Raw genomic sequence first — 72,089 nt, 5'->3', positions numbered from 1 at the left:
CTCTCTGTGACAGTCTCGTGTCAATCACCCCATTCTTCACGAAACTCATTCCCTGGGTCTCCACACCTTTCTCTCCAGCTTCTTCTCCCACCTTCTTGGCATCTTACTCCTTTCCTGGTTATATCATCCTCAGTCATGATGACAGCAGAGAGGCAACACTGGTAATTAGAGATAGTACATGAAACTTGGGGTCCCAGTGATGCTGCTTCCTGGGAGTTAGAAATAATCCCACTGATTGTTAAGCAAGAGCTTGGCAAACCCAGCACAGAGGTGCCTAAAGAGCTAAAGACTGTGTGCCTAGGTGCTCAGGCAAGTACTATGGAAAATTCTACACCGTCTTTCATCTTTCCAAACTGTCTTCCAAGTTCCCAGAATCTTTCCTATCAGGGTGGAGATATCCACGAAAGAGACCCACAGCCCCAGCCCTCAAATGCTGCCTGGCTCTACGACATTGAATAAATCAAAACAACCCAACCTTACAACTCTGAGGATCAAGGGTGAGGAACGATCGCCACGCCGTCTCTCCCATTACTGTAGCAAATCTTCCCCTCTCTCTCCTACAGGGTCAGTTCTCCACTCTCCACTGGATCATTCCCATCACCATACCAACGTGCTGTTATTCTTCCATTCTTTTTTTTTTATTTTTTGCAGGGAAAGATTCATCCTGAGCTAACATCTGTTGCCAATCTTCCTCTTTTCTTTTCCCCCTCCCCAAAGCCCCAGTGCATGGTTGTATATCGTAGTTGTAGGTCCTTCTAGTTCTTCTATGTGAGCCACTGCCACAGCGTGGCAACTGGCAGACGGGTGGTATGGTTCCGTGACTGGGAAATGAACTCAGGCCACCGAAGCCACGAGAGCGCCAAACTTCAACCACTAGGCCATCAGGGCTGGCTCTATTCTTCTATCTTTAAAAAAACATTCTCCTGTCCCCCTCCTCTTTGCTCCCCTTTGCAGGCAAAACTCCTTGAAAGGGTCATCCACACCTGCTGTCTCCAGTTTCTTTTATCCCATTCTCTCTTAAACCAGCCCTAATTAGACTTCCTCTCTAGTTCCCCTATCAAAAACAGTCTCATCACTCACTAATGATTTCCATGTTGCAAAATTCAGTAGTCAATTCTCAGTCCTCCGGTTACTTAACCTATTAGCAGCATCGGGCATAGTCATTTACTCTCTCATCTTTGATACACTTTTTTTGCTTGGCTTTTGGGTCATCTTACTCTCTTGTTTTCCACCTACCTCACCGATAGCTTCTTCTTAGTCTCTTTTCTCTCTCTCTCCCCCTCTCTTTTTCTCTCTCTCTCCCTCTCCCCCACCTTCCATCCCTCCCTCTCTCAGTTGGAGTGGTGTCAGGGCCTAGTACTTTTTCTTCTCCTTTTCTCTATCTACATTCATTCCTTGGTGATCTTCTTTTCTTTTTTTTTTTTGGTGAGGAAGATTGGCCCTGAGCTAACATCTGTGCCCATCTTCCTCTATTTTGTATGTGGGACGCTGCCACAGCATGGCTTGATGAGTGGTCTATAGGTCTGCACCCAGGATCTGAACCCGTGAACCCCAGGCTGCCGAAGTGGAGCGTAGAAACTTAACCACTATGCCACCGGGCCAGCCCCCTTGGTGGTCTTATTTTCAATATCATCTCTAAACTAATGACTCCCAGATGTTTATCTCCACCCCAGATCCCTCTATAAACCTTTTGACAACTCCCCTTGGACATCTAATAGACTTCTCAAATTCAACATGTCCAAACTGAACCGTTCTTCCCCCAATCTGCCCTACTCACAGATTTTCCCATTTCAGTTGATAGGAATCTCATCTTTTCATTTGCTCTAGCTAAAAGCCTTGGAGCCAAACTTGATGCCTCTCCTTCCTCTCACACTCCACATTCAATTCATTAGGAAATGCTGTTGGCTCCACCTTCAGAAGCTATCCAGAAGTCAGCCACTCTTCCCCACCTCCCCCACTATTATCTAGGTCCATGCCTCCATCATTTCTCGCCTGAATTATCAAATAGTCTCTTACCTAGTCTCCCTGATTCTATCTTTTCTCTTCTTTTCCCCTCCTGCCCGGTCTGTTCTCAAAACAGAATGAAAGTGATCCACCATCTCTCCAATTCTCCCATGCCCAGCCCTTGGCAACCACCATTCTCCTCTCTGTTTCAGTGAGTTTGGACTTTTTAGATTCCACATATAAGTGAGATCATACAGTATTTGTCTTTCTCTGTCTGACTTATCTCTCACTTACCATAATGCCTTCAATGTCCATCCACATTGACCCAAATGTCAGGATTTCCCTCTTTCATGGCTGAATAATATTCCAGTGTGTGTGTATATATATATATATATATATATATATATATATATATATATACACACCACATCTCCTTTATCCATGCATCCATTGATGGACATTATTCCTGTATCTTGGCTACTGTGAATATGTTGCAATAAACTTGAGAGTGCAGATAACTTTTTGATATCCTGTTTTCATTTCCTATGAATACCAGAAGTGGGATTTCTGGATCATATGGCAGCTCTATTTTTAATTTTTTTGAAGAGCTTCCACACTGTTTTTCATAATGGCTGCACCAATTTACATTCCCACCAACAGCACACAAGGGTTCCCTGTTCTCTGCATCCTTGCCAACACTTATTTCTTGTTTTGTTTTTGGTAATAGCCATTCTAATAGGTGTGAGGTGATATCTGTCTGTGGTTTTGATTTGCATGTCCCTGATGATTAGTGATGTTGAGTGCCTTTTCATGTACCTGTTGGCCATTTGTACATCTTCTTTGGAAAAATGGCTATTCAGTTCCTGCGCCCATTTTTTTTTTTTTTTGTGAGGAAGATCAGCCCTGAGCTAACATCCATGCTAATCCTCCTCTTTTTGCTGAGGAAGACTGGCCTTGAGCTAACATCTATTGCCAATCCTCCTCCTTTTTTTCCCTTTTTCTCCCCAAAGCCCCAGTAGATAGTTGTATGTCATAGTTGCACATCTTTCTAGTTGCTGTATGTGGGACGCCGCCTCAGCTTGGCCAGACAAGTGGTGCGTCAGTGCGCGCCCGGGATCCGAACCCGGGCCGCCAGCAGTGGAGCACGCGCACTTAACCGCTAAGCCATGGGGCCAGCCCCGTGCAAGTATTTTAAACAGTAATACAATTGATCTATCACAGTGATCTTATCAAAATATTTAACTTCCCTGAGCCTGTTTCTTTTATCTGTAAAATTGGCATAAGTATAGCAACTAAGATTGCCCTTAGCTGTGTGTTTCAAAAATCAAATTAACTGTGGTTTAAACAAAGTTTATTTCACTTTCATGTAAAGTCCCGGATGGTGGCTCAAGGATGATATGGTGACTCCGTGAGCATCAAGGACTCAGACTTCTTCTATCTTATTGAACTGACATTCTTAACAGAGGCTTTCTCCTTATTAACCTAAACGGCTGCTCAAGCTCCAGCCATTATATCCACATTCCAGTCAAATGAAAGGAGCAAAGAGAAAGATCCCCTTCCTTTACTGATACTTCCCAGGTTGCAAAAACCACTTTCATTTATATTGCATTGAGCAGAACTTAGTCACATATGTGCAAAGTGCCTGGCATATAGAAAGCACTAAATAAATGATAGCTTTTTATCGTTTTCATTGTGATGATCCATTACTAGCAAAGGGTTTGTAAAATCTCATGGAGAAATTCCAGTACAGAATTAACCAATGGTTCAAGGCAGAGCCATAGGTGTTTAGTCATGTCTTTTTCTTCTGTATCCTTCTTTCTAATTTTTTTTTTTTATTTTTCCCCCAAAGCCCCAGTAGATAGTTGTATGTCATAGTTGCACATCCTTCTAGTTGCTGTATGTGGGACGCCGCCTCAGCATGGCCAGAGAAGCAGTGCGTCGGTGCGCGCCCGGGATTGGAACCCAGGCCGCCAGTAGCGGAGCGCGCGCACTTAACCGCTAAGCCACGGGGCTGGCCCTCTTCTGTATCCTTGATGCTTTGACATCTTGGGGCCTTGCTGACCCTGGAGGGACTGCCCCTCCCAGGTCTAGTTAATTTCTAGAGCTGGCAACTGACCAACCTGGGAGCGTGCCTTTCATATGCAAACCCGCCAATCCAGAGCCCACACACCCTACAGCCTCCTCTCTCAGGCTCTCATCCTCTGGACCACTGTCCATCTGTGCTGATCATCCCAGAGCCAGGTACCAGGGAACTAGAGACAGCCCCCAGGCCCCAGAGCCCAAATTATTCAAACTAGACAATCCTAGCCTGCTTACCCTGCCTTGCCTGTTCCTTCCCATGGAAACCATAATAAAGTCTCTCACCTCCATTTTCCCTGACTCCCTCTACCCCCTAACCAGCACTGGTGTTTCCCCATGTGGCCCTGCCTTGCATGCCATGCCCAGTTCTAGAAAGCTGTGAGTATAAGCTTCTTCCTTCCTGATAACATTTCTGTGTCTGCATGTTTTACCATCCTTGATTAAAACAAATCCTGGGGGCTGGCGCCGTGGCTTAGCGGTTAAGTGCACGCCCTCCGCTGCTGGCAGCCTGGGTTCGGATCCCAGGTGCGCACCAATGCACCGCTTCTCCAGCCATGCTGAGGCCGTGTCCCACATACAGCAACTAGAAGGCTGTGCAGCTATGACATACAACTATCCACTGGGGCTTTGGGGGAAGAAAAAATAAATAAATAAAATTAAAAAAAAAAATCCTGGGCACCCTTCAAACAAGAAGGCAGGGCAGGGGGCTGTTGCTTGGATCCACTGCGACTCATGGTGAGACTCTTCAAGAGGCTTGAGATTTATTGCTGCTGCTGGAGAGGCCCCCTAACCGTGTGGTTTATAGACTCAGCCTCAGATAGGGGGGCTCAGTTCATCTTGGGCAAATCAATCATATTAGTGGCAGTGGTGGCAGCCACATTTTCTCTTCCCTTGGAAATCTCTGATGGCTGGGCCTGAACTCTCCCCTCTGCAGTCTTGGAGAGGATGACATCACCACTCAGCAAGGCATGCAGGGACCACACTTTGGGGGCCTAGGAGGGAGGGTGCGAGGGAGCCAGGAGGAGATAAGGACTTGTCTTCAGTAAGGATAGGAGACAGGCAGCCATTCAGGCGGCTCCACACGGCAATCAGGGTTGGTGCAGACCCCTCCTCCTACCAAAGGGAAGAGGTACTAGCAGACACCACCAGAAGTGAGGTTGGCCCAGAGGAGGAGCCAGGTCATGGAGCACTAAAGGGCCAAATGGAGGACTCCAGGTGCTGCAGCCAAATCCTAGGGGCAGTGCAGGATCCAGAGACAAAGTGCCGGAAGCTGGGAGACTAGTCTAGAGATGAGTGAAGAAGGGAGTAAATGGGGGTGATGCCTGGAAGCAGCTGGACCTTGGGCTCATGTGGAGTGGCGAGGGCGGGCAGCCTGCGGCACCGTTCATCCACAGAAGTTCAAATGTCACCTGCAAACTTGACTTTCAGAGCATGTCAGCCTCAAGGCAGCTAATCCACCCTCCCTCCTTAGCACCTCCTCGGGAGTTACATGTAAAGTGAATTTAATCTGTCTTTCTCATTGATAGACATCAGCATTTCACATGTGCAGTTTCTGTGGGATTTTCATCCTTCTAGGAGGCAACATAACCTAGTTCAAGGACAGGAACTCACACCATAAAGACTTGAGCCAGGACTCTGTTACCAAGATGTGTTACCTCTCAGACTCTGTTCTGTCACTTTCAGCAGGGAAATAATGATGCCTGCTCCACAGGGCTGCCAAGAGGATAAATTAGGTACCACAAGCAAAGCACTCCCATCCCTAATAGTCTGATGCAACCAGCTGACCAAAGATCAATTCAGTCCTTCATTGAGTAGGAATATGACTAAACAGCAAAGACCTCAGGAAATTTCAACTGTCACACTGCTTTATTCTCCTAACTCTCTATGGGGCCATGGCAGCAAAGCAGTGGGTCTTCCAGCTGCTGCTCATGCTGGGGCAGACAGTGAGGTGGCCCTCGGTACCGGACAAGTTCCTCTGGGGAACTTGGTGGGGAGGTGTGGGGTTGGTTCTCGCGGTAGAGGTCGTTGAGCTCTGATGATTGGTGGCACGGGGCGGGGGGGGGGAAGTCCCAGCTAATGAATCACACGGCTGTGCTCCCTGAGAGCTGAGCCACTTGAGAAACAGAAACAAGAGTCAGCTAGGGATGAAATGCCAGGCTTTTGCTGGAAAGCTGGACTAGAGAACACAATTTGGACCTGCCTACTCCTTTCCCCCTCCCACCCAGGTGAACCCTAACCATGGCCTTCATTACAACTATAACCACAATCCTAACCATACCCCTAAACCCCACAGTCTGAGACAACTCTTGGCCTCTGGGGCAGGGGCTCGCTAATGAGCTTATGAAGGAGAGGAGAGCACGTGTGTCCTAGCACAGTCTGGAGGAAAAGAGTGAGCCCAGGAGGGGCTGAGCGACTGCATTCTTGCCTAAGGGACTGCATTCCATGGGGAGAAGTGAGGAGGGAGGAGAGAGAAAGGACATTCTCTCCAGGGAGTAGAATGAGTCCCCTGCCCTCAATGTCAGGAGAGGGGCTGTTGGCGTCCTCCCTGACAATGCTCCCCGCCTCCCCTCCCCACGTTACTGGGGCTCTGCAGGATCCAGTGGAGTCCCCAGCCTCTAGGGCACAGGTCTGAAGGTGGATTCCAGGTTCGCCACTGAGCGATGGGGACAACTGGGACAGACGCTGTGGAAGTAGCCATGTGTGTGTCTGTGTGTGTGTGCCAACTAAAAGAGCCCTGTCACTAAAGCACTGTCCCTTGGAAGCTGGCTTCTGCAGTGGGTCCCTCCCCTGAGGGTGACACTGAAGGGAGAGTGGCCTTCCATTCTGAGGAATGGCCTGGGGGATGAGCATCAGAGGCAGCCGTCAGCGACACATGCCTCGCCCGCTCTGAGAACTCCAAGGCGGTGCTGGATGGAGAGAGAGAACGGCAGGCTGCAGTGCTGGAGCGGGCACGGTGTCCACCCTGAGCAGCCAGCCTTCCTGCAGCCCACCAGCTAGAGGCAGGCACGGGCAGCCCCGCTCCCCGCAGGCGGCGGCAGGAATCCCCCAGGACGGCCTCTGGGGTCAAAACCGCACCTCTGGGATTCTGAATTTCCCAGAGTAGGGGGAACCAGCAAGGGAAAAAAACTTCTTTGTAAGCAGTCTTGGAATCATTCCACCTGAATTTTAAAAGAAATCTGACATTATTTGTAACTCCAGCTGTTGAAGGGGTACATAGTTATTTAGTTGGTTTTGGTTATCTTTCACATTGAAATTAGATTTTTTTCTGATTGTATAAATAATACATGAAGATTTTTAATAATTAGAACTATTCATGTAAATATCTGGACAAAAAAATGTCACCTAAAACCTCACCACTCTAAGCTAACCACCACTAATGTTGGTTATCAGCTCTTCTTGGACCTCTTCATGCGTTCATACAGACATGCGTGTATGTTAACTTTCATCAATGAGAAGTATCATTAATTTTCTTTAATCACCGACACCTTCCACTCCCATCCACACCCCGCAGGCAATCCTTGCTCACGGTCCAGGATGTGTCCTTCTTGTTCTCCTCACCCATATAGTCCTACACACTTTGCCGTCTGTAGCCAAATACCACTGGCCTTCGTTTTAGAAAATTCGATCACCTGTTTCCTTGCATCTCGCTTTTCTCTGCCACCAGCACTCCTGGAAATCCCTCCAGGTCACTTGCAAGGGCTCCAGCTCTTCTTAAATGGCTGATGAATATTCTACAGTAGGGCCGGCCCCGTGGCTTAGTGGTTAAGTGCGCGCGCTCCGCTGCTGGCGGCCGGGGTTTGGATCCCAGGCGCGCAGAACCCCGGGGCGCACCAACGCACCGCTTCTCCAGCCATGCTGAGGCCGTATCCCACATACAGCAACCAGAAGGATGTGCAACTATGACATGCAACTATCTACTGGGGCTTTGGGGGGAAAATAAATAAATAAATAAAATTATTAAAAAAAAATATTGTATGGTAGGTGATCTTAAGTTGAAATTTCTCCACCCGCTCTCTGCAGGGACTCGGATCCTTGCAGATGCAGAACTCGGGTTGTGCACCGGGAAGACAGTGTGGGGCAGCGGGAGACCAGGGATTTTGGAGATTGAGGACCTAGTTTCCTTAGTATCTGGTAAAAGTAAACTAGGAGGGTTCTGGGAAAAGAGCCTTTTGAATAATCATGACGTCAATGCTGATAATGATGATAATGACTTATTTGCATTAGTCAGTTTTGACTTTGTTACTGACTTTATCGGGGTTTTTTCTAAGTTTACTTTTTCAAAAAGTAATGCCTTTCCATGGTTCAAAATATCAAATCATATGAAGGACACACAGTGAAAATTCCCTTCCTTTCTCTCAGCCACCCAGCCACTCAGTACTTTATAAATGATAACTAATTTTGGTTTTCTCTAGCCCAGTTACTCCTCCCACCACAGTAAAGTAGGTGGTAGCACAGATATCACTGTGTGTTACAGACGAGGAAGCTGAGACCCCAGAGACTGAGCACAACCTGGACTGGGACCCCCACCTGTCAGACCCCAGGCCTCCTCGGCCAGGCTTTCTGTTCACAGAATGAGCCCAGCGTGTGGCTCAGTGAAAGGGGCCAATCACGGATCCTCCTTGAGAGCGAGCGCTCACTTCTCCCACTGATTTATAACTCAAGCCTGGACTTTTCTCCCCAGAGACATTTTAATTTTTTTTCTACCACCGAGCAGAGCTGATTCCCTGAGCAGCAGGATGTGACCGAGCCAAGGACTGTCCCACCCACATCCTTGCAGCTGCTGGAACGCTTCTGGAGAAGGCTGGTGCTCGGACGGCTGGGCCTCTTCTTGTGCCTTCTCTCCGTCCGCCCGGGGCCTGCCCCCTCAGGACAGAGGCTGGCTGTTCCTGCGTCTGCTTTGCCACCTCTACCGGGAAGCCTTCCCGATGCCCCTTGATAATAATCCCCCGATGCTGAGAAAGATCACCCGGGCGTTCAAGGGCTTCACGCACCTGATCCTCACAACAAGCTCCTGAGACAGGCACGAGGAAGCTGAGTGAGGCTGAGGGAGGCCAAGTGTCCTGCCCAAGACTCCACAGCATGCAAGCAGCTCCACTGGGACTTAAACCAAGATTCTCTCATGCCAGTTCCTCTGCTTGCCCCCCATAGCAGGCCACTGTGGACTGCCCGTGCCCTTTGCTTCTGCCTCGGGTGCGTGGGCAGCGTTATACCAAGGTTAAGGTCGTGGGCTTGGGGGTCAGCAGACTGGCATCAAGGCCTGGCTTTGGCACTTGTCAGCTCTATCATGTAGGGCACATTTCCAATCTCTATAAACTTTGCCCAGCTGAAAAGTGTCGATGCTAAGGTTGGACTCATAAGGTCCTTGTGAGATCATAGCACGCCATGAGAAAAGGAGACCGTGCACACAGCGCACCATCTCAGAGCTTGGTTGAATGTGAGAAGGCTGTTTATGATGACTTTAAAAACTCACTTATTAGATCCAGTTCTCCTCCCTTGCTCCCCGTAGACAGAAGCGTAGGCTCACCAATCTTTGAGTTTGGGCCAGTGTTTTGCATAGAATGGTTGACATTTTGGGCTGGGGCTCGAAGGATGACGAGTCAGACGAACAAGGAAGAGGCTGCCAAGACCAGCAGGTGTGCGAGTGCTGGGGTTTTCCCAGAATGATGCTCTTCCCATGTGCCTGGACCTCGCAGGTGGCCTGAGGGGGCGTGGGGAGAGATAAGCCTCACGAGATAAAGAGGGACCAGACCCGTACAGGGGTAAATGGATAACAAAAGTGGCTTATGGCTTCATGGCGGGGATCAAACCAGCCTCTACATCTGAGGCTATTTTAGGCAGGGTGGGAAAGAAACAGAACTTTCTGGGGGCTTCCAGCTGCCCCACACCTGATTGGCAGCAAGAACAGCTTTTTTAGTGTTGGATGAACTCATCTGTTGTTCCTCCCAATTGCAAGTTTTCCTTATGGATAATTCTGGTTTCCCTAGATTTACCAGTCTACCCTTCCCCCAGCCAAATAATTTCAGAGAAAGATGATCTCATCTGAATTTGGGAGTAGAAACACTTGGGAACATTCATTTGTAAAATCAGAAAGGTTTTGATTCTTGGGATGAAGGATCAGAAGAAAACAAGAAAACAAACAAAAAACTGCCTCTTAGCTTGGCCTGTCTGCAACACAACAAAGCAAATTGATAAGTTTCTTGCTAAAACCATGGAGGAAAAAAATTCTCTAAAGTTTATATCGAACAAGAGATGGTACATAGAAAATAACAACATGGCAGCCGTCATTTCTAATTTTACACATATAACATGTCACCAGTACTCGCTTTCTGTAATATGCCATCTTCATTGTTTTCTTTTCATGAACATTAAAATATTTCTAAGCATAACCTAGTTTCCTCAGGCCTTGCCAACCTGTGGGTAGTCCTGGGGTTACACTGAACAGTGACAACTTAATTTTTTCAGTTTATGCCTGTGATAAGCAGAATAATGGCCCCCCAAGATGTCCACATCCTAATCCCTGGAACCTGTGAGTATGTTAGGTTCCTTGGCAAAGGGGAATTAAGGATGCAGATATAATTAAGGCTGCTAATGTGCTAATGTGCTAATGTTAAAATAAGGAGATAATCCAAGTGGGCCCAATGTAATCACAAGGGTTCTGATAAGAGGGAGAAGGAATGTCAGGGTTGAAGAAGGAAATGTGAAGCAGAGGCCTGAGGGATGTGGCCACTGCCAAGGAATGTGCATGGCCTCTAGATGGAAAAGACAAGGAAATAGATTCTCCCCTGCAGTCTCCAGAAAGAAACACAGCCCTGCCGACTCCTTGATTTTAGCCCCATGAGACCCTTTGACCTCCGGAACTGTAAGATAATAAATCTGTGTTGTTTTAAGCTGATAATTTTGTGGTGGTTTGTTGCAGCAGAAATGGGAAACTAATATGGTGACTTTACTTGTTGACCCCGGAGCCGAGCCCTTTCCACCCACCCTGAGTCTCACTGTTTAGTCTGCACAGACATCCCTAGGCTGACTCCTAAGACCTCACAAGCCCTCCCCCACAGTCCTCCGCTCGAGCTCCTTCGGTGATGTGCAAGGCCTACGTTGCCTTTGGGTCAATCTTTGCCACTGCTGCAGGCGTCCCCTGAGAGCGCCCAGGCCCGTCCCCAGGAGATGATCTAGCAGGACACACAGCATCCAAGGCTTGCATTTCCACTCTGTCCCTGCTGTCCTCATCACTTCAAACCCCGCCGTTGTCCATGAAGAGCTGATAGAAGGCTCTTCCCCCATGGCCTGTTTCACTTGGGCATCTGGTCTCAAGGGCGTGTTGCTTGGGTCCTTGTATGAGACCTTCAGCCTGCATCCGCATCCCCTCAGGGAAGGACTGGGATCTGTGCCCGCCACGCCAGCCTGGCGGCCCCATCCCGGCCATCTGTCCTGTCCCATTCTCCCCCAGGCTCTCGCTGCAACCTGCCCAGCTCCTTCAGCCAAACACCCTCACAGACGTGGGCTTCCCACACTCGCTCCCACTCTCACCAGACATGCCCAGATGGGCACGTCTTCACCCCTGCTAAGGCCACAGGGATCCCCTTCCACCACCACAAAAGAGCTTCAGGGTTTTATGTGCCCCCACCCTTCTCCCTAACCCATGTTTCTAGAATCTTGAGTTCCTTCACGGTGAACTCAGCCCCCACAGGGGTTTTCAGGACCTTGGCCTGCCAGTAGAGAAGAGCCATTGGAATGCTTTACTCCTGGGATGGAGGAGGGGCAGGGGGATCCCCCATCCCACTTCCCTTCTGCAGCTGGCCACACAGAGCAGCCAGGAGTCAGCACCTTGTGCGGGTTTGTGCCCTCCAAGACTTATCTGCCAAGGCAGCCTCTTTTGGGGGCAGATGAAGATGTGGCAGGACCTAAATACCAACTGCCCCCTACCCCCGCCACTTTATCACTACCCCGCAACTTCACTCGCAAAGCTGTTCAACCCTCATCCCTGAGGGCCATCAGGAGGAGGCAGGGGGTACGGACCCCGGGCCCCATCCCAGCCCCAGCCTCTCTGGCGGGCCCTGGGGGGCTGCCTTTGGCTAACGGAGCAGTTGGGGGAAAGAGGAGGCGGTCTCCTACAAGCTGGGCCGGGGCCCACCAATCAGACCCTGTCTCTGCAGCCGAGTCTCTTGTGGAGCTCATTTGCATAATTTGGTTCAATATTTACTGAGCCAACCTCGTTTTCTGGGCCGTCTCCACGGCCGACAGCTGGGAAGGCTGCAATTACGGCATTACAGGCGCGCAGGGGGCCGCTGCGAGCGCGCGCTGAGAGGCGCTTCCAAACAAACGCAGCCCCAGGGGAGCCCCGCCTCGTCTACCCCCAGCTCTGCAGCTGGAGCTCCGCCTGGGCCACATCTGCAAGCCAGGCTCCACCCAGACACGGCCGCCAACAACAGCAACGGCAGCAGTAACAATAACGGTTACTTTTTATTATCTAATCATAATAGCTGACTCCTGGTGGGTGCTTAGGTGCAGGCACTGAGCTGAATTCTCTACATGGAATCTTTCCATCCTCACAGCAGCCCTGGGAAGAAGGGAATCAGGACTATTTCAGGCCACTGTTTAGACAAAATGAGGGAGACCTTTAGCTTCAGGCACAGCTGGATTCAGGATGTGAATTACTTCATCGAGAGTCAGTTTTTCTCCACTGAACAGTTTGGCTTCACTCGAGCTTTGCCCGGACCAGGTTCTCAGTTGGGGCAACCCCAGCTCGGCTCTCACCCAGGTCTAGCGGGTGGAAAGACTGAGGCTATCACCAGAGTCCTGCGAGTCGCTCAGACTGGGCAGACAGGGAAATGTACTTTTCAAGGGAAGCCCCTCCGTGATACAGAACGGTAGGGAAGATCTGAGGACAGATAGGCAAAGGACTGCATGCTGGTTCCCACGTTCATTGACTCGCCCACTAGGATGCAGGTTCATCTAAGGAGGGACCTATCCTATCTGCTCCCCAGCACCTCAACATAGGAGGCTTTCAAGAAATATCGACTGGTTGAGGCTGGTTCCTGCTTCCTGAGGGACGGAACATATTTAAGGCTTAGTTTAGACAACCAGTAAATGTGATAAAATAGCCAGCCCAGTTCGGTTGCGATGATTGAGAAAATATATGGACACACGCCTAAAATTATAGGCAGCACATATAGAGGATCCATAAAGGATGGAGACTTCATGAACTCATCCATTTTCCAGTTGTACTTGGCTACGGTAAATCCCACCCAGATCGACAAGGATTTCCTGTGGACTACTGTGTCTCCTGATGCATTAGTTTTAAAAAATAATGGCACTAATCATTTTTGAGCAGGCTTTGCCATTTGCAATGCACCTTTACAATAATGATCTCATTTGATTCTCTCTAACATCCATGTGAATTAGATGATAATAACTAATATTTGTTGAGAGCCTATCCGTGCCAGGCATGATTCTAGAAGCTTTGCATCTGTTAATTCCCTTCATCTTCACAAGAGCCCTATAAAGTGAATGTTATTCTCCCCATGTTACAGATGAGGAAACTGAGGCACAGAGAGGTTAACCAACATGCCAACGGTCACACAGCTGATAAACAACAGAGACTCAAATCATCTGGCATCAGTCTACCCTCTTTAACCACTGATGGTGCTCAGGGCAAGCTACCCCAGGAGGCACCACTCTGGTATGCGGATTATTTAGACCTGAAGACAATAAGGACTCAGAGAACTCAGGAAGAATATTTGAGTTTCCCCTCCCAAACTGCCTAAAGAATTTAAAACAAAAGATCTGTTTCAAGAAAGAGTTGTTATCATGATGGCTGTAAAGATAATGTAGGATAGAGGTTACAATAACAAAGGCACCAAGCCTCTTTTATCAAAAACTCTGTCTCTCCCTGACCACATTATCTATAGATGACCCTGAAAAGAAGTGTCTTTCTGCCCTCTGAAGTCCCAGGCCACTACCCGCCCCCAACACGCTCCTCGCCTTTAGCTGCAATACTTAAGTAAGCAGCTTAGACAGAGGGACGAGTTGCTCATTTCTAAGTTTCTCCCATGTATACATGTTAATAAACTTGGTATTATTTTTTCCTGCTAACCTGTCTTGTTGATTATTTGGCCAGCCATAAGAACCTTAAGGAAAAGGGCAGAGGAAGATTCTCCCTCTTACCCCGACACCACTAAGCAAGATGCTGTTCTAGTTGGTTCCATGAGAAAACCAGACCTGGAATGATGCAAAGGTATCGCGGGTAGTAAGTGGCAAAGCTGGGAATGGAGAACAATAATCTTTATCATTTCCACATCCAGCCAGGAAAGCTCGGCCTCTCTCTTTCATTCCATAGTATAGAGTGTGCTCAGAGCCCCACAGTTTTCAGTGGGCAGCTGCCCATGTGGCTCAGGACCCAGAGCAGACACACAACGCGTATCTATGAGGTCTACTGGGGAGGGAACAGGGATCCCTTTAAATCCTCTTTGCTTCAAGCTAAACCTGCAGGGCCAGTGAGCCCGGGTGACAGCGGGTCAGAGAGAAGGGGCATGGTAGCTCCTGGACAGCAGGGCCAAGCCTGAAGCAGCTCTGGGTGCCCTGGTACAGCACCCACCCCATACGCACAGGAGAGCACTGGGAAACGTCTGATGGGCCAATCCAAACAAACACAGTACTGACCTGGGCCCTTGGGAGCTGTCTCCACATGCCAGCAGAGAGGAGATGCTCAGAGAAACAGTGAGCGAGTCAGCAGGCCACATCTGGGGCTGCCCACACACACCTGGGGAGCGAGCGGCACCTGAGTTGGTTACGGCCACCAGACCTTTGTGGGAACAGCAGGCAGTAGGCAGACAGGTCAAAAGTTTACACCTAGGAGTCCAAAACTCTGGGATGCTGACTGCAAGGTAGTATCTTGGATTTGACCTTGGAACAGTAAAACGACATTAGTGGAAATCCACATAAAGTCCATGGTTTTGTTAATAGTAACGTGTCAGTGTTAATTTCTCAGTTGTGACAAACGCACCATGGTTGCGTAAGATATTAACATCAGGGGATGCTGCGCAAAGGGCATACAGGAGCTCTCTGCATTATCTTTTTCTGAACATTTAAAATTATTACAAAAAAGTTTTTAATCATTTTTATTTATTTATTTTTTTCCCCCAAAGCCCCAGTAGATAGTCGTATGTCATAGTTGCACATCCTTCTAGTTGATGTATGTGGGACCCGGCCTCAGCATGGCCGGAGAAGCCGTGAGTCAATGCGCACCCGGGATCCGAACCCGGGCTGCCAGCAGCGGAGCCCACGCACTTAACGGCTAAGCCATGGGGCCGGCCCCGACAAAAAAGTTTTATTAAAAAAATTTAAAATTCTCCAGGTGGAATCCCAACTCCATCACATGTTATGCAAACTTGACCAAGTCACTTAAGGTCTCCGTGCCTCACTTTCTTCATCTGGGCATACAAATGTGGGGATAATGGTTTCTGCCTTAGAGCATGAACAGCATTTAGCCTCTTCCGGCTCTGTAAATACTTTGTCAGTGTTGGCTACTATTATTATCCACACAGTCTGCAAACTGCTACAAACACGTGGAGACTGTGCCCAGGTCCCCTTCATGGAAGGACTTTCTGCCCAGCTGCAGAGAGCAGCCTCGGCTGAGGTCACTCCCTTCCTGGGGCAGCCTCACCTGGTAATCAGTGATGGGGGAGAAGGGGTGGTATAAAGGCCCAGGCACTTCAGCCAGATGTGGGACAGCTGTGCCCGGCAAGGCTTGCTCCAGGTCTCCCTGGGGACTGGCCGAGGCTTCGTCAGGCCAGCATCGCAGTTGACTTCTTCCTCCGCCCAGTTCCTCCCAGGGGTTGATCCCTAATAAACATCTTGCCCCCTGAACTCCATTTCAGTGTTTGTTTCCCAAGAACCTTACCTGCGGCAGCCGGTCCTGGTAGTGTCCAAGAAAGCAGCTGGTTGGCTGGGGCTTGGGAGCTGTATTACTCCCCTCTCAGCTCACAAGGAGCACCCTGTCATGGTGGCAGGTGAAGCACGGGTCCCAGCACAAGGTGGCTTCCCATTGTTAAAACTTGCACAGTTGGTGAACTGGATGGTGCACCTATGGTGGAATGTGGTAGCAGGCCATGGATGTGTCAGGCTTTGCGACTGGGCGTGGGGGTGGGTACTAATAGCTCTAAAGGTAACAGTATTGGATGATTAGATGGCCATGGCTAAGCACTAGTGATGCCCCTGAGAAAGATGATGAAGAGCTGAGGCCAGGTAGCAGATAATGGAGAGCCAGGAGTGGAAGCCACAGGCCTTCTTTAAATACATACAAGGAAACTTTCAACCTCCTTGCAGAAGGAAGGGGGAATGAGCCTGGGGCAAGCCCCAGACGTAATAGTCTAAGTGGCTAAACTTCAAAGACACTTATGGGACCAAGCAGGGCAAGTCTCTTAGGGCCCTGGGATCCTGACCAATGGGATAGGGACATCTGGGTGGATGCCTCTGCAAGTTTCAATTCCCCAGCCTCCTCTGAACCTTCTGAGCCGTGAGCATGCTCCAGCCCTCCCCTCCCCCCAAGACAGTCCAGAGACCTCTTCCCGCCGGGCAGCACGTGCCCCTCAGGGCCCACCTCCATCTCTGTCTCCCTTAAGAAATCCTTACCCTCCCTGAGGTTAAATTCCTCTATATTCCTCTTATATTTAGGGAATATTCCTTTTATTAGTTTTCACAGTTTTACCTTTCACATTTATGTCTTTAGTCAACCAAAGATAACTAAACACACACATATAATAAGGTGATTTTATTTTTGGCGGAAGAGAACCCAATTTCCCCAACACCATTTACTAAATACTCTGTCCCGTATCCACTGGTTTTTGCTGTCGCTTCTCTCGCATGTCAAGCTCTCGTGGACTCCTCGGTCTGTCTCGGGACTTTCTGTTTTCTTCCATTTGTCTGCTTTGTCCTGTGCTGCTTCTTTGGCTATGGCTTCGTAATATGTCTTCACAACTGGTAAGTGAGGTAGGTGTAAATAATAATTACCATCGTTTGGAGGAGAATATGCAGGCTCAGAGAAAATTGCAGTGAGTTGTCCAACATCACACGGCTACTAAGTGGCCAAACCAGGATTTGAACCCACATCTGTATTATTTCCAAGACTGGGCTCTTTCCACTCCACCAGGCTGTCCTCAGACTTGGCTCTTTCCCAGGAAGGAAAAGGGGTTGGCGTGGAATTTTGATTGCATAGGCTTCATGCTCCCAGCCTCAGAGGAGGTCAAGGTCCTTCACAGAAGGCGCTGATGTTTCCTTTTGGCTCCTGGATCCAAGGGGAGAAGCCGCATTATCTGCCACTCTCGCCTTCCCTTGGGAGCACCCAGCAGGGCAGAGAGAACAAGCCGCCAGCTCAGGGCCCAGAGAAACAGCCCCCCTTAGTGGGCTTCCTGCTTCCTGTGCTGTGGCTGCAAGGAAGAGCTGAGAAGCCACATAATTATCTTTATCTTTTTGAAAATAAATCTGACCTTATCTGTCTCCCCTGCTGAAAACAAAATAAAGAAAGGACACTACACCTCTGCCACTGTCCACCAAGAAAAAACAAACCTGCATTGCTCCCCAGTGAAGCAATAGGCTGCAGACGTTTTTCTGTTTTTGTTTTTATTTTTAGCCAATAACCCTGTTTTTTCCTATAATAGAATCATATGCAGAAACCCCAAATGAAAGACATTAAACTGTAGCTTTAAGGACAGGTGGCCTGTTCAACCTCCTCCTTGTGCCTGCCATACAATAGGTGCTCAGTAAATATTTAGGAACTTCAAGGAGGCTTTGGGGCCTGTCCACGGAACCCAGTTGCCATCCACTGACCTTGAGGTCAGGTGTGAGCCTCCAGTATGGCACTTACGCGCCTTATAAATTTGGCCCTAACTTAACCTCCCACCTCCTAGACCAATGCCTGAGCCACGCCAACCATCTCATCATTCCCAAATTTGCCTGGTTCTTTCTTGCATCTGTGCCCTTGCAAAAGCTGTTCCCTCAGCCTGGAATGCGCTTCCTCCCGTTTCTCCTGCTGTGTGAACTCCTACCAAACCTTCATAGCCCAGCTCACATATCCCCTGCTCCACCAAGCCTTCCTCGATTTCTTGCCAACTCCCCTGTAAGTCCCATCTGCTATCGTACCTGTTATAGCTAGGGGAATCTCTGAACCAGAACTCAGTGGGGCAGGATTTGAGCCCTTAGTCCTCAATCTCAGTCTAGTACTTAGTCTGGCTCTTAATGCTCAACAAATATTATATGAATGAATGACTGAATAAGTAAATCAATAGCACTATCTCAACACACAAATATGGAGACACTAGTCAACCCATTGGAGGTCCGTCATTGGAGGAGTCAGCCCAGGATGGAGCAGCAATGGTAGACACTTGACCATATGTGTCAAGCCCCAAGAAGGTGGCTCTGTCTGTGTCAGAGGCTGGGAGGGGAAGGAATCTGTGGGGCTGGGTTGCTACCATCTACAGCTGAGAAGCAGCAGCCAATCAGGAGTCGGCTCCTGCAGCGGTAGGGCCTCCTCCAGCCTGAGGACTCCTCTGTTCCAGCACCCACAGCTCCCCACCTGCTTACCCCGGTCCTTGGAGAAGTCCCTCCCACCTCCACAGCCTCCTGACAGCCCTAGGGAAGAGCCCCTCCCACAGTCTCACTGCTGAGTTTCCTTGGGAATTTTGTCCTTGGCTCTTCCATGGGCAGATACGCACAGCCCCTTTTGTCCCTGGGAATGTGCCTGAGTCCCCTCCCCAGGTCATGATCCTTCTGGAGGTCTTCGGTCTTGCCTCACTAATCATTCTCTCTGCTGGCCCAAGGGGTGCCTAATGCTGGGCTTTGCCTTAGGGGCTCAATGAATAAGAAACACCCAGCAGACGTCTGGGAACCCAGAAATGTCACTAAAACCACGAACAAACTCTAGCCAGGCTCGGAGTGGGCACAGAGCCATGAGGAGCTCCACTCTAATGGGAGACACGGTAAATAGACGATGACAACATGATGGCCTATACACATGGATGCGCTTTCATTAAGCGCTGACTGCATGCCAGACACTAGTTGCCGTCATACATGGCAATGTCCTGCTCATAGACTGTTGAAGGGTGAGTATACACATCCCCATTTTCTAGACGAGGAAACTAAGCTTACAGAAGTAAAACAACTTACCCAAAGTTTCACAGTTAAATGACTGTCAGAGCTGCAGTTAGAACCCATATCCCTCTGCTGCAGGAACTTTGAAAATAGAAGCCATTCACTGAGTTTTTTTTTCCACCGGGGGAGGGAAGCATCAGGGAAGCCTTCGTGGGTGTGATCATTAACGTGAGCCTTGAAACCCCTTATCACTGGTTTATTTATTGTACTGAAATGTACTGAACACCTGTTAGGTGCCAGGCACTAAGGATACATAGAAGAATAAGATACAGACTTGCCCTGAAGGAGCTCAGATATAGTGATGGAAAAAGAAATCAGCCAAAAGCAAAGCTGTGTCAATGGCAAGTTGACAGGAGAGTCCACGGGAGGCTCTCTGTCCAGTGTGCAGGATCATGGGAAGCTCTGTCCAGTGTGGGGGGTCACGGGAAGCTCTCTGTCCTGTGTGTGTGTGCATGTGTGTGTGTGTGTGTGTGTGTGTGTGTGTGTGTTGGGGGGGTCATAGGAAGCTCCTAGTACAGTGTAGGGGGTTGTGGGAAACGCTTGGTCCAGTGTGAAGGATAATGGGAGGCTCTCCATCAGTGTGGGGGATCATGGGAGATTCCTTGTCCAGTGCAGGGGATCTTGCAGGTCTTGGGGAAGAGCGCTTATCTGGGCTGAGTCTAGAAGGCTGAATGAGAGAACCAGGGGAAGAAATGTCCAGAGAGACCCTAGAGCGCTATGAGCAAAGGTCCAGAGGCCAGGACTTTCCCCTGGGCCCTGAGAACAGGTTTACAGAGGCCATCTGTGTGTGTGTGTGTGTGTGTGCGCGTGTGTGTGTTCCAAGCTCACAGTGGGAAATTTATGAGGCCTATGTCAGTTCCTGGGGTTAGTGCAAATCTACGGTTGCTCAGAATTGCATTGTGTAGTTCGAGACTATTAGTTTTGTGAAGTCATAAAGAATGGGGCACAGGAGATTGCAAAGCATGTCAGGCCACAGGGAAGGAAGAACGGCCCTTTGGGAGTTGTTTCATTTCCCCCAGGTACCTCTCCTGCCCGGGGTCTGCAGGGGCCTCTGGCTGAGGAATCCACACGGTCAAGCGAGGGTCAACGCTCCAGCTGGAGGGTGGCACTTGGACTGGGTCACGGCCGGACAGCGGGGAGCAGGGAGCTCGAGGTGGCGTCACACGCCAGCCCAGGGATCCTGTAGTGACCTCGTGTCTCCCTCACACCCCCTCGGAGGGGGCCAAAGACCCAGCCCTCTGACTATATGAACTGTCTCTTTTGGATGAGTTTAGGTGAGCAGGCTGATTCTTCTAAACTGAGGGTCTTCTCCGCCCCCGCCCACTCCATGTACAGTAATATAAACCCGAAGGAGAAAAAACCCCCATCTGACTCCAAATCCTATCAGCTTTCCCTGTGCCCCTCCCTCCAGGCATGTCATAGGAGGGCAGAGGTCCAAAACCACCTCAGATGGAGAAAATCCCAGTGTCTCCCCTAGCCCAACACTTGTGTAGACATAAAATTGGCATAAAGGGGGTCTTGGGGGTGGCCTGGTGCCTGGTGTGAGTTCCCACCCCGCCTCGGCAATGTTCTCGTTATGAGAACTTGGCCTGCGGCTCGCCCTCCCCGGGCCTCGGTTCTCATCTGCGCGGCAGTTCTCCGGGAGGATGAAGTGAGTCAGTGCCAATCAGGCTTGGTGCCTGCAGCGCTGTGGCTGTGGTTCCCTTCCCGCCTCTCCCCGCACAGCCTGGGCAACAGAGGGCCGGTGTGGGCTGGGTTTTCCAGAGCAGCATCTTCCCTTCCTCCCCTGGCCCGATTCCCCGCAGGCCGCCTCAGCTGTTCCATGACCCCTAGATGCCGGTTCCCCCTCACCTGCCGGGGGCCCCACTTTGCGCTCCCACCTGAAGCACTGCCTGGCTCTCCCTCCCCACAAGGGGGCATCAGGGCATGGAGGAGGGCATTTTCCCTGCCCTTCCCCGCCTCTTCTCTGTCGGGTCCTGGCATTTCCCCATCACTCACTTGGGCTTCTCATTTTACTTTCCCTCTACAATGTCAGAGCAGCCCTCCTTCCACCCCAACCCTGCAGCCAAGACTTCAAAGCACAATTCCTTCCAGTTCCCTTGTGAGCCATGGGTGCTGAGCGGTGCTGAGCTCCTCGCTGATTGATACGGCAAGTTTTGCTTTTGGCTTTGACACTATGTCCATAAAACAAATGTGCAAATAAATAACTACGGTCAGATATGCAAGGTTCACGCACTACACGTTCAGAGAGTCAAACAAGGGAGCAGTCCTCTGCTGGCTCGTGGGCAGGAAAGCCTTCACAGAGCATGTAACATTGAAGTGGGTTTGAAAGGTTGAGTAGGAGTTCACACGAGAGAGGAATGTGGGGGAATTTCTGGACAGTGACCAGCACGTCAATGCGTAGAGGTGTGGAAGGGCCTGTGTAATGCAGTCCTGCTGTATGGGGTGAAGGGGAGGGAGACAGGCTGAAGGCGTGAGTTGGAGCAAGAGTGTAAAGGGCGTGGAAAGCCCAGCAGATGAGCTGAGAATTTCTCCTGACAGCAGGAATGGAGGCAGTGTGGCCGACGGCATCACCCAAGCTCCAGGTCTCGGACATTCCAGCCGGGTCCCCAGCACACAGGAGGAAACACTCACCAGTGCCCCGGTGACCTCCCCAGTGTTTTTGGGGTCATCTAACAAGTCTAAAGTGGAAAACCCATCCCCTAACTCAGCAGTTCTCCAATGTTCTGGCCTTAGGACCTCTTTCCTCTCTTAAAAATTATTGAGAAACCCAGGAGTTTTTGTTCATGTAGGTTATATCTATCAATATTTACTTGATTAGAAACTAAAATTGAGAAATCTAAACAATATTAATTCACTTGAGATAAATCCACTACGTTAAAAAAAACTTTTAAAATATTTATGAAAAATTGTTTTTTAAAAACTAGTGAGAATGGTGTTATATTTGATTTTTGTGAATCTGTTTGTTGTTTGGCTTACAGAAAACAGTGGTTCCCACATCTGCTCATTGGATCGGCTGTGACGTCACACGTCAGGTAGTCTCTGGGAAGCTCCGCTCTGTGCCGGAGAGGGAAGTGAAAACAGCAAGCAGAGTCCTAGTGTGCTTATGACAGTAGTTCTGACCCCAGAGACGCCCTGAGAGTTGTTCTCGAGCCACATTGTAAGAACTGCTGGGCTAGTAACAGCCAGGCAAACCACCAGAGGAGCAAATGGCTGTCAAAACAGCAAGGGGGAATAAAAAAAAAATCCCAGGAAGGACAGAGACTTAGCTCTGGGATGGGAAGAGGCAGAGATAAAAGCGAGGCAGTGTCACCTAGGGTGACTTTGGAGCCAGTTGACACAGGTTTGCCTCCTGGCTCTGCCACTTAGTAGCTGTGTAGCTCTTGCCTGATTGACCTCAGTTAACCCATCTGTAGAATGGCAATAATGCTAGCAGCAGCAAAGCATTAGCACAGGGACAGACACCTGGACTTGTCAGCACTTTTCTCTCGTGCCAGAATAGGACTTGGTGAAAACAGCATTTGTTCAGTAGCTAGGAGATACATGTAAGTCTGAGGTAGGCTGCTTTTGCTTCTGTAACAGAGATCACATGTGGACTCCAAAGGCATGGACACTTTAAAAGCTCTGCTATATTAGCACAGCTGCTCAATCCAAGGTCCTGGTGTGGTGTCACTATCAAACCAGCAATCTCAAATTTAGGCTGCATTAACAGAGGTATCATGCACAGAACAAGGGAGGTGAGAGCTCCTCCGACAGTCCATACTGCTCAGACCCATCCCATCAGGATGAGGAAGGGACTCGATGACATAACTCATTCCAAGTGAGGGATTTTCTTCAGCATCAAGAAGACTTGGTCAGAGGGTGGGAGGTGGTCAGGGAGAGACACAGTCACTCTTCTTAAGACCTGAAAGGTTGACACATTGGCTCAGGGTGACCCCCAGAGGTAAATTAGGGCCTGAGGATGGCCTGTCCAGAGAGCCAGAGGGGAGAGGGGAGCTTGACAATCCCCGGAGGGTCTGAAAGCTGAGAAGTCTGAGCTGGCAGTAACGAGTGCCACATCACGCCAAGTGTTGAGGCGGAGGCTGGGGATGAGGCGTGGAGGCACTGCGCTGGATCACCGGATGGCGGCCACAGGCCCCTTCCAGGTCTGAGTTCCTGTGCCTCTGGCCACTTGGAAAGACTATCCGAGGAACTCAAAAGCAAACCTGGAGAACAGAGTGCCATCTGGGTGAGAGGGGCAGTGGGCATTGTGCCAGGCACGTTGGCTGGCTTCTCTGCCAAATTTCATCTGGAGATGAGACGTAGCTGCCAATTCCTTGGCCTAGAAACTGACAGGACGAAGTACAGCATTGCTCAGAAACAGTTCATAGAAATGCAAGCTTGCCATGCCCGAAATGTCCACTGTTTGAGCCACGCTGCCGGCTGAGTGGGAAGCCCAGCAGCCTCTTGGGGACACTGAGGTGACAACAGTGAAGCAGGGAGGACAAGGCCCCCAGGGATCAGAGGCGCACTCAGGGCTGCAGACAGTAACTCAGCCACGCTCGCAGTCCTCTAGCGCAACCTTCTCACTGGAGAAAGGGAGAGCATCTCCTCGCAGACTGTGGGGCAGGCAGGCAGCACCCACACCAAAAACAAACCTGGCCTTGGTAAGGATGCCCTCCCGTCCGCCCTCTCACTGGACCCCCACTGGCAACCTGCGAGGTAGGCTCTATCTCACAGATGGGGAAACCGGGACACAGAGGTAGAGCGAGATGCTGAAGTCGCACGGCTGGTGTGGGGAGTGAAGACAGAAATCCAGGCCTGAGTCCGAGTCTGGACCCCAAGTCCCTCTGAGCTGGCCTCAGCGTGGGACTCTTGGAACGCAACTGTTGCCCTATGCTCCGTCTAAGTCTCAGATGTAGACCCATCTGGAATGTGTCAACAGAACCCCGCTGTCTCTACAACGGGCCAGCTCACTGTATTACGTGTCAGGTCTTTCAGATTCTGGTGCAAAGGTCCCTGGACACCTTTTCCTCTTGAGGAGAGAAAAACAGAGCAAGCTTTGGGATACTGTTCGTTGCCCCTCAACTTCTTAGTCGGCTTTTAGAACCGAAGCAGTGGCAGAAAAGATGAGGAGAGCCTAGAGCCCCAGGAGAGATGACAAACGTTATCCCAACTCTTCGTTCACTGACCATTTCTCCATCCAATGTAGACTGGGCATCTCCGCTGTCCAGCCCCTCACTGGGTTCTGGGGATACAGAGATGAAAGTCACAGCCTTTGAATCTAAAGAACTCTCATTTGTGACCTTAGTTTAATGGGTTTTCACTTCTATGGTAAATGTTGACAAGCAGCTAAGAAAACAGAGGAGAGGTCTCTGGCCCAAATTAGAGGGAGAAGGGGGTCACAGGAAGGCTTCCTGGAAAAGGGGCCTTGTACGGTTTTGGACACTGAGAAATTAGCAAGATAAACGAGGTGGGAACAGCTCCAAATCAGATGCCTGGCGCTCAGCAACTGCTCATCATTTGCTAAATGTATGAATCAAGGAAGCAGGTGCCAAGACAAAGACGTGACGGAGCACGGTTCTTGGGGGGCACCACCCACAGGCCAGCGTGTGGCCTCATTACTCTCCACTGGTCTGCTCCTCCTGCAGTCTCCCTTACCCCCACTAGCAGTTAAAACACACACTGGTCCACTTGGGAGCAGTGAGACTCCAGCAGCAATGAGCACACAAAGTGTTGGTTTCTAAATACAACCTCCACAAAAGGGAACCAAGAGCTCCTTGGAGAAATGGCAAATTCTAGGGCTGGGGCACAGAAAGCACAAGAGCCTGGAATATATTATTGTGCCAGAAAGTAAGGAAGTAGTTTCAAGAGTGAAACACAGAAGCGAGCTTTAAGAACGCAACCTAATGGGAAAACCTGGGACAACTCAAGCACCAAAATACCCATAGTAACGATCATACACCATTGAGCAAAACAGGAATCTGAGTTCACACAGATGCAAATTACAAATGGGAGAAAGAGAACACTAGAATACAGGAGAATGCTAACTAATAAATGTACAAGAGATTACGTCATTTGAAAATCACCAATTGGCAACCATTATAGTAATAATTAATCCAGGCAAGAAACATCAATAAACTAAAACTAATGGGCAAAATTTTGATGAGAAATTTACAGTCTCAAAATATCTTCCTATAGGGCTGGCCCCGTGGCTTAGCGGTTAAGTGTGCGCGCTCCGCTGCTGGCGGCCCGGGTTCAGATCCCGGCCGCGCACCGACACACCGCTTCTCCGGCCATGCTGAGGCCACATCCCACATACAGCAACTAGAAGGATGTGCAGCTATGACATACAACTATCTACTGGGGCTTTGGGGGAAAAAAATAAATAAAATTACAAAATAGCTTCCTATAAAATACTTAATTAAATACAAAGGGACAAACAGTAAATGTCCAGTGGAGAAGCCTGCCAGACACGCCTTTCCTTGAATGATCAAAGTGAACGTGACCAGTGATGGGACAAACGGACACCCTGTGCCGCCCACGGGATGCACTGGCAAGAGTACAGCAGCACTTCTATGCTATTTCTTCCAAAAACGCCTAATTTGAGTCATCACGAGGAAACAGCAAACATAAATTGAGGGACATTCTATAAGACGACTGTCTCGTAATCTTAAAAAAAAAACGTTCAAGTCATAAAGCTCAAGGCAGGATGAGAAAGAGTATGGATTGAAGGACACCGACTAAATGCAGTGTTATCCTGGACTGGATCTTTTTGCTATGGAGGACATTACTGCCACAACTGCAAAACTTGGGAGCTGGGTGGGGGTGGGGGGTGGTAAATGGGAGCTGGGTGGGGGTGGGGGGTGGCAAATGGGAGCTGGGTGGGAGTGGGGGTGGCAAATGGGAGCTCCTTGTGCTGCTCTTGCAACTTTTCTGTAAGTTAGAAACTGTATAAGGATGAAAACATTGTTAATGCTCTTTGCAGAAATGCAAACATGGTGTAAAAATTATAACTCCAAAGTTAAAGATATAGAAATATTTTACAATTAAAGTAACAAGTAATAAATTAAATATTTAACTCTTCTTCAGATAATTTCCTTAGAACTGGAGACGATGTGAAAATTAGTCAAAATGCGGTCAGACAGGCAGAAGCAGGCCTAACTGACCAAAAAGAAATGTGAAACCCTAAAACAGACTAAAATGCTAAAGTTGTAAAAATCACTCCAGGGTTCATAAAATCATTCAAAAATAAGAACCCTAACCCCAAGCTATTCTAAAGCATAGCCCCATCAGGCCTTCATTCTCATCCAATTTTTAACCAATCAATTTTGAGGTAATTTACCAAGTGTTCTTCTAATCTGCTATTGCAGGCAAATGAAACCCAGCTTGGCCTCTGTTAATTTACAGCTGAACACTTTAACAGCAGTTTTGAGACAATTTTGGACTTTGTTATAGAGATGGAAGCTGTCAATAACCAAACCCAGGATCCATATCAAACATCCTTTGGGCCGTAGGTGGCAATGCAACAGGCAGTAACCAGTTCTGGTGGACACATGTGGTAGACACGGAAGCCATTCACAGTAGGAGGCCCATCTAGAGAGCCAGCATGAGTGCAGGACAGAGCTTCCCAACATTTTCATCACAGCCAATACCACACTTGTACAAAACAATGGGGAGAAAAGATGAGGCTGCTCGGGGCTAGGTTTGAGGCCAGCTTCCCCAGTGCCCTGAAGACCACCTCATGGGCTGGGGAGGATTACTATCTATAATTCATTCTGAGACAGGTGGGAAAGGAGGAGAAGGAGGGCCTAGATCAACAAGAATGGAAAATTAAGTTTGAGTGAAACACGAGGCAGAAGTCTGGGATGACTATTTTCTAATTTGTGCTCCTGGAAGACAAGTTATGCCATTATCTGTTAGAGGATCCACTACTCCTCAAATGGTCTCTGTCTTAGTGTTTTAAGCTCAATGGCAGAGAACATGTCTCCATTAATTTTGGAATCCACAGCACCACATGAAGCACATTTGTCACTACTGGTGTTTCTTTGGTCCTCCCAGCCTCCTGTCCACAGTGCAGACCCTACTCGAGGGACCACTGCTTCCTAAATCTAACCATACCATGACAGGGAAGGCCTTTTACAACCAACTTGTCACCATCACTGTCTTGAGGTTCCCCAAACATTATTGCACAGTGCCGTGTCTTTTCCCTAGCAAATCCAAACCTTCGCTCCCTGCCTCTTTGCCACCTCCTCTCCCATCCCCAAACTACCCACACAGTTCTGGAAACTAGCTGGCCACCCAAACAGGTCCAACCGCTCTACTCCTACATCTAGTGTTGCTCCCATGCTCTTCTTCCAGCAGTGGCTAAGATGCTGACGACTCTAATCCCAGGGCCCTAGGATTCCCAGATCAGTCCCAAATCTGTTTTGTTTTGGTTGATTAATCACTATGTCAGGTGCATTTGACAATGTACTTAGTGCTGAATTTCATTATCTTACCCTAAGAGCAAGAAACAGTGTAGCAACAGCAAAGAATAATTTCAAAGTGGTACCTTGGACACCACACACGCACTAGGCCAGCACATCATGCACACAATGCTCCTTCCATGACAGTGGAGATGTGGGGGTGATGCTACTCATCTGGAAAGAGCCCGTGATGGTCACACGCAAACCAAACTGAAGCTAAGACCTGAAGAGGCCAAGAATGCCAAAAAAGGAATAAAAAGCACCATATAATTTAACATATGATGGGCTAGTTGCAGTTGAGAACAAGGGGCACAAACTTTTCCTGTAAAGGGCCAGACAGTAATTACTTAGACTTCGCAAGGCCACAGTCTCTGCTGCAACTATTCAACAGCAAATCTCTGTGGCACAAAAGGAGCCATCAGACAATACGTAAACAGATAAGCATGGTTGTGTTTCAATAAAACTATTTATGGACATTGAAATTTGAATCATAATTTTCACATCATAAAATTCTTCTTAACCATTTAAAAATGTAAAGACCATTCTAGCTCATGGACCATACAATAGGCAGCGAGCCAGATTTGGCTCCTGGAGCTAACGTTTGCCAGCCGCTGGCTTAGAAGAACAAAGTGGAACAAAACGGACACGGGAGGTCAGCTGAGAGGACCTGTTGTACCTGAGCCTCATGGTGAAGGAACTCACCAAACTACAGACTCGGTCAGGAAGTAACTTACTCCCTGAAAGTGCTTCTTTGGGTTGAATATTTTATAGCAGTCTTATGCTGGCTGCTCTAAGACAAGAAGTACAGGAAAAACGGAATTTACTAAAATCTCTAAAAGCCCCCATGAACCCTGATTTACATTCCCTGAAGTACCCCACCCCTGTGTTGACGTTTCGGTTGAGAAAACAAACAGGTCCCAATAAAATCCACCTAGTGCCTGGCCTCGTATATGCTACATTCACCAATTACTAAAGAAACAGAAGCAGTGGTGATGGGGTGTTATCAACTTTCAATCTAAGATTCCATACAGCAAAATCACTTAAAAAATGAGAAATGCAATGTTGGATGTATTGAAAATATTTTATAATTAATTCTCTAGAATCCTAGCCATCTAGTACAGGAAAAAATTATATGGTGGAACACTTCAGCATTTTTAAACAATGTAAAGACATATTTGACTAGAGGATGGCAATAAGAATTTAACAAATATAAACTTGAGCCTCCTCACATTTTCCATACAGCAACAATAAAAATATTTCAAGAAATAGAATACCTCAAATGCAAAATTCCAAAGTCAAATAGCCACTTACATTAAGAAATTTACCAAAACGGTTTGTAAATTATAAGATAACAGCAAAAGGTCACAAAAAGCCTACTTCTTTCATAGTGTCTTGCTGATTCTTTAAGCAGATAAACAAGGTAAAGAATGGTCAAAACTTGGCCTCAACTGTCTTCCAGTAGTTATTAATCCCACTATTTGTAGTTTTGTTGTCCAAGGACAAAAGCTCCATGCCACCAACTTCTGCTGTCACTTTCCAGAGAAAAGAAGAGGCTGCTGCTGTTTTTATTTTTTTCCTTTTTCCAGTTTTCACTATGCTCTGGGCAATCAGGGAGCAGATACAATGTCATAAAATGAATGCGAGTATTCCATGATCCAACCAGAAACGCCACCCCTCTTCCCAACTCATTGCTCTGCCTTGAAAGATAAACGTTATTTACAAATCCTCATTTTATTCTCCTGAGACATTGTGCATGATCCATTATAAAATATACAGGTGATACAAAGTCCAAAGGCCTGCCGTGTTTATGGAATAAACACATGAAGATTAAACTACATGATAACATTGCAGGGAGAAATCATGGTTTCATTTATTTTCATAAGAGACAGGTTATGACTGCATGACATAAAAGCTTAAAAGTCGTCACCAAACTGTGCTGAGGATTATTGCAAGATATTATGCAGGAGAAATCTGTGCAAATTCATCTTTTTAATTCAGTATCAGATGACAGAAAAAAAACAATACTACTTCTTGAAATAGTTTTTGTTTATATTCAGGAAAATAGCTTTGAAAAACTGAACAAGCAGACATCTGCCCCTCTTTATGATCAAATAACAATGCCAGTAAAGGAGATTTCAAAGAAAAAACTGAGATGAAAAAAATCCAAATAAAAGCCAACACTGCTATTACGATTTTTCTTTTAATATGCCATGAGATATCTTGATTGTATATTTTCCAAAGTACTTTTCCAGCCGCATCTCCCAACCCTTCCACAAGATTCTGTCAGTCTTTCCAATGCAATAAAAGATGCTGAATTATATAGTTCTGTCCACTTCTCTTTTTGAAAGCAATATAATCCTAATGACCTTAATGGTCATACACTCTTAACTAATAAGGAAAAACATTTACAAATATCAGAAACCCAGTTTTGAAACATTTGCATTAATTTTGAACTGAATCAGCATTTTGTGGGTTTTTTTAAAAAAAAGGCAGCAGTTTGAACTCACGACTTGCTGACAAACACATTTCTGCTGAGGGAAGAAGAGAGGGAGAGTGAATGCTGCGTTTCTCCATTGGCCCCAAAGTGCTAATTTCACAAAGGGATACATCAAAAGCAAACATGCAATGGTGGTTTTAAAACTTTTACTGCAATATAACAATGAAGTAAACAGTAATTAGACACCTACCAATTTTTCCCCAAAACAAACCAAAAAAATGTAAACAGGAAAATAACTGCCTATACTTGTACAGCTTCTCAAATCATGTTAGAAGGGTCTTACCATTCAATGATCAAGAAATTTTAAAATAGCAGTAATTATTTTCATTTTAAGAAAAGGTTCCCCTTCACCCCTCCCCCCCAAAGTATTTAACATGAAAGAATGGGCTTCCTTACACATTAATTTTATACTTATTTGAAGCAGCAACAAAAACCATCAATAATTTGGCATTTCTGTTTACAGCTGTTCCAAAATTTTTTTCAATTTCATAAAGCCATTTATCCAGTGTTGCCATGAAACAGAGCCTGTAGATTCTAGGTAGCAAAGATTCTTTCTGAAACCAATGTTAAGTCAAAGAAATATAAAGCAGGGCATTACACTAAATTTCTGGATCTAGTACACTATAAAGAGTGAAACCTAGGAAAAGTTACCTACTGTTTTATAGAAGAAATAAAAGACCTGCAAAAGCTGATTTTTGGTTGTATAATATTTTATACACTGTGTGGATTTGCGGCATCTGCTAATTGAAGCAGACATGCACTGTATTTATCCCTGCCCTATAGCCTACGTCCCTCCCTCCCCACCCCCAACAATCTACTACCTTATACCAAGTATTGTGGATATGAGCCCAAATCATCCCAGACAATCCAGTGAACAAAGTTAGTGTAATGCACTGGTGTGAAGTGTGAGATTAAAAACAAGTCCCTTTCAATCTTCATCAAAGTTTTGCTGTAGAAGAAAATTGGCAGCCAAGTTCTCATTCTTCTCACAAGCAAAATATGCTTGTATCACAAGTCCTTCAGGAAATCCTAAAGCCTTTAACTGGAAGAAAAGAAAGAAAACATGTTATGGATTCCAGCATAGCAATATTGACAGATCATCACTTGAAAACATATAAAAGACATGAAAAAGGTCTTGAGAATTTTATAGGAATTCATCCCTATCTGAATAGGGCTTCCCTGTCCAACCCAACGGGCTAGATGGAACCTAGATCCTTTCCTTTAACCACTACCTACAAAAAACTCTTTGCTCCTAGATAAAACTATTAGACTAACAGATACATTATTAACACTCATTGGCATTAACACTAAAAATAAGTTGCTAACTGTGGTGATTTAAAAATAAATGACCCTGGGCTGGCCCCGTGGCTTAGTGGTTAAGTGCACGCGCTCCGCTACTGGCGGCCCGGGTTCGGATCCCGGGCGTGCACCGACGCACCGCTTCTCCGGCCATGCTGAGACCACGTCCCACATACAGCAACTAGAAGGATGTGCAACTATGACATACAACGATCTACTGGGGCTTTGGGGAAAAAAAAAAGGAGGAGGATTGGCAATAGATGTTAGCTCAGAGCCAGTCTTCCTCAGCAAAAAGAGGAGGATTAGCATGGATGTTAGCTCAGGGCTGATCTTCCTCACAAAAATAAATAAATATATAAATAAATGAGCCTAGAGATTTGTAAACCAAATGTCTTTTAGTATATAGGAATGAAGAGATGGAGGAGAGCAACTGGAGATGAGTCTAACTACCTCATCTAATTACTTGTAAAGTTATGTCTTTTGTTAGGGTCAAACATCACTCTCAATCTCCTTGCCGTATTCATACTAGAAAAATAGGTGATCAATTATTATATTACATGATCTATTTTGAGATCAAGACATATGTGTTCTATTTTTATCTGCTTAATTTTTATAGGCTTTTTTTTTTTTGGTGGGGAAGATTAGCCTTCAGCTAACATCTGTTTCCAATCCTCCTCTTTTTGCTGAGGAAGATTGGCCCTGGGCTAACATCCATGCCCATCTTCCTCTACTTTATATGTAGGATGCCTGCCACAGCACGGCTTGAGAAGCAGTGCGCAGGTCCACACCCGGGATCCAAACCTGCAAACCCCAGGCTGCTGAAGCAGAGCGTGCAAACCTAACCACTATGCCACCAGGCCAGCCCCTATGGTATTTTAAATGTTGATACCAGCCACTTCATTTCATTTTCCTAGTCTATTAAAAATGATGTCTGACCCAATAATTGCTGCTTTTAAAGACTTTAAACATTCAGGTCAATTATTTAATTCACTAGGTACTAAATATGTGTCAGCCAAATGTTATCTATGAACCTCCTCCTCAACTGTTTCAATTGCCTTGTGTTAGACTCTAGCAAGAAATGACCTAAAAAACTGGGCAAAAGTCCCAATTCAGCATGATTAACTATTCATCCACGAAAGAAGAAACTCAAAAATGATTTTGTTACCTAGGTCTGTCCAGATTATAGCTAGGCTAGCTGAAGTAAAAGGTAGAGAGGGCACGATCCAACTATACGCTTCTACAAGACACATACTTTAGATTCAAAGACACAAATGTGCTGAAAGTACAAGGATGAAAAAACATATACACCATGCAAACAGTGACAACAAGACAGCTGGAGTGGCTTTACTGATATCAGACAAAACAGACTACGATAAAAATTGTTGCTAAAAACAAAGGACATTTTATGATGATAAAACATCAAGAAGACTTCATTATAAACACATATAACAACAAACATGAGCCCCCAAATACACGAAACAAACCCTGACAGAATCGAAGGAAGAAACAGACAACTCAACAATAACAGTTGGAGACCTCAATATCCCCATGTTTACGAAAGGATACAACTAGGCAGAAGACTGACAAGAAAACAGAAGACTCGAGCGACACTATAAACCAACTAGACCTAACAGACATTTGCAGAACACTTAGCAGCAGCACATTACACATCCTTCTCAAGCACACATGGAACATTCTCCATAAAGACCATGTTAGGCCATAAAACAAGCTTCAATAAATTTAAAAGGATTAAAATTATACTAAGTATGTTCTCTGATCACAATGGAATGAACTTAGAAATCAGTAACAGAAGAAAATTTAGGAAATTCACAAATATGTGGCAATTAACACAATTCTAAATAGCCAATAGATCAAAGAAATCACAAAGGAAATCAGAACAATGCAATTTCTATGAATTTTGAGATGAATGAAAACAAAACCACAGCATACTAAAAACTTATGGGATGCTGCTGTAGCAGTGCTCAGAAGGAAGGTTATAGTTGTAAATATCTGTATTAAGAAAGAAAGATCTTAAATCAATAATCTAAGCTTCTATCTTAAGAAACTAAAAAAAGGAGGAGGAAACTAAATCCAAAGCATGCAGAAAAGGGAAATAAAGATGAAAGAGAAAATAAATGAGAGACTAGGAAAACAACAGAGAGAATCAACAAAACCCAAAAATTGGTTCTTTTTTTCTTTACATCAACAACATTGACAAATCTTTAGCTAAACAGACAGGGGGAAAAAAAGAAGTCTGAGGATTTAAATTACTTAAAGCAGGAATAAATGTGCAAACATTACTACTTTTTTTAGAAATAAAAACTATTCTAAGAGAACACTATGAACAATTGTACGCCAACAAATTAGATAATTTAGATGACACGGACAAATTCCTAAAAAGACAAAACCCACCAAAACTGACACAAGAAGAAACAGAAAATCAACTAGTAATCACAAAACTTCCAAAAAGAAAAGCCGGGCCCAGATAACGTCACTGGTGAATTCTACCAACTGTGTAATGAAAAATTAACACTAATTTTTCATAAACTCTTCCAAACAACAGACGAGGAGGGAATACTTCCCAACTTACTCTATTAAGGCCAGTATTACTCTGATACCAAAACCAGACAAAGACAAAGACAGCACAAGAAATCTACAGACAAATATTCTTTATGCATATAGACGTAGAAATCCTCAACAAAATACTGGCAAACCAAATCCAGCAACACATAAGATTATACAGCATAACCAACTGGGATGTATCCTAGGATTGTTAGTTGGTTCAACATACAAAAATCAATCAACGTAGTAAAGCGTGTGAACAGAAAAGGGGACAAAACCAGCTGATCATCTCAATAAACACAGAAAAGGCATGCAGCAAAATTCAAAACCCTTTTGTGATAAAAACAAACAAAAAACAAACTAGGAATAGAAGGGAATTTCATCCATCCGATAAAAGCAATCTAATAAAATCCACAGCTAACATCATACTTAATGGTGAAAAACAATGTTTTTCCCTAAGATCTGGAACAAGACAAGGATGTTGGCTTGCACCACTTCTATTCTATTCAACAATACACAGGAGACTCTAGATAAGGCAATTAGGTCCCCCACCCCCACCACATAAAAAAGAAAAAAAGTTCATCCATGTTGGAAAAGTAGTAAAAGTATGTCTACTTGCAAATGCTATCTTGCATATAGAAAATCCTAAGGAACACACACACACAAATTACCAGAATTAATAAATGAATTCAGGAAGGTTGCAAGATATAAGATCAATACACAAAATTAACTTGTATTCCTAGATAACTAGCAATGAACAATCCAAAAATGAAATTAAGAAAACAATTCCATTTATAATAGCATCAAAAAGAAGAAAAATACTTAGGAATAAATTTAACAAAAGAAGTACAAATTGAAAACTATAGAACTTTTCTGAACGAACTTATACAAAATCTAATAAATGGAAAGATATCCCATGTTCATGTCTTGGTAAGACAGTATTGATAACAAGGCAATACTCCCCAAATTGATCTACAGAAAAAACACAGTATCTATCAAAATCCCAGCCAGCTATTTTTGCAGAAATTGGACAAGCTGATCCTAAAATTGACACGAAAATGCAAGGGATCCAGAAAAGCCAAAACAATCTTGAGAAAGAACAAAATTGAAGGGCTCACGCTTCTCGATTTCAAAACATACTACAAAGCCACAGTAATCAAGACAGTGAGGTATTAGCATAAGGATAAACACATAGATCAATGGAACAGAACTGAGAGCCCAGCAATAAACCCTCATATTTACAGCCAACTGATTTTCAACAAGGATGCCAAAACAATTTAATAGGGAAAGAGTAGTCTTTTTAATAAATGGTACTCGGGCAACTGCACATCCACGTGTAAAGGAACGAAGCTGGACTCCTACACCTCACACCATAAACAAAAAGTAACTCAAAATGGATCACAGACCTAAATGTACTAAGAGCTATAAACTCTTTGACCTTGGATTAGGCTATGTTCTCTTAGTATGAAACCAAAAGCCAGAGCAACAAAAGAAAAAAATTTCTCCCAACACATAAATCAAGAACTGATAACTCTAACCTCAAAAGAAAAACAGCTGCTCTAGAACAATTGAGGCAAGTGTCATTTACTCACTTTACAATTTAAGGGTGAAAAATATCAGCATGATATATAAAGTATCTTTTAAGAAATATATAATTATAAATCTTAAACACTTGATGTGTTTCTATCATAAACAAGGACATATTACTGTCCAGATGATTGTCTAAGTATTAAGTTAAAATGCGCTTTACCTGATTTCCATCTCCAAACATTCCGTAAGCTAACACAAGGCAAGTACTGATTCCCTATTTACAAATGTTAACAATGGGGCCCAGAGAGAAATGAACGACTAGTCACAGTACCATAAAAACTAAGTTACTGCAATGCCACAACCTGCATTGGTCGACCTGGCAAGGGCGGACAAAGAATCAGGATACCGGGTTCTGATGTTCACTGCACGTATTTTTTATATAATTCATACATATATCTATTTCACATTTTAGTGACTAAGCAGTGAAGTAAAATTTAAAATATAAATTAAAAAATGGATAATCTTCAATGGGGCATACACTTTAGGATCATTTTTTTCTCCTTGAATTTTAAAACATCAATGAAATTTTCAGTTTCTTAATATATTTAACAACTATTTCAGGCTAGACTGGTATTCACTGCTAGTCCCTTGGCTTCACAAAGCTCAAGACGCGAGAGCAGGGCTGAGAAGAGACTGTCTTCACTGCAATCCTTAGGGCAATGGTCCATTTGGCTCTGTCCAATAGAACTATCTCCCGTGATGGAAATACTCTGCATGTGTGCTATCCAGTGCAGTAGCCACATGCCCCATGTGACCACTGAGCATCTGAAATGTGGTCAGTGTGACTAACTGAATTTTTACTCTACTTTAAACTCACCCTTTCTATAGCTTCTTTTTCCTGAGGCGTTACTTGAATGTAGTTCATATGACCGCTTCCCGCTTCTGCAATTCCTCCACTGCCACCTCCACCCCCTCCTCCTTGACCACCAGCTTCTTGAACTGGTTCATTTAACATCTGAATAAAATGCTCCTGGTGTTGGCTAATTTGCTGCAGAGATTTGAAGGACAGAGAAAAAAATACATTGATATAAAGTTAGCTTCAGAAAATAAGAATTCTAAATACAAAGAAGAGAGAAAAAGCTGTAACTTTGCAACTGCAATATTTCAGAATGATTCTGGATTATATAGTCTTTGGAAGGATGTGATTTCTTGTAAATTATTAAAGAAACTTCAGTACTTTTGAGCTAGGTAGACAGTGGAGAATTAAGAGAATTCAAATTCTCTTTCATAAACGTTCCACTCCAAAAAAAAATCAATGTTAAAAAACTACTTGGGGACTATAAGAAGACACAGAAGTTATATATTATCTTCCACACTAGTAGGCAGTAGAACGCTGTACAAAACTCCAATATTTTGTGACCTGAGCATTAAATAAGCCCATGGGTATGTTTTCTAAGAGGCAGTGCTCCATTAGTAATAAGCTTGGGAAAACAGATTTAAAAAGTTAAACAGTTTCTCTGCTAAAGAGTTTCTCAGATTCTTTAATAAAGTGTTTCCCAAACTTATTATTTGACCAACTTAACCCAACCTCCAACCCCAACTCTTTTTTAGTACATCTATCTAAAGCATGTTGTACTGAATGTAGTTTAGAAGAACACTTTTATAGAGTTGGTGGAGCGGAAGGAGGTGCTCATGGACTTGTTCAAAATGTGATACACTCTAAACCCGCTTTTGAGGTTAACACTGATTAAAGAGTCACCTGAAGTAACTGAGGATTTTCCCGACCTATCTGTTGTAGCAACGCTGGAAGCAGGGAAGGATTCTGCTGAATAATTTGTCTCATCTGTTGAAACTGAGGCTGATTCCGTAAAAATTCAAGGGGATGTCCTAAAATACACACAAACATTTTTAAACAAAAGTAGCAATTAAATTTACAAATAGCGGGTTCAATCATAATTTAGACAGCAAATACTGGCAAGTAAAACATATGATTTGAGTTCTTAGATGTATCTAAAATGAAGTAAAGTGACAAAATCTTCAAACCGCACCAACTAGACAGTCTTACACCGCAGAAAGTATTCCTATTAGCAAAGGTAGAGAGTGCAGAAGACTAAGAATGTTTCCCTACAATTGCTCTGTGTACTCAATATTGTCAAATAATACTAAGAACTTGTGTCCTGATGCACTCCATCAAAATAAAAGGTTTTAGAAGTTGCTCCTGTTGCTCAAAAGTTTCTAAGCAAAATACAGACCAGGACTAACAAAAATAAAAACCCACTTACTTTATAATACAACCACAACCCTCAAAGAAAACAATCTGAGCTTGAATTCCTAGGAAATTCTAAACCAAGTAAGTGAAAGATATTTAATACTTAAAAGGTAAGAGTTCAGGTTTGTAAATCAGACGGAGTTTTATTAGTACAAATTGAATTACAATTAGAAGACTTCTGGTTATTACCATTAAGTTTCAAAAATTTGTAATCTATAAACTTGAGATAAATAAGCTGCAAGATAATGTAGTACTAATATACTTACAGCTCTCTACTCCACGATCTCTTTACAATATTAAATATTAATAACGGCAAATAAGGTGTAAGACATAGAACTTGGGTCTTTTTAGGGTGGTGGTACTTGTCTGGTTATGCTACAGAAAACGAAAAATTGCATATAAAAGAATTGTTTTTGAGGTTACTAATGAGTAATGAGAATTTTTTAGATGTATGTTGTCACTTCCTAAATTATTCAAGACAATCATTCAAATTAAAATGACCACATAACACAGGTATTTATCCTTCTTGGTGTAACACCAGTTTTACAGACGAAGAAAATAAGACTTATAAAACTTCTACCCAATAAGTGCTGCTGCAGGAGACAGCACCCCAAATCTGAAACAAAGCTGTGGCCTCCTCTTTCCATTCCCATGATCAATCTCAAGAAATGAAAAGCCTGTCCTCTGGGAGACTGTCCACAAAGTGCTTAGGGATTGTTACCAACCAGAGCTGGCTGCTATAATTAGAGCTAGGAAATGCATCAAAGAATGGCCTCTTCAAAATTAACAGTTCGAATTACTTTATCAATATACAGAAGAATGAAGGAGAACACTAAATAATTCCTGGGCCTACCACAGGCTCCAGGCTTTGCTCTGTAGTCAAACCTTAGGCAATGAAATGTGGGCTCTGGCCAGTAAAGACATCTGAATTCAAGCTTTGATTTCATCTCTAGATACAAGATTTTAAACCTCTCAGCGTTTTATTTCCTCAGTTGTATAATAACCACCAAGATCCTACAGGCTTTGAAATTATAGACACTTTATGACATTTACAGAGAGAGAAAGAGACAAGGTGAGCTAACCATTCTGAATGGCTTCAGAAGGTAACACTAAATGCAAACTGGGAAGCATCTCTTTCTTAGAATAAGCTGAACTGAATAGATCCTTGGCCAAAACTGCAGCAATGACGTTTAATATAGGCAAGGATATCTTTTATATCTACTTAGAATTTCTTTTGGGCCCTTCTCTAACATTAATAAACAGATAACTTGTTTTAAGAGTTATCCAAATGCTTAGGGAATGAATCTTACCTCAAAAGTATTTCAGAATAAATTATTTTACATTAAAAGTTCAAGGCGACTTCCTCCCCATCCAAAAGATTCCACTTTACCTCCAGAACTTGTTGTTGTAGTCGTTGCTGTCGTGGTTGCTGCAGCTGCAGCCACTGAAGACTGAGGAGCCCCAGTACTAGCTGCTGGAGGGGGGTCAACCACAGCCTGACTTTCTCTATCTCCGGGGATTCCCTATAACACAATTTCCAAGCTTTAAAATATCCTATATTTTAAAATATAATAAATATTATACACAGCAAAAGATGTATTCATCTACTTAATATCCTTGTCTAATTTCCAAAAGCATCAAACATATGTCTGCTTCAATTAAAAGTAAAGGAACAGGACACATCTAAAAGCTGCATATATTCAAATTAGACTAGAAATGGCCTGAGCGTGGTGTAGAAGAACCCGTACTGCTATAAGGCAGTACTGTCCAACAGAACTTCCCATGATGATGGAAATGTTCTATATCTGCACTGTCCAATAAATGACCCATTAGAGCCACAGGTAGCTACTGAGAACTTGAAATGTGGCTAACATTACTAAGAAACTAAAATTTTAATTCACTTTTAATTTTATTACATTTAAATAGCTAGAGCAGGTGAAGACAGCAGCCAAGAAAAGGAGGATCTCCTCTATTGCTCCAAGGTCCTGAGAAGGTGTCATCCAGAAAGGATCACATAAAAAAAATTAAAACTGATTATTCAAAATCTACTAAAGTAAATAGGTATAAAAGAACCTTAAATAATTAAATGTTTAGGTGACGCTTTTTCTAAGTTTGTAGTGTTTTATCTTCTGAAGTTACCGTAACTTAACACTGCACTAAGACTTTCAACACTCTACTTTGATGCAAATGATTTATAAGACTTCTCCACAACTTTTACTAATGTCTTATGAAATCCTCATAGGTTTGGAAGGAGGAGAATGAAGAAGGAAATATTACATTTGAATAAGAGATGGTATATGCTTCCATTTCCCAATAAATCAGAAGCCAAAGTCATAAACATATAAAAAATGAAGGGTAAGGAATAGCAGGTAATGGTTGCCTACAGGAACTGTCACTACAGGCACTGGAAACAAATGTTTTTGAGTGAGTCCACCAATTCAAACCCTTAGATGAGGCTCTGTTAAGTGCTGACAAATTATATACAAATTGAGGGTCCAAAGCCTCCATCAAATTCTCAAACAGGTTTGTTAAACTAAAAAGTTCATCATCACTGCTACAGATCTACCTCGAATTCTTACACAATTTAGATTTTTTTTTAGATCAATATTTTTCCTTTCCATTCATTCACCCTCACTTACATAGAGGTCTCAAAAACTAGTAACACTTAAAGGTAATCCCCCCCTTTTCCTCAGTCTATGAAACAAACAGTAAATACATTAAAAACACTTTAAACTGTTTTATGAACTTATCTCTCATCTATTCTTTTGTATTTGAGGCTAAACAAGAGTTAGCAACTTTGAAAACAGTGATTCATTTTTTTATACCTCAAAATTTCAAATCTATTAGAATATCTGATACCATTAAATTTATGCAGAATTCCAAATCAGGTATAAATTAAAGGCATTCTATACAAGAAAAGGCAGTACTTTTATAGAATATGGGCTGTTTTTTTGGGGAAGGGGGATGAAGAGGTAACCACAAATAGATCCACGACAATTATCAATCCAATGATTTCTCGACTCCAAACAAACTGATAAATAAATGAAAGGCCAGCATTTGAATACTCTTCTCAAGAGGATAACGGAAAAGAGAATTCACAAGATAAAATGATATGCTAAAAAAAGATTTTGTGAATCTCGCATGCAAATGAGTAGGCGAATAACTGGCAAAGGCAGAACACAGTTATTGAAATTACTATGTGAAAAGGAGTTTCTAACAGAGGTACAAGCTGGAAACAAAGCAACGGGTTAAACTGGACTGTATTCCCCAGAGTTAGGATCGTGGATTCCTAAGATGATGTTTAGGGCAATTCAGACTTTGATAATACTCCAAAACACCAAAGACAATTACAGAACAAAACGTTAAGATTAAAAAAAAGTTAATCCAACGTCACTCCAAAATTCTAGGCTATTACTTTAGCCTATGCCATATCTGTAAAATGAACATTCTTTGGCATAAAATATCAAGGGTTTCAGTCCATGCCCACAACATCCTATTTCTGAAAAACCTTTATACTAGTAAAAAACGATAACATTCAAAATTCCCTCAACTGCTAATGACTGACTATAAACAAGCTAACAATTCAAATGCCAATGGAACCAGGCAAGTAACAACGCACATTAAATTAAATGCATGCTACTATGTCAGGTAACAGGAAATGGATGGGAAGATAGTAAATTCAAGAGTCTATGATCTAAAATTTTTCCTAAACTCTTGGGAAAATCTGGTATTCAAGTTGTCCAGATCAACCAGATATTGGAATTTTTAAGTGAAATCTCCCAATTTTTAAAAGTTAGCAACTAATTATAAAAATTTACACAGTACAAGCCAAATTTTATTTGGCTTCCAACTTGAAACTTTTGCTCTAAATAGTACATTCAGGATTACGGTGGCAGTCAAAAAAGCTACTAAAATGTTGGATTAGATTAGATTAAAAATCGATCCCCCCCCTCCAACACACGTCTGTCATACCCTGAAGAAGACATAACTGGGATAGAAGGTACTACTACAAGTGGGAAGCCAATTTTACAACTCATTTAGCCATGCTGTTTTCTAACTAAAACTCATGTATCAAAAATCTTTTAGAAGAGGTTACATTTTATCAACACAAAATGTTAACATACTAAGAAATATAAATCTAGCATATATTATTTTCCTGTGAATTGTTACTGTTCCTTTAAAAATCTTTGTTTCCTTGAGATTTTGGTCTTAAACAACTAGAATGAAGAAAGTAAAATATGCTTCTCACCATTAAAAGATACTCCACTGCTCTGTCAGGGTTGTTGAAACTGGCTCTCAGGGCTGCAATTACTTGCTCTCGTTCATAGCCCATTGACATGATCTCTGTTACCATATTCTCATAAGACTGACCTGTCACTAAAAAAAGGTGTATGGGGGCAGGAAGAGGGGAAAGAAAGGAAACCTTTAATGAACAAACATTCTCCACACATTTCTTGAGTGTATATATGTATACAATGCTTCAGGCGCGACAGTTCTAGGAATAAAACGATAAATAGGGCCGGCCCGGTGGCTTAGCGGTTAAGTGCGCGCGCTCCGCTACTGGTGGCCCGGGTTCGGATCCCGGGCACGCACCGACGTATCGCTTCTCCGGCCATGCTGAGGCCGCATCCCACATATGGCAACTAGAAGGATGTGCAACTATGACATACAACTATCTACTGGGGCTTTGGGGGGAAAAAAAAAGGAGGAGGATTGGCAATAGATGTTAGCTCAGAACCGGTCTTCCTCATCAAAAAGAGGAGGATTAGCATGGATGTTAGCTCAGGGCTGACCTTCCTCACAAAAAACAAACAAACAAACAAAAAAACCCGATAAATAACAGTATAAACTACAATATATATGTGGTAGGTAGAATAATGCCCGCCTCCAATCCCTGGAACCTATAAATATTTTAGGTTACAAGGCAAAAGGAAATTAAGGTTGCTAATCAGCTGACTACAAGGGTCCTCAAAAGTAGGAGGGAAATAGATGAGGGTCAGAGAAACAGATGTAAGGAAAAGAATACGAAAGCAGGGTCAGAGACTCCATGCTGGTGCCTCTGACCACGGAGGAAGGGGCTATGAGCCAAGGAATGCGAACAGCCTCTATAAGCTGGAAAGGACAAGGAAACAATTCTCTCCTAGAGCCTAGAGAAAGGAACGCAGCCCTGATGTTAGCCCAATGATTTAGTTCCCTGATTTTAGTTCAGTGAGCCCTATGTCAGACTTCTAACCTACAGTACTTTAAGATAATAAATTTATATTGTTTTATACCACTAAGTTTGTGGTAACTTATGACAGTGGCAATATAAAACTAATAGAGTATGTTTAATTAAGTTCAACAGAAATATCATGTACAAATGTAGCGCACAAATACAGGACAGAATTAGCAGGTCAAGGAAGGCAACTTGGAAGAAGAGACAGATGAACTGATTTTTGAAAATAAGTAGGAGCAACATTTCAAGCAATCAACTTTCCTGTAACAAGTTCAATTTTCCTTTGACAACTTTTATTATCAAAACAGTGGGGGAAAGAAGGATAGAAGCTAGAAAAGTTAGAATTTCACATACCATACAAAGCTGGAACAATGTGCCAAGCACTATTATCCCAGGAAGTTACTTTCCACACACTCTCTCCAACTCTCTCAGCTGAAGACCTAACTTGCTCTTCATAGAAATGTCAGACAAGAAACATACTAATTGAAAGAAAGCCAAACTCTCTCCCACTAAACTTATCTCTACCCTAGTAAAGCCATTTTTTCTTCCACTTATCTTCTGGGTACCATTCCCTTTCTTGTGTCCTCAAAGAATTGGACTCTTTGGTGCTCCTCTCTGGTGTCCATCTCCCACCCTTCCCTCTCCATTTAATTATCCCGATCAGCAGTTAAGTATGTCCTGGTATGTCATCCTAACAACAAAAACATGCCTCCCTTGACTGCATCACAATTCTTCTTTCAGAAACTGGTCCATCTGCTCTCTTTCCTTCACAGCCATAGTTGTATGCACACGCTGTGTCCACTTCCTCACATTCCACTCACTCTTCAACCAATATCATTATGTGACTTTGGATATCTAAAGATTTTCCCCTCAAATGTGTCCCATCATTATCTGCCTTCTCCATTTCAATAAACCTCTATCCATCCAAGTGCTTGAATCAGAAACCTCAGTGATTTCAATTCCCTCTCCTCTCCTTCCACAACTAATCTACCAGCATATCTAGTAGGCCCTGTCTCCCAAACCTATCTAGTTCCTTCTTTCTCCACCACCTTCAATCAAGACCAGCCCACAATAATCTCTGATCTGGATCACACTCTGCTTCCTCTTCTGCCCCCAAGCCTACAATCCATTCTTCAGCCAGTTGCAAAGGCTTTTAAAAAAGAAAACCTCATCTCATTTCAGGATCCCAACCCTCAACAATCCTCTACACACCACACTCCAACCACACTGATATTCTCCAGTTTACTTCACAAGCGATACCGTCTCCTGCCCTGGAACCTTTAGACCCCAGGCTTTTTTGATGGTCAATTTGTTTACATGCTCCAGTTCTCAATTGAAACGTTACAGTCTCAAGACAGCTACTGCCTAACCATCCTAAGTATAAGAAGGCTTCTGTTTTTCTTTATGGAAGCCATTAGTTTTCTCAATATAATTTATTATGACTTGCAATTTATTTTGTTTCACTCTTTTTTCTTTCCCCCACTTGAATGCAAGGTTCAACTGTGCAAAGAACCATGTCATTCTGCTTCACCATTTCTCTGACACATAGGTGACAATATCACTTGAAGGATTTTTTCTGTAGAATTTTCAATAAAGGTACTTAATAGCTATGAAAGTATAGCTTTAAAAACTAAATACCACTGAGCAAATCTGGCATTTGATCTCATTTAAAGTAATGTCTTTTTCTTACCTGTTAATATAATTTTATTTTCTTAATTACCCACTGATATAATTCTAGCATAAAGCCATTCAAGTAGCAATACACTTTCAGTAATCTAGTTCCCAGATACAGAAATTAGCATCAATATAAACAAAATTAAGAGCTGTGGAGTATCAGAACCACACTATTTTAATGTGGTGTCTCTCATTTAATTCCCACAATAATTCTATGAAAAATGTTTATATTCCTCTCCCTTTAAAATGATGAGGCTGAGGCTTAGAGAGATTAACAATTTGATCACAGTATCAATGTCTGGTGAGTCATGGTGCAGAGACACAAACACAGGCTGTCAGACTCCACAGCCCCCACACCTAATCATTATGCTATGCCTCCTAAAATCATGCTTCCTAATTAATCCAGTTATAGAAACTCAAAAAGAAATGTCTATAAGTAGCTTGATACTTTTTAGAGCTTAAAAGTACAAGAGTAAATGACTTACAGGAAAACTAGAGACAATGGATAACGTGAGACAGAGCTAATGAGGCTAAAAAAGTAGTGATTAGAAACCTTATATATATCTTAAGAGTGACTTTGGACTTATCTTCCAGGTCACAAGGAGCTATGAAAGGAACTAACAATGACCTCATCAGATTTTCCTTTTAGAAATTCCACTCTGGCAGGGAACAGACCAGTTAGAAGAGAATAATGCAAGAGCACCAGTGAGGTAAGCACATGAACTAAGGCGATTAAGTGGCAGTGGAAAGAAATATTCCACAGACTTCACGAAGGAGGACCAATAGGACTCCTGGGCTCACTGGGTCAAGAATGATGCCAATGTTTTGGCAGAAGGTAGATGATGATGCAAACAAGGAAGGGAACAAAGGAGAAGTATCAGATGGGGGAATAAAAGATGAATCAATCTGGAACCTAAGGAGTTCATGGAGGTTGTAGATTTTACAGTTGGCAGTTTTGAAGAAGTTATAATTTTGGGAATCCTTATAGTATATGGGTGGTATCTGCCATTCGTATAGTTTGAACTTTGAACTACAGCCTTGAGGAGAACCACAGAAAACTCATATATTTAAGGGCAAGGTAAAATAGAAAGAATTAACACGAAAGCCTGAGAAGGAATAGTCAGAGGTACAGATCAAGAAAAGAGTAGTGTCACAGAGCCAAGAAAGGAAAGTTTAAAGAAGCAGGGTCTCAACATCAAGGCTGGGGAAATTAAAGAGTAAAGAGTCAATGGATCTTGAGATCATAAGGTTGAGAATGGCTGCTCTAGGAGATACAAGATGTAAAGGTTAAGATATCAGTATCTGAGGCTTCGGTGTAGCCGCAGCAGCTAGAGCTGTGGTCTCCTGGGCTCCTGCGCGGCAGCGGCAATGCACTCCAACTGAATGAAGCAGCACTGGCGACAGCCAGAGCCTTCAGTGGCATCAGGGGCAAGTGTCAGCTGGAACCATATTGGCCCTAAATGCTATAGGCAACCAGTATGCCATTTCCCATGGCAATGAGGGCATCGTGGAGTTCAAGTCCAACTAGGGCAGAGGGCTGACCTCAGATCTTAATGAGGTGCTACTGCTGCAGCTGCTAAGCAGGAATCCAGACGCCTGTACTCCACTGAAGCTGCTCTTCCCAGTCTTCTACCCACCTACCTACCATTTCCAATAATATATAAGAGTACCAAAGGGCAGGAATGGGGTTGCCAGCCAAAAGACCTATTAATTAGCAGGCACAGCAGGAACCATACTACAGTTGTTTTTTTTTTGGGTGAGGAAGATCGGCCCTGAGCTAACATCTGCAAATCTTCCTCTTTTTTTTTTGTTGGCCCTGGGCTAACATCCATGCCCATCTTCCTCCACTTTATATGGGAGCTGCCACAGCATGGCTTGACAAGTGGTGCGTCGGTGCGTGCCCGGGATCCAAACCGGCGAACCCCAGGCCACCGCAGCGGAGCGCGTGCACTTAACCGCTTGCGCCACCGGGCCAGCCCCCATAGGTGTTATAATGGGAAAACGGGGAAAGAAACAAAATGATTTTGACAGATTAGCTGTGAAGGGGAGATGGAAAGACATAATTCAATAGGTAAATTAAAGAGGTGGGATAAAAAGGCATCTTCACTACAAGTACTTTCATAGAAGCGACAAGATGTGAAGATGTAGATGGGAACCTATAGGGCTATAAGTTGGAATAAAAGCTGGAGGTGAATAAAGATCAAGTGTGAGACAGATTTAGTAACATTTTATACTCATTTTAAAGACACTTCGTAATAAATCTGTAAACAGATCAAACTTTGTTAAGACCTTATTTAAAATTCACATTTGGATAATGGAAAATTATTTGCTTTAAGGAAAGGAGTATGCTTAATTCTAACAGCACAATTTAAAGGAGTCAATATATAAACATTAATTTACAAAGTCTTTAGCAACATTAATTGAATAATTAATTGAATAATTAAATCATTAGCAGCCTGATTATAAGCAATCATGAAATGAACACATTTTGGTGATCCAGAAAAACGAAGTTTAAACCTCTCCCCTATCGTATAAGGTTATTTACAACGTAGATACTTACCAAGTGCACTTGTTGCATCTTCAAAAAGGTTTGACCGAGAAGCATCTCCTGATGTACTGTAAAAGGTTTTTAGAAAATCATATATCAGAAAGTATGTAAAATTTACATTAAAGTTGAGTTAACTGTCCCAATTTGTAAAGAGTCTTCGATTTTAATTAACTGTAAGTTTGGCTACAGTGTTTAAACAGTCTTCTAGATTAAACCCCAAAAGCTTTATCCATAAGCTTGGGAAGTATGGCTTGGGAAGAAATTTCAATCTTAATACTCATTCTATTCTGAAAATCCATCATTTTAAACGTCCAAAGATATAAAATAACATCCTTACAGAGAGCTTACTACTTAAGGAATACAAAAAGGACAATACACAACTATTTCGAGGAAAGAATCCACAGGAGAATTTAAATAATCTACAAGTCACGTCACAGTAGAAGAAATATCAAAAGCAGACATGATAGATGGTACATGCAGAAACCGCATGAGGCTGGAAAGGCCCAGGAAGTCTTTACATAGTGGAATTTCAATTAGATCTTATAGGTAAGTTTTCAACACAGAAGCTGAAAGAAGGTGGCATTCAAGTCAAGGAACACATAGCATAAGCAAAAAACGCAGAGGTGGTATAAATCCAAGTTGTAACCCAAAGTAAACCAGTTTAAAAGGAGTAAGTTTCTGTTGGGGAATTGCAGAAGATGAGTCTGGAAAACAAAGTAGACAAAAACAAGATTATGAAAGACCATGAAGAGTACGCCAAAGAAAAATAAAACGAAGTTTACAAAAGTGGTAAAGGTAGCAGTTAGTAGTTGAGATTAAAACACACACACAACACGCACTTATACTCCTGCCCCAAATTAAAAACAAAACACAGCAGACCAGTTCTGAGAAAACCCTGTAGCATAGAAAGAACAAGGGAACTATCTAAGTTTGGATTCATAAATTACTTTCTCAGCCTCAGTTTCTTCATCAGCACGAGGTCAACAATAATATCCACATATCCCAAAGAGTTGTGGGTAGGGTTACTGCTGGTGGTGCAGTGCCTGGCATCGTGACACCCACTATGACTATGATTAAAACAATCTGTTGGTATATTTTTTAAAGTAACATCATTAACTTCATAGTGAAACTAACGTGTAGATGACAAAACATACAAAAAAACCCACTATATATAGGAAAACTAAGTCTCCTGCCCAAAACCCCTAGCCAGAGACACCACTACTGCCGGTTTCTATATAACAACTTGTGTCTTGCTTTAGTGTGTGTTCTATTTAACAATTATTCCACGTCAGCACAGCCACAACCGCCTCAATTTTTTCCCATAGATGCACAGTGTTCCATTTAATTGACCAAATCAAGCTCTTATTAAGGAATATTTAGTTTGGTTTCCAACCTTAAAAAATTCTTTCTACAGTCAAATTTATCAATTGTTTCCTTTTATGACTTTTTTGGTTAAGATTATTTTTATTTTCCCACATTCTCCTCTGGTTTATAGCTTCACTTTTACATTAAATCTTTATCTATTTAGAATTTATTTTCATGGGCCTAAGTAAGTGATCCCTCTTTTTTCCCTCCAGATTGATAGGCATTCATTTCAACAGGATTTTTCCCACAGCGGTCTGAAATTACATCTTTATCTTATATTAAGTCCCTGTATGAATTCTGGTCTGTTTCTAGACTATTGTCTATTTCACTGAGCAATCTTTCTAGTAAGAGTTATATTAAATTGTTGTAATCATTACCATGTATAATATATTTTACTATCCAGTAGGACCAGTCTCCTTCATTACTGTTCTTTTACAGAACAATTTGTGCTATTTTTGCACATTGTTTTAAAATTTCTTTTTAAACATTACAGATAAGACTGAGGTATCGTTTAATCACCATTCTCCAATCTTGATTCTGCCTCACCACTTCTCCCCTCCCCATCTGCAGAGGAAACCACTTATCAGTGTGTTGTCCTTCTGCTACTGGTTTTCTACACGTTAATATATACCGACAGAAAATATACCATGTTGTTTAGTTTATAGTTATTGCCTATATTGTTTTGTCATTTGCTTTTTTCACTCAATAACAAAGCCTTGAAACCACATTAGTTTAATATGCATATATCTACATACTTTAACTGGCCTGCAGTATTGGTTATCAGGGCTTCTCAAACTTTAGGAAGCCCAAGAATTCACCAGGAGAGCTTGTTAAAATACAGATTTCTGGGATCCACCCCCAGATAATTCTGATTTAGAGGTCTAGGGTGGAGCCTAAGAATTCATTTCAAACTAACTTCCAGTGATGCTGGTACTGCCTGCTGACTACTACACTCTGAGCAGCATTGTTCTCTTATATGAATAAACCACAGGTCAAGTCATTCCCCCACTAATGGATATTTAGGTTGATTCCAATTCGTCCTCAATTACAAACAATACAGTCCTTGTGCACAAGTGCAGTTTCTCTAAGGTAGATATCAATAAGTAGAATTTGCATTTTAATAAGTGGTTTTTAAAAAACAATAATGTCCTAAAGAAACAAATCCCTAATAATGAAATATCAGGCCAGTGGTGATCGACAAAGTTTCTGCCACTCCTCAAATTCATACCAGCACATCTCCTGATAACTATCTCACTGTTTTATGCTTTACAGGACACTAAATGTTTTAAAGCACAGATGAAGGGACTAAGGCATACTTAAGTAGTTTGTTTTCTGAGATTCTCACATCCTTCCTTTCCTGTGTTACCCTTCTTTGAGGTATATAATTTTGGGAAATAAGAGTATATAGTTGGCATACAAAGCCCAACTAAGTAAGCAACTCTGGCGTCTGCTCTTCTGGATCACTGACCATCAACTCATTTACGCAAACTCTATAGGTCTGAAAAGGTAATCTGGACTCTTGAGACTAGGTAAATAACACTGTACCCCCAGGAAGAAATAAAAACAGATAATAAATAAATCTGAATTGACATTAGCACATTAAAATATATCGATCAATTCTGAAATTCTCACTATGAGCTTTTTAAGAAGCTTAAAGCATTTAAGAAAATAAGATATACTGCACTGACTCAAGATTTATTTAATTAAGTTTACGACGTTTAAATGCTTTGGGAAACCAATTTGTTAAATTTGTAAGTTCCCCTCTATACAAAGGATTGACCAACAGCCTTCTGATGTAATAGCTTAACCTGACTCTGGGTTGTCTCCTACTAGGTAACAGTGTTGAAGGCATTTCTAGCTATACATGAGAGAAGGATCAAGCTAGGCAATGGTGTCTCAGAATGCCTAAAGTAAAGTGTAGCAGGCAGGCATGGGGAAAATATTTTATTAACTGAGCCTATGCTCTCTTCTTAGGGCATCAATTCCTTGGAAAGAGGCCCCGAGTGAGCCATGAACCAGGTGACTCAAATCCTTCCAAACACGGCTGACTGGGTCAGACACAGAAACCGCACTTAAAGGCAAAATACTAAAATGAAGGATGATCATGACGACATTCTTTCTGATCCATGTTGTATTTATTACAAACATCCTTCCATGTCAGTAAGCAGCATCAATTGCTGCGTAGGTTTCCATGTGTCTGATTCCACTGATTCCAAGGACTCTTAACTACTCCCACTGAGGTCTGGAGTTGCAACTGAAGTCACAAAATACAAACAGCTCCAGTGGCAGTGCCCACTGGACATAATATAACTTGTGCTCTCAGATAAAAGAGAAATTACCTTGTACGATTTCCAGCCAAGAGAATTGAAGCATTTGCTTTGGTTATTTTATTTATCATCGGGGAAAGAAATCTTTGAAGATCTACACAGGCAAAAGCTTAAATTTCTATGCAAGTTCACAAAGATATAGATAAAACAGTGAAAAACTGAAACAATTCACATGTTCAACAAAAGGTGGTAGGTGAAATATCCGTAATAGCTGATACTTACTCTGCACTTATTGTGTGCCACGTGCTATTTCACATCTTTTACACTCATTATTTCATTTAAGCCTTATAACAACTCTATGACACAGGAGGTCCTATTGTCATCCACATTTTACAGACGAGGAAAAAACCCAAAGATGTTAATTACTTTTCTAAGGTTAAGAGCTAACAAATGACAGACCCAAACACAATGCTATGCAGCAAATGAAAATATTTACTGACATGGAAGGATGTTTATGATATATATGACAATGATCAGAAAGAATACAGATCAAATATAAATAATGATTGGGGGGCAATGTCACATTATTTATATGTCAAATTATAATGTCAAGTTATTTTACAATTCTTTTTATTTTTGGTCATTTGTATTTCATGACTTTTGTACACAAAATGAATAACAACTTTGACTTTCTTTCCTTTCCCTCTGGGGGAAAAAAATGCAGAGTCTACAAATCTGGATTATGGAAATTGAAACAGACACAAGCCAGAGTTCAAAGTTTAGAAAAAATTTAACATAGTAGATAAAAAGTTAGTTTGATCAAAACAATAATCAAAATAAATACATGCATGAAGTTCTTGTTATAAACATATTTGGAGATACAATTTCCTAGAATTCAGTTCTTACCTGTCAGTTGATGTTGGGCTAGTAGCCACTGGTGTTTCTGCTGGCTTTTCTGCAGGTTTCTCTTGTTTTGTTGCACTAGGAGGTGCAGGTTCAGAAGATGCTGTCGTGGATACTGGAGTGATGGACGCAGGCGTGGGAGTGGGAGCCAGGGCAGGGGCGGGGGTTGGGGCCTGAGCCACAGCTGGTGCTGTAGAGGAACTAACTGTGGTAGTGGTGGCAGGATTTGATTGCTGAGTTGTAGCTGGTGCTGGTGTTGTCACTGCTTTGGGCTGAACACATTAAAAAGCAAAATAATGAATTATTATAAAATACTACATTATTACCCGATCTCTAATTAGACTGTATTATTACATGATGCTACAAAGAAACATAACATACAAACCTGTAGCTTGAAAACAATTTTGTAAAGTGACAAATGATCAATATTAGCAATCTGAATCACTGTAACTCTTTCAAAGCTGACGAAAGCAGACATATTATCTTAACTATCAACCTCTATTAGCTTTACGCAACAGTTTCAGTCTTCACATCGAGTTAATATGAAAAAAAACCAAAAGAAGCCAATATTTAAAAATATACAGAATGCGTATCCAGAAAAAGAAACACATAACCCCCCCCCCTAAATTTATAATTTAAACTCTTTGGCTATAATTTTATTCATTGTCATTTAAAAGTATTACCAAAATAACTTTCTTATAATGGAAATATAAATAGAAGTATGATTAATGAGTATGCCAGATATTCTGTAGTATTTTAGAGATGGGAGGAAAATCCCAATATTGAATACAAACTAATAGGTATAAGTACAAAGAGGTTGACTTAACATTTTGAGATGTATATATAGTTAAACATATAGTTACAAATAAAGGCAAAATAAAGTTATGACTACATGCTTAGCATTTTCTGAACTAGAAGCAGAGCCAAAGAGGTTCCCACAGAGCAAAAAGCAATTACATACCTGTAAAATTCATATTATATGAGTTTTATTCTTCTCATAAGGCTTATCAATACTCACTACCTGTTTAGCTCATAACTTTTCTAAGAACAAAAGGTAACTTTTGATGGAAGATGGGATTAAAATTCAACATAATTTGCCCCGAGTATATATCAACAAACTGTAAAAGCAGTGAGCCAACTTCTGTCTTGTTTGATTTGAGCTAGTACAGAGTGCAGTGGAAAAGAAGTGGCTAGTGCAAGGTAAGGGGAGGGGCTTTAAAAACACTAGCAGCATTCTCTCTCTTCTCTCTCTATTTCAAGTCTTATATTTAGCTCTATAACTTTCTTAACTGCCAATATGATACTCCGCAAATTATTAATGTTTTAAAATTCCAATCTGGATAAAAATGTAATTCAGATGCATTGTACACCTTTAATATTTCCCTTAAGATTATCTGTGATCAATATAATATCCTAACGACCATGCCCTCAAGGTCTCTGTTGTCACAAAAAGCTAGTTAAGCCTCATTCTAAATGGTACCAAACCCATCTGCTTCTTGACGTTTTTCTGCTTACTTGTGATCTTAACAGCTTTTTCTTGTCTCTTCTTTATAATAAGGTAATTTCTCATTGCTTCCCTAATGCCTAACTGTAGCAGTTTTCTTCCCCTTCTAACAGGTGGCCTCTACTATCCACTTAAAAATAAAACCACGAATATTATTAGGATCCTATGTAAAATAAGAATAGGCTTAGCTCCAAGTAGCTATTCTTCAAATGCATGCACCTATTCTGAGACCTATCCTGCTTAATTCTTAGTTATGTTCTCAACAGTCAAAGTTACTATAGTACTAAAGGAAATAAGACCACAAACAAATGCATATCCAAATGTATGGCTACCATATTTTCCACTATGTACTATGTATGATAAAATTAGATAATGGAATATTATTCAGCCCTGAAAAGGACAAAAATTCTGGCACATGCTACAACATGGGTGACCCTTGAAGACAGTACACTAAAGGAAATATGCCAGTCACAAAAGGACAAATACTGTTTGATTCCACTGATATGAGGTACCCTGAGTGGTCAAATTCATAGACAGAAAGTAGAATGGTGGTTGCCAGGGGCTAGGAAGAAGGGAAAATGGGGAGTTACTGTTTAATGGGTACAGAGTTTCAGTCTGAGAAGATTAAAAAAGTTCTGGAGATTAATGGTGGTGATGGTTGCATTACGTGAATGTACTTAATGCCACTCAACAGTATACTTAAAAATGGTTAAACTGGTAAATTTTGTGTTACGTATATTTTATCACAATTTAAAAAAAACTAGATGGAAAAAAAACTAGATGAGACAAAGTTTCCTTATATGATGCTGTTCCTCTGTATTTAAAGCTTAACATTTAATAAGTGCTTAAATATAGCAGAATCAATATGGCTTTTAATGGATTAAAATTTTTTAAGTCCAACACATGTAAACTGTTTAGCTGCTTTTTATTTCTCAGTACAAAAGTACACAGTAATTAAAATTTATTTGTTTCACTATTTTCTACTGCATATATCAATTATTTTGCAACTTAAAAAAAACCCCCACATTTATTCTACTTTTGGTCTCTGATACACTGGTTTCAATTAACTTATTTCTAGGGCCGGCCCGGTGGCGCAAGTGGTTAAGTGTGCGCGCTCTACTGCAGCGGCCCGGGGTTCGCCAGTTTGGATCCCAGGTGTGCACTGATGCACTGCTTGGCAAGCCATGCTGTGGTGGTGTCCCATATAAAGTGGAGGAAGATAGGCACGGATGTTAGCCCAGGGCCAGTCTTCCTCAGCAAAAAAAAAAAAAAAAAAAAAAAAAATAGAGGAGGAGGATTGGCAGATGTTACCACAGGGCTGATCTCCTCACAAAAAAAAAAAAACTTATTTCTAGAGCTACAAGTAACACTGTTCTTCTCAGATTATAACAATTCAATCCTAAAAATTTATGTTGAGTACCACCACTTCTCTATTTGTCTTAACTCTCCACTGCTTATATATCTTTAAACAAGTATATAAATAAAACGAAATCTCTGAAAGAACCCATATTCATTCTCTGCTTTAGAGAAAAACTTTGACTTTTATAAATTGTTCCAAATATTACTTCTGTTAAAAACTTCTTCACAATAATCATTCCATCATTTCTTTAGCTGTCCTTTCCTGTTCTTAGTTTCTGAAAAATTTATCACATTAACTAAGGAATAGCACTGCAATTATGAATCTACATGTCTTTTCTGCCTTAAGGAGTTTGTCAGGTCTTGTACATAATTCAGCAAGTCCCTTTAAGGCAGCCTTATTAAAAACTACAAAATAAGAAACATTTATTCAATTTCTAAGAATCACATTTTCTAATAATTCCATAATTAGTGATTTTACTACTCCAGCAAAACCTAACACAATTTTCAACATTTATATAAAATTGTTTTAATTTTTATGTTCAAACTACAAATGTATAAAACTATTAACTTTATGGTTGACCCAAGGAAAACTGTTAAAACCTTTAATAACAGTTAAGTGCATGCCATTATGGATCTGCAAAAACTGTGTTCACTGAAAAGCGTAAAGGCTGCACTTTGGGTCATTATTTTTTAAAAGACCTGCAGACATCAAAATATACAGAATGAGGCTGAAACTTACTTTTGTCACCATAACCACCACAAAGTTTTTCTCATCAATTTTATATTCTTTTAGAGCAGTATCATCATTGAGGATTTTGCCTAATTCATTAAGAGAAAAAACACGTTATTTAAGGCAGAGTAACCTTTGCCTAATACATAACTGAAGTTAAAACAATCACCAATGGCAATTCTATCAATCAATACTTTCCCCAAAGAAAAACATTAACCAATCAGCCAAGATAAAGACAAATGTAAATGGAAACATGATTAGTTAAAAAAGCATAAGCATTTGACTAAGATATCAAACATATATATTGTATATAGATATCGCAAGTAATTCTTAAAAATTATTACTACTAATAAAAAGACTTGCTGGGTAAGGAAACATTAACTAGGTCTTGAGAAAGGGGAGATCATGAAGACAAATTTCAATATTGCAACTGCCCAGGGATCCCCCTGGGGAATAATCCATAATCTTTCTGATGAGAAGAAGGAGAACATAACAAACTTTCTGCTCCCACAAATACTGAATATCTGGCAAAACAGATATTTCTGGAACAGGATTGTTCCAATGCTATGAAAGTGAGACACTCATAATCAAAAGTCCTTCAGAAAATGACTTGGTACACAACAAAAGGCAAGATGGTACAGAACGGAGTTAAGTACAAAGGAGTACACAAGGTTTTGATCATGCTGAAGGTCAAGTGTTAGGTCAGGATTCCGTCAGGTTTCCTTTCCCTTGAATTTAGTTTTCCATTTTTAAAAAGTTATTGAATCAAAAGCTGCAAGCATTAAGCCAGGAATAGAGTAGCCACTCTGCATAGAAATGAGTAAACAGGCCAAGACTAGGAACCAGAAATTCTAGTTTTATGTCTGCCTCTTTAGGCTTCTGATTCCTGATCATGGGGCTAGCGTTTCCTCTAAACCATCTCACTTTAGAAAATACTACAAAATCTCTATCTAGGAAGTCACAAGAAACCACGGGCAATCCAAGACCCACCTTACTGTCATCTACAATGACAGCATTGAGTGTTTCTTTTGAAGAACAAAGAAAAGAATTTTCCCCACAAAATTCGCAAATCAAGTCTATTTTAACATACATTTTGCTGGTTACTAGCAAAGCTAGCTAAATTCGCAATTTCCTATTCATATCCTTAGTTGGTTTTTTAATTGGGTCATTCTTCCTTACTAATTTCTAAGAGCTTTTTATATAATCTGAATATTAATCTTTTCCTGTCACTTATTTATAGTGTCTTTTGACATATAAGGTTTTCTGTATTCTTCAGTCAATTTTGGTATTTTATTTAAAGAGAAGATTGAATATTAATATATTCAAATAACTGCTCATTCACTGCTTTTATCTGTACAACCATGTTTCTGACAGCATCAATTTGTATACACTACAATTTGTAAGATGGTAATTTCTAAAACTAAAAGAATGTCACTGCAAGCAAGAAAATGGCATACTAATTTCAGTATTTAATTCATACCTGCATAAATTAATTTTTGACCTGCTACAGGAAAGGCATCTTTCCCCTTTTCAGACTCAATCTTCTCCTTCAGTGCTTTCACCTATAGGAAAAATACAGATTTTTTTTTGAAAAAGTGTAAACAACAAATGACAATCCAGAATCTAAATAAATGATGCAAGATAAAATTTTATATATTTTAATTATTGATGCTTCCAAAAACTTAAAGATCATGTCTTTCCAACGTTATTATCAAAAGACTCATTATTTAACCTATATTATTAGGTATGATAGGTATAAACTTTGTTTTACCACCATATGTTAAATATACATAGATTAAAAAAAACTTTACCAACTGACTTGGTAAATCTATTCAAAATAAAGGCTTCACATCAAAAAGTTCTGATTCTCATTATAAAGTTTATGGGCTTCTTTCTTTTTTTTTTTATTTATTTTTCCCCCAAAGCCCCAGTAGATAGTTGTATGTCATAGCTGCACAACCTTCTAGTTGCTGTACGTGGGACGTGGCCTCAGCATGGCCGGAGAAGCAGTGTGTCGGTGCGCGCCTGGGATCCGAACCCGGGCCGCCAGCAGCAGAGTGCGTGCACTTAACTGCTAAGCCACGGGGCCGGCCCTATGGGTTTATTTCCCACAAAGAAAGTAAACCTCTTTAATCTAAAAGGTCTAAGAAATAAAACGGTCTCATCTACAATAATGAAAGTTAAATGTGAATGTTAAATGTGAATGTTAAAATGATTCACTTTAAAAGTGTGTCTAATGTTTCATTATAATCACGGGGGGGGGGGCTTTATAAAGACCAATTAAAACATAATTTCTGAAGGTGGGGCCTGGACACCACTATTTTTTAAAAGCTTTACAGGTGGTTCCAAAGTTCAGCCAAGGCTGAGAGCCACTGTACTACTTAAATGATCTTAAAGAAGTGGCTCGGCTTATCTTTAGCATCAGTCTCATCTGTAAAGTAAGAGGGACTGAAATAGATGATCTCTATGGTCTCTTCAATTACTAAAATTATGTGACAATGGGCTCATCATGAAGTTAGAAACGAAGTCTAATCAATTTCTGAAACTGATCAGAAAGTAGGGTGGCATATGAGTAAAAAAGGCAAGCAGACATAATGGAACTAGTTTCATTACTTTAAAGGTACAAGAATCAAGGGGGAAAATTCCATTTCCTAGGATACTTCTGAAAATTGTCTAAGTAGTTCTGAGTTTTATGAAAAGCTCCGTGAAAACCTGTCTGACAGAAAGGCATACAAAGAGAGGGTTCTTTTGCACAATTAAAAAGTGATGGCATATTCTTCCAAATAAAAAGAGATAGTAACGTTTATACAGCTTCAAGTACATTAACATACACAATTTCACATAGTCCTCAAAACTCGGGGACAAATGAGAGTACCATCTACTCAATTTTGTAGATGAGGCAACAGAAATAAAGAGGTTAAATTTCTTCCCCACATCCCATTGCTACTAAGTAGTAGCTGAAACCTAAAACCAGCTCTTGTGACTCCAAGCTTTAGAACAGGGTATTTTGCAAATACCATCCACATAAATCACCCTTTCTACACTGAACTTCCTGAAATAGGTCAGTAGCATCACTGCTATTTTGATGTTCCTCCAAGTGGAAAGCCATTACAAAAATCTCAACCCACTATTTTCTGCTGCTCTGAATTTCGAAAGTAAGACTAACAAAGTGACAACTTTTTAAAAAAGCACTCAGAAAATCTGATCTCAACGTCAGTAAACTGAGGATATGAATTCCATGCCTTTATCCAATTTAGTATACTGCTGCTTCATCAGATGGTAAACTATGTTAGTGTGGTTCAAAACAAAATAGTACAAGAAGTCCACAACTTTAACAACTCTACGGTTCGTCCCTGCTTTAAACAACATTTATGACAGTTCTGATTTTACCTATACGTTCAGTTAGTACCTTATAAGAGTGGGAAATAAAAGATACTACCTAAATTTCTGCGCTAAAGTAACCTTTAAAGACCATCTAGTTAAACCCGTATATAGCTATTAGCACAGAGATTCTCAAGGTGTGTGTGGTCCAGGGAGCCCTACCAGGTTGTCTGCAAGATCAAAACACATTATTTGTCTTTTTCCACTCTCATTTTCTCACAACTATACAGTTGAGTTTTCCAAAGGATACAGAGCACGTGAAATCACAAAAGGCTGAATGCAGAAGCAGATGAGAATCCAGGTGTTTTCTATTAAGCCAAATATTAAAGAGATTTGAAAAACAAGTAAAACAATGTCGATCTTCTCACTGCTTTTTGTTGTTGTTTTGGAAAATAATTTTTCACACCAAAATATATTGATTATAACATTTAATGGGTTTATTATTTTAAATGAACATTTAAAAAATTTCTGAGTTTTAATTTCTAGTATGGTAAATATCAATAAATACAAGCACAGAGACAAAAGTTATTTTGGAGTCCTCAATAATTTTTAGCCTTGAGAACAAAGTTTGAGAACTGCTATCTTACATGCTAAATGACTTGCCCGAAGTCGACTGAGTGGTAGCAGAGCGCGGTTAGAGACCTCTGTGGTGAATGACAAATTTCCTTTTGCAGTTTTTTGTTTAGAGATGGCGAAGAGATGCAATATTTGCAACTGTGATTACTTGGCGAAAAAATCACAAATGAATTACAGACCGCATGTGTCACTCTGAGTGAATTCAGTTCTCAGAACAGTACATAGTGGTTTAGCACAGAGGGGTACTCAATTACCACTTGCTGAATGAGTAAATTAATATAGCACAGAAATATGTGAAGAGAAAAAGAATTAAACAAAATAAATATATGAACCAAAAGATAAAAGAAACAAGCAGGAATCTCATTCCTTGACAGGTCAGAATGAGCAAGGCAATTAAGACAGATTTAATTGACATATATATAGTTTCTGTCTAATAGAAACCATATTTTTAATTCCAGCACAAAATATATATATATTTAAAAGTTTAGGCCAGTTCATTTCCATTCACACTTAAACAGGCCCAATTCTCTATCATCTTAAAACAAAAAACTTCACAATCCCTTGTCTCCTGCCAGTTACATTCTCTTCCCCTTAGTCTCAAGCATTTTTCCAAAAATTAACTACACATTGTCTTCACTTACTTGTAACCTCACATCTATTTTCTCAAGAGTGCAATACAGCACTTATAAATGGAAGCATGGACTTTATTCACATTTTGCTGCTTATTTTCTCCAGTAGTGCCAACTCCCACAATTCCAGTAAGATGGCTCTTACCAGTATCATTGAATTCAGCAATATCATATCAGACACTTCTTAGTCCTTCCCTATCTTATTTGACCTCTCTCTGTCACATTTAACAGTACTGACTGTCTCTCCTTTTCACACTGTCTTCCTTTGGCTTCCATATGGCCACACTTTTCTGGCTTTCCTCCTATTTCTCTGCTCACACCTTTGTGAAATCCTCTTCCTGGGCCAGCCCTTTAAATGTTAGTCAGAGTTATGCCCAAGGCTGCCTTTTCTTCTACATAAACTTCCAGGATAATCCATCTCACCTACTCGTAGTTTTAATAACCATCCAGATGTCATCTGTACCTCTACCCCAGCTCTCTCCTGACCTTCAGTAATGCATACCCAACTCTCTACTGGACACCTTCACTGGATGTCCCATAGGTACTTCAACCATAATGTATTTGCTAAAGGATCCCTTCTAGACTAGTTTGTCTAAATCTTCCCTTCTCCAACCAAATTGAACATACTTTAAAACAGCTTATAAAGAAAGGCCTTCTTTCTGGATACTGCAAAGAAACAAGAGGCAGCAACCCTGCAGATGGTTTCTTTTGGGAAGGTCATGACTGGCAATGGATGTAGTCACAACTCCTCTAACTGTTGAGCCTCGTGCCAGCCTTCCCATTCCAATAAGTCATCTCAACAGGACGGATCTAAACTGAGCACTACAGTCCTGGTAAATAACCAGGGCTATCATATCCGAGGCTAATAAACAAGAAGCAGGGACTAAACTTTCCTTTTGTTGCTTATTTCCCCCTAGATAAAGAACAGGAGGTCAACATCCAACTCAACTCGAGATAAAGTACAGTAACACTCAAGAAATCAAACTTTTTTCCAAGCCAAATACTTCTTTCTTATGAAATTGTGAACTCTAAAAAAAAAAAAATACTCAATATCTAATATTAAACACAGTTGACATGGCTGGTTTATAAGGCCATTGCTTCTGTCTTGCTCTCTTGGATCACTCACATTGGGAGAATCCAGCTGCCATGTCATAGGACATTCAAGCAGCCTGGCAAGAGGAATATATGGGGAGGAACTGAGGCCTCCAGCCAACAACCAGTACCAAGTTGCTAGCCATGCGATGAAGTCACTTTTGAAGAGAATCCTCCAGCCACAGTCAAGCCTTCAGATAACTGGAGCCCTGAATGCAACCTCATGAGAAACCCTGATTAAGAACCACAGAGCTAAGCCATCTATGAATTCCTGACTCACAGAGACTATGAAATAATATATGTTTATCATTGGTTTTTTTTTGGTGAGGAAGATTAGCCCTGAGCTAACATCTATTCCAATCCTCCTCGTTTTGCTGAGGAAGATTGGCCCTAAGCTAATACCTGTGCCCATCTTCCTCTATTTTGTATATGTCATGCTGCCACAGCATGGCTTGATAAGCAGTGTGTAGGTCTGCACTCGGGATCCCAACCTGAGACTCCCGGGCAGCCGAAGCAGAGTACGTGACTTTAACCACTACGCCACCAGGCCAGCCCCTGTTTATCACTGTTTTAAGCCACTAAGTTTCAGGCACTTTGTTATGCAGTAATAGGTAACTAGTACATAGGTAGATATTATTATTACCATCATTTTCTGATGGAGACACAAAAGCATAGAAATAGAAAAGTTAAGTACACAGGCTCTGGAGGCCAACTGTCCAAATTTGAATCCAGGTTAGTTACTCATACACAAGTTGATATCTGAGAACAAACATCATTGATATTTGTGAGCACTGATGCAAGTGTTTTTGAGGCAACCTGCCAGCCTTTGATCCAATAATTCCACATCTAGAAATCAATGCTAGAGAGATACTCTCACAAATACTTCAAAGATATATGTACAAAGTATGTGCACTACACTACTCTTTGTCATACTAAAAACCCTAAACATCCAGCAATGGTGAAATGGTAAAATACATTACTGCACATGCACTCATTTGACTACCATGCAATACAACAAGAATGATGACTATATATGCAAGGTATTCACTAAATGCATGCATATGAATGAATGAATGAAATATTTACAATTCTCTTTAAGGGAAAAAGCTAGCTGCTAAGCAATTGATTTTTTAAAAAACATACATAGTGTAGTTGTGTTTCTGTATTAAACAAAGACTAGGAGCATACACAGAGACCACAGTGGTAACTTAGATCAGGGGCCTAACATTTTTTACTTTGCATACTTTATTTACTATAATAAGCCTGGATTTATTTTAGTAATTTAAGGGAAAACAATAGTTTAAAAGAAAAAAAATCTCATTGCGCACCCCCTCAACTACTGCTTACTAATATTACACAAGAATACACCACAATTTTGAGAGCAGATTTTATTTAAAAAAAAAAAAAAAGTCTAAGGCAGCAGTTCTAATACTACATAGTCCAGCAAATTAAAAAATAAGAGCAAGTGAATTTTGGCAATTAACTATTAGCAAAAGGAAAGAGAGTCTCAAAGCCAAATATGTTGACAGAAGGATTTCATAGACTTTCACTATGGGCAAAGCTTTTCCCTCTTTGGTTCCTTGGGTGAGATCCCTCCATCTGAGAAACTGGCACAGGTATTAAGGAGTGTTTCCTGGGCCGGTCCCGTGGCTTAGCAGTTAAGTGCGTGCGCTCCGATGCAGGCGGCCGGGGTTCGGATCCCGGGTGCGCACAGACGCACTCCTTCTCCGGCCACGCTGAGGCCGCGTCCCACATACAGCAACTAGAAAAATGTGCAACTATGACATACAACTATCTACTGGGGCTTTGGGGGAAAAATAAATAAATAAATAAAATTAAAAAAAAAAAAAAAAGAGTATTTCCTGAATTTCTCCCCCAAAGTAGGTTCCTGCTAATTCTAAAAATAGAATTGACTATAAAGATGCCAGCTGACTTCAGTACAAACAGAAAAAATACTGTCACTGCACCCAAAGAATGAAAAAATGTAGCACAAGAAATGAGATATTTTTTGCTGAAAAACAAATGAGTACAGTATTAATAATGTGTGAATACAGTAAACAAAGGCAATCAATCCTCAAATTAAGGTTCCGATCCAAAAGGCTACTACCTTCAATATAACTTGAAATCCAGAATCCATTTTTCCCACATAAATTGTCATCTTTAGGCTCCTAAGCCAACCTATGCATGCCAATTTAATCTATTCTATTCTAAAATATATTCCTAACAGTATGATTTCAACAAGACCAAAAAACACATAGGACTTTGAAGATTGAGTAAGTAGAAAAGTAGAAACTCCCAAGATACCTGTAACTTTTAAAGTTTCTATATTGAGAAAATGGATCTTTCTAATGCACTACAAAAAAAAAAAAAAAGTCAACTACCTAATTCAATCAGAAGTGTGTGGGGGAGAGGGGAAAGGGAGTGACAAATAATTTTTATCCATCTGTTTGAAGCATCTAGGACCTGTTCATATATATTAGTCATCTGTAGCCGGTCTACTTCCTCTGCTGGAATAGGTTTACATAATGTTTCAAGAGTTTATAAAGTTCATTCAGTTATAAAATTAGTTCTTTGAGACACTACACAAGGAATTTATTTATCCAGACTTATAGGGAACAGATGCTGTGGTGTCCTTCAGCAGGAGTCACAGTGCTACAGCAAGCTTAAATTTAACACATTTCTTTCAAAAAGTAACAAATTTTATACATTATCTATCAAATAATCTCACAATTTTCAAGCTAAAAAAAGGTAGGACATTGCTCTTACAAACTGTTTGAAACTGCTGATTATGTCCAGTTGAGAGAAGAATGATATCTCATTCACACAAACCTTTTTTAGAAAGGATAATAAAAACACCGATCAAAATAACAGAAAACTGATGAAAGCAGGATTTGTTTAAAAATTGCATAAATTTATTTCTAATTTCACAATTCACTAGAAATTTTCAGATCCATCATCTCACCTAATTTTCACATCAACTTTATAAGGAAGGCAGGTAAATTATTATTACTCCCTTTTTACTAACGAGAAAGGAGATTTTTTTAAGTACTGTGCTCAAGGACAGAGGACAAGAACAAAGGGGGAGAAAACTTTCCTTTAGTTTAGGAATAGTACAATGTATTTGAAAAACAGCAAGACATGGAAAAAAGTAAACAGAATCAAGAGCTCCTCTTAAGTTTTGCTGCAAGGAGGAGCAGGGAAATGGGGCAGCAGGCAAACACGGATGTGCAGACAAGGAAGGGTCTTATTAAGATGGGGAAAATGTTTGTACTATACTCTAGAAATGCAAAAATGAACGATGCAGAGGAGAATAGGTGAACCGATGGACTGATGTCCTTCATAGGAGACACAGTATAGGCTATAGCGGAAAAGTGGAGGGACAGGCCTTAGATAGCACCATCCACAGCAGATAGCTATCCGCAATAAAAGGAGGCTGGCAGGCAGGCAGCTCTGGTAAGACCCCGTATACATTTCGTCCTGACTGTTTCTATAATCTCAATATACTCTAAAATCTAGGGTCATGAGCTGAAAATAAGGAGGAAACGATATGAAATCTGCCTATGGAGGTGGAAGAGTGAATGGTCTAGTGAGTGGCATGTGTGACTGTCAGGCAGTATGAAGGACCCAGTGTTAAGGTTAATGTTCAGGAACTTAAGTGAGACAAGTCAATGTGGCTGTTTGTCTTCTAGCTGCATAGGTGCAAGCACAGAGAGCTGAATTTAATCACATTTGGAGTTTTCTAAGCAAGAACAATGGAGTGAGTGTGGGACCATGTTGCCAAGCACCATCACAGTTCTAAGCACTCTATATGTAGTATCTCAAACTTACATAACCTTCAAAACAACCTTATGAGGTTAGTGCTTCCAGTGGTAGTATCCACATTTTATAGATGAGGAAACAGGCACATAATTGAGTAACTTGTCCAAGGTCACACAGCAAGTGGTACGGCCAGGACTGAAACCCAGGCAGTCTGGTTCAAGAGTCATGCTATGTTGACCCTTGCAAGGGAGTGATTATAATCACTGACCTTATTTTAGACCTTTCACCCTGGACAAGGGTGAAAGTGGTAACATGAGGGGAGGGCCAGTGAAAAGAAGTATGGATCAAAAGGATTATAGATCTCATTAGAATTGGAATCAGAGAGAAGGTAAAGTGAGATACTAAAAACATATTACTAGGGCTGGGGGAAGAGCTACAATTACTGGTAATGATAAGAGCTAGTTACTAACCATGGGACTAAATACTTGAGGTCGAGTAGAAGGAAAGATCACTGCATGAGAGACTAAGGAACAGAAGGCCAGGGTTTGGACAAGACCATCTTTCATAGACACCGAAACTATCAAGGCCACTGACTGTGTGACCCCAGGCAAGTTGCTAATCAGGTCCATTTTCATTTCTTCTGTTTAAAAGATACACTATTACATATTTTTCACAATTCTAGTGTGGGTTTCTTTTTTAAACAATGCCTACCACATGCTGCGAAGCTCAGAACTACTGCAATCATTTTCACATGTTTTTAACCCACACACAAAGGCAGCCACATCAGGAAAAAGGACCATGTCAACGATAATTAACAATATACAGTCACGCGTCGCTTAACAACCGGGACATGATCTGAGAAATGCGTCATTAGGCGATCTCGTTGTTGTGTGAACATCGTTGAGTGTACTTACACAAACCTATATGGCATAGTCTACTATACACCTAGGCTATACGATACTAATCTTATGGGGCCACGGTCGTATATGTGGTCCATCGTTGACTGAAACGTCATTATGTGGCACATGACTGTACGTCCATAGCTATTATCTCCACTTTCTCATCTCCCATTCTTTCCTCAATCCACTCAAATCTAGCTTCCAGCCCCCTACTCCATGGAGACTACTCATCAGGGTCACTAATTACCCCCAAGTTGCCAAAACCAAAGGTCATGTCTGTTTTTATCTCACTTTTGATTTCTCAAGCATTACATACATTTGACCCTTTCCTTCTTGAAACGTTTTCTTTTCTTGGTTTCTTCCTACCTCAAGGATTGCTCCTTGACTGACCAATGTCCACCTGTTAGAGCATCCCAGGATTCTGCTCTAGGCCCCATCCTATTACCTAGCAACATTCTCACCAAGGTTCTTCAATTCTAGTAGCATAGAAGTTAATTAACTACATACAATGGATAAGTTAGGCATTAGGGCCCAATTTTCTCAAGAAATGGCCAAAGACTGCTAGATGATCTCATCCAGTCCCATGGATTGAAGTCAACCATATGTGCTGGCTATTTTCATGTCTCTATCTCCAGCCCAAACTTCTCTCTGGAATCAACCTTCATAACAAATCTTCTCATCATCTCCATTTGAATGTTTAAAAGGCACCTTAAACTTAAGTTCTGAATTCCCACCCCAATCTCCAAACCTGCTCCTCTCCCATCCTCCACATCTCAGGAAAGAACAGAAGTATACAATTTATACAACCAAAATCTAGGTTTCTTAATTTTCCCCACTCCAACCCATCAAAAAATTCTGTCAACTCTACCCTCCCGAACACATCTCAAATCCATCCACTTCTTTCCATATCTCTACTCCTACTTCCCTGGTCAAGGCCTCGACTGCTTAAGACTACCGCACAAGCCTCCCAGCTGGTCTCCCGGCTTTCACTCTTGCTCATTCCACTCTCTATCCTCCATACAGCAGGCAAAGTAACCTTTCAAAATCACAAAAGATATCATTTCCCCTTCTGCTTAAAATCCCCCCCAGCATCCTATTTTACCTTGACAACCCCCAGCTTATTAGAAAGCTCTACAGGCTCTAGCACCTTGCCTAACTCTAATCTCTTACTCCTCTTCCCCTTACCTACTAGATCAGCAATCCAGGCTTTTCTTAGGATTCCCAAAACATACTCTCCAAGGTCTTTCCCTACAGAAAATACTCTCCCCATCTCTGAGTGCTTATTATTATTCAGATCTCAATTTAAATGTCACCTTATTCAAAAAGGCCTTTTAATTTAAAATTAAATTAAAATTTTAAAAGTAGCCACCCAGTCACGCAATATCACACTACCTCACCCTATTTCAATTCCCTACATAGCATTTTCCATTATCTGATTTTTTAAATTTGTTTTTTGACTGATTTATTCGACTAGAATGTATGCACCATGACAGCAGGACCTGACATTTAGTAAGTACTCAATAAATATTAAATAAATGAATCAACATGCAAACTTTGAGGGGTTACTGACTTGACAATTCATCAAAAGAATGTATTCAATTCATTCGAAAGATCTTTATTAAATGTCTACTGTGTGCCAGGCATAGAAAGAGCAAAAGATTTCCCAGGTACTTCCCATATTTTGTTCTACCAATATCAATATGCCAAGAAACCTTAATTTCACCTATGTGATATAGTATTTTAATACATTTACCGCTTGATGTTTCAATGATGTTATTAAACTTCTATAATAAGGCACTATCTCCAGCACAACCATACTAAAATACAATAAACCACAATAAGAACAACTCGCTAATAAATGACAGCTAGCAAATACCGTATACAGAACAAGCACTAAAGCAGTATTTTATAGTATAATCACCAATATTATACAGATAAAACCAAAAAGCTAGGTAATTCTTTGCAGATCACTGTATACCACACTAAATATGTTGTTAATAGTAATTAAAACTACTGTATTGTCACAATTCTCTTATCAAAAACTTCCCATGTATTTACACAGCTATTTGATGTCACTTACATAGTTATATAATCACATTTCAGCTTGTGCATTTAAACTCTTATCTCAAACTTACTGTTGGGTTTTTTTTTTCAGTTATAAAAGCACATAACAGAAGCAAAGATTAGCAGATTGAAGGATTAAATCTGTATACCACATACTCTTTCTTGTCATCACTTCCAGTGGTACAATAAAATCTGCACTTCTTTAATTCACTTTCTTAATTAATGAGTTTAACAGCAAAACGAAAAACTAAATGACTGGATCTGAGCTTAAAAATTGTGTCTTCTATTTGCCACTAAATGTTCATCACACCACTAAACTTTAGAATTTTTGAGAATTTTATAGGAGTAGTAGTCTGTTAGACACCTCCAAATGCTTTATTTGACGTACAGATTACGTAAATTTCTCCTATAGTGTTTTACAGTAAACCATCTATTTAAAACAGAAGCCCACACAATGAAGAATATTCTTTTAGCAATGGTCTCCCCATCCCACACATACCACCATCTCATTTTATTTCTCTACTGTTTGAATAGAAGAGGAGACGCATTACTGTTCTAATAATAAAAAGACTGCTTTCCAATAGTTAACACTAAAGGCAGGGCATGGTAATGGTCAAGTAAATGGTACAAAATGGCTAATAAGTGTTAAGAAAGTTTTGCTAGTTAAAAAAAAGCGGGGGAGGACTTTGAACATTCAAAAACTAAAGGAATACAAACACTTTAAAAACAAATGGGCTTGCTTTTTCCACTCTGTACATGTACTCTATAGCCAGAGAGCTCCAGCTAGGTCAACAACGCTCCCAGAAGACCCAGACCACGTCCCACATGTCTCCGAACTCCTCCAGTCCTGCCAGTCGAAGATCACTAAACATTTATTTGTTCAACAAATGAATCACTCCCCCAATTCCTCTTATCTCTCAGTCCTTGTGTTCACTCATTTTTCCTCCTGCTCATCTCAAGCTCACAAGTTTCTATATTGGCCACCTCAAGTTAAATTTCCTTAGTTCCTTCTAGGTAAAAATCAAACAAGGACAAACCTTTGAGCAGCCAAAATAAGAGGTCTAAGAGACCAAACTCTGTTAATTTTATGCAGATCTTCCTAAAGGCCTCACTAAAATGCTATTTTTTCCCTGTATTTTAGATCTGTTTCTAATATCTTTGGTTATCTAGTTTTCACAACAATTAGAAAGAGGACACTTAGAGTCTCCCTATATTAATATAACTTTTATTATTTCTTACTGGAATCCTACTCTCAAGTACTGTATCAAAAATAAATATTAATTGAAAAACCACTATAAAGATGAAATTAAAATAGTTCTAGCTGGAGAAGCATTTCTGAAATTTAAACCCATTAGAATAAAAGCCTACATGTCATTTTAATGTAAATATTCCATATATCATGAATTAAATATTTTCATTTCTTGCCCCAGATTAACAATGTTAGTGGTCATATTTATATAAATGGCAACAAAATTACATGTATAGAAATAGCAACAAAAAGCCGAAGAAGCCACTCTCTGTAACCTTGAGGCTTCCAAAAATATTCTTCTGGAAATATATTTATAATTCATACAACTTAATACATTCCCTTGGAAATAAATTGGAAAACAGCAAATACAGTTAAGAATCTATACAAATATAATATTGGCTCTACGATAACGTATGCATAAAGTGCCTAAAGAGCTATACAAATCTTGTAGAACATAAATATTTCAGCGGAGCTGTGGAAAGTCATTGCATAACTTCAATAAACCCACAGATACCTACAAAAAATTCAGGTTTCAATAATTCTGGAACTAATTCTGAATATTATAAGCTGGTAAAGTTCCTGTAGCACTAACATTTATTACTACAAAGAACCAGACTCAAATAGACATTTTATGTAAAATTTTGTCTGAAAATGTTAAACAGCTGGATTTTAACTTTTAAATCCTTTAACTTAGTACACACTAAGCAGAAAAGGAATATTCAAGAAGAATTTGATATTTGTAAATAATATCAATCCACAGCGTGTTGTCAATTACTTCTGAGGACTCTGAAAAGTTTCTCATATGTAGTTGTTACCTCGTGCACCTTTAAGAATTTACCACCCAGAATACTTCTACATACAATATCTTGAAATCAAATCATTTTGTGCCACAATTTCAAAAAGGTTGGGAACTACGTTTCTTAAATAATTAAAGATGTAGAGAACTTTAGATTAAACGAGATAGGTAAAATAACACTATATCCTCACTCCGCTGATTAATAATCGATACCATTTATTGACCACCAATTAAATACCATTTAATCTTCACACCTATGCAAGGCAGTTATTATTCCCATTGTGCAGAGGGTGCAACTAAGAGATTAATTTGCCCAAGGTCATATCAAATAAATTAGAGCCACAAATGGAACTCAGGTCTCTTCAATTAACACCGAGGCCCCTGATCTCCACCAAAAATAGAATCAAAAATATTTTTTTAAATATAGATGGGCAGAAAGTTGCTGGCTTAAACTTAGCATTATGACAATCTTAACGGAGTACAGAATCACAACTCCACAACATAAGCAGTAAATTTACACTCATGGCATTTTTAGATTCTTGGCAGGAAGTTGTACTGATTTCGACAGCGGCTCTTTTTGCAGTCACAAATACAAAGATGGCATGAGAATTTACCAGTGGACTTCTGAAGGGTTCAAGGGTTTAAGTGCAGAAGAGATTCAAAGTAATTTTCTTTTTTCTCCCCTGAAACGCTATTAGGTGGGGGTTGCGGGGAGGGTGCAGTGTTTCCAACTCCCACAATTCCAAGACGTCTAACACAGAGGCCTCGTTTATCTGGAGTTGAGTTTGAGCCTATACTGGAAGGGCTCTAATACAAAAATCTTCACCACCAAACAGGCCTCAAAGTGCCATCTACGTGTGGGTGTGGGTTCGATGGCGGGAGAATTGCAGCTACATGATTCAACAATACTAATAAAAGGATCACCAATTCTGGGAGAAAGGGGGCCAAGAATTCATTTCACCACCCCTCACCACTCATCTCTCACTCTGCTGCAGACCGAACCGGATACTTATCTTTTTAAGGCTCATTATCTCCGGTTACCGCCTCCTAGACCTTAGCGCCTAACCCGTCCACGCAGGAGTAGTGGCGACGCCTACCTCTCCCCCCCCAACCTATGCACCGACACCGGAGCCGGCTCCACCGCCCAGGCAGCCCTGCCCCCCCCGCCCCGCCCCAGCCCGGGCCCCGCTACCGAGAGCTCCCAGGCCGAGGCCTCCCGTGCCCCGCCGACGTGTGCTCCACGCCATCTGCCACCAGGCCTGCGGCGTCCGGCCACCGCTTCCCCTCACTCCCGCCACAAAGCCCGCGGCCGACTCCGACGGGCCGGGACCCCGGGCCCTGCCCGCGCCCGGAGCCCGAACTCCACGCTTGCCGCGCCCCCCCGGGTGCGCCCGGGGGCTCTCCCCGCTCGGGCGCGCCGCCGGCCCTGCTCGGAGCTGAGGCCGGGGCCCCGCACGCAGCGCCGCCGCGCAGACCAGGCGCGGGGGCCCCCTCGCGCTCCCCGCGCCCCGCCCCGGGCCCACGCTCCCCGCCGCTCGCACCGTCTCCTCGGGGTCGATGTCGATCTTGAAGGTCTGCTGCTGGAGGGTCTTCAGGGTGACCCGCATGGTGCCGCCGCGCAGCTCGGCTGCCGGGCCTGCTCCGGGTGCTGGCCGCTGGGCGGGGTCTGTGGCCTGGCGGGGCCCCGGGGTCGCCCGCGCGCCTCGCGCACTCAGGAGGAAGGCGGTGGGGGTGGGGGCTTGTCACATTCGCCTTGTGGAGCGGCCTCTCCCCCAGGCCTGGCCCCGGGCCACGCCGCTGCCTCCGCGACTGCGGCCTTCCCCGCGAGGTTGGGCCGCTGTGCTTCCTCACGCGCCCGGCACCAGCCCCGGAGTCTGCAGGAGGCGCGAGGGGCTCTGCGAGACCAGCAGAGAATCCGCTAGCTCACCACAGACTGGTGGCCGCCATCATCGTGACTCGCCGAGACGCGCCCCCTCCCCCACCCGAAGAACCTGGGGATGGTGCCGGGCTAGCGAAGAGCGCAGGCGTAGGGTGCGGCGAGGCTGTGCGCAGGCGCGGCCGGGAACTCCGCCCCGGAATTGGGGCGGGGCGGATTGCGGCTCTGGAATGTCGGCGGCCTGGATCGGGCGTGCGCAGGCGCAGTCAGTGGGCGTTTCGGGGGCTCGCGGGGTTTCCTCGTCGCGTCTGCCAGCCGGGGCGTTCTCCCGCCCGCAGCTGCTCCGCCTACGTGCAGGCTCCGCCCGGCTGCCCGAGTTGCGCAATCCGTAGCCGGGGAAGCTCTACGTGCAGACCGGACTAAGTGGCTGCC

General features: G+C 42.2%; 1 protein-coding gene across 1 annotated transcript; it reads right to left on the bottom strand.

Annotated features, from left to right (window-relative positions):
* Positions 1 to 28,681: 28,681 nt before the first annotated feature.
* RAD23B (RAD23 homolog B, nucleotide excision repair protein) lies at positions 28,682 to 71,759 on the bottom strand. Its single transcript, XM_058523722.1, has 10 exons — positions 71,323 to 71,759; positions 56,817 to 56,898; positions 55,346 to 55,425; positions 51,747 to 52,015; positions 47,221 to 47,276; positions 42,021 to 42,148; positions 39,162 to 39,294; positions 37,262 to 37,389; positions 36,380 to 36,550; positions 28,682 to 31,153 (listed from the first exon to the last, which is right to left on the bottom strand). The coding sequence occupies exons 1-10, from the start codon at positions 71,386 to 71,388 to the stop codon at positions 31,040 to 31,042; spliced, it is 1,227 nt and encodes a 408-aa protein (XP_058379705.1). The 5' UTR covers positions 71,389 to 71,759; the 3' UTR covers positions 28,682 to 31,039.
* Positions 71,760 to 72,089: the final 330 nt, after the last annotated feature.

Source organism: Diceros bicornis, chromosome 28 (genome assembly GCF_020826845.1).
Source record: "Diceros bicornis minor isolate mBicDic1 chromosome 28, mDicBic1.mat.cur, whole genome shotgun sequence".
NCBI classification, from domain to species: domain Eukaryota; kingdom Metazoa; phylum Chordata; class Mammalia; order Perissodactyla; family Rhinocerotidae; genus Diceros; species Diceros bicornis.
This window is presented reverse-complemented; position numbering and strand designations above follow the sequence as displayed.

Excerpts from the sequence above, each read along its gene's own strand:
- RAD23B (XM_058523722.1), bottom strand. The coding sequence starts at position 71,388 with ATGCGGGTCACCCTGAAGACCCTCCAGCAGCAGACCTTCAAGATCGAC. Across the intron at positions 52,016-55,345 it reads TGGTGGTTATGGTGACAAAA|CCCAAAGCAGTGACAACACC; the intron begins GTAAGTTTCAGC and ends TAATGTGTTCAG. Across the intron at positions 47,277-51,746 it reads AGCCCAACATCAACTGACAG|TACATCAGGAGATGCTTCTC; the intron begins GTAAGAACTGAA and ends AACCTTTTACAG.